The sequence below is a fragment of the Strongylocentrotus purpuratus genome, unplaced genomic scaffold (assembly GCF_000002235.5).
Source record: "Strongylocentrotus purpuratus isolate Spur 01 unplaced genomic scaffold, Spur_5.0 spur5_scaffold_6, whole genome shotgun sequence".
Taxonomy (NCBI): Eukaryota; Metazoa; Echinodermata; class Echinoidea; order Camarodonta; family Strongylocentrotidae; genus Strongylocentrotus; species Strongylocentrotus purpuratus.
In genome coordinates, this window is record NW_022145612.1 from 21,430,497 (window position 1) to 21,491,444 (window position 60,948).

The 60,948-nt window shown below is 37.8% G+C and overlaps 4 protein-coding genes across 5 annotated transcripts; 2 read left to right on the forward strand and 2 right to left on the reverse strand.

Moving 5' to 3' along the window:
* Window positions 1–5,764: 5,764 nt before the first annotated feature.
* On the reverse strand, window positions 5,765–16,311 carry LOC592912 (actin CyI, cytoplasmic). Of its 2 annotated transcripts, none has more exons than XM_011662888.2 (5): window positions 16,093–16,311; window positions 14,204–14,368; window positions 10,372–10,611; window positions 7,169–7,415; window positions 5,765–6,844 (listed from the first exon to the last, which is right to left on the reverse strand). In XM_011662888.2, the coding sequence occupies exons 2-5, from the start codon at window positions 14,327–14,329 to the stop codon at window positions 6,327–6,329; spliced, it is 1,131 nt and encodes a 376-aa protein (XP_011661190.1). In that variant the 5' UTR covers window positions 14,330–14,368; window positions 16,093–16,311; the 3' UTR covers window positions 5,765–6,326. The 2 variants fall into 2 exon arrangements, with proteins under 2 accessions (XP_011661190.1, XP_797504.1); XM_792411.5 differs by having other exon boundaries at window positions 14,204–14,388; window positions 16,093–16,310.
* A 5,702-nt stretch (window positions 16,312–22,013) lies between these two features.
* On the forward strand, window positions 22,014–31,599 carry LOC764878 (polyglutamine-binding protein 1). The gene is made up of 8 exons (XM_030972739.1): window positions 22,014–22,101; window positions 22,760–22,874; window positions 24,290–24,416; window positions 25,008–25,066; window positions 26,377–26,495; window positions 27,632–27,746; window positions 29,828–29,900; window positions 30,470–31,599. The coding sequence occupies exons 2-8, from the start codon at window positions 22,796–22,798 to the stop codon at window positions 30,612–30,614; spliced, it is 717 nt and encodes a 238-aa protein (XP_030828599.1). The 5' UTR covers window positions 22,014–22,101; window positions 22,760–22,795; the 3' UTR covers window positions 30,615–31,599.
* A 1,407-nt stretch (window positions 31,600–33,006) lies between these two features.
* Window positions 33,007–44,953, forward strand: LOC105440286. Its single transcript, XM_030973563.1, has 13 exons — window positions 33,007–33,896; window positions 34,334–34,381; window positions 34,970–35,081; window positions 37,138–37,789; window positions 38,399–38,570; window positions 39,190–39,379; window positions 39,917–40,128; window positions 40,757–40,910; window positions 41,724–41,921; window positions 42,572–42,641; window positions 43,112–43,167; window positions 43,615–43,821; window positions 44,169–44,953. The coding sequence occupies exons 1-13, from the start codon at window positions 33,699–33,701 to the stop codon at window positions 44,210–44,212; spliced, it is 2,313 nt and encodes a 770-aa protein (XP_030829423.1). The 5' UTR covers window positions 33,007–33,698; the 3' UTR covers window positions 44,213–44,953.
* A 4,626-nt stretch (window positions 44,954–49,579) lies between these two features.
* Window positions 49,580–57,732, reverse strand: LOC591533 (solute carrier family 15 member 4). Its single transcript, XM_030973059.1, has 8 exons — window positions 57,322–57,732; window positions 55,947–56,157; window positions 55,227–55,396; window positions 53,793–54,196; window positions 52,905–53,079; window positions 51,678–51,878; window positions 50,333–50,464; window positions 49,580–49,796 (listed from the first exon to the last, which is right to left on the reverse strand). Exons 1-8 carry the CDS (start codon window positions 57,662–57,664, stop codon window positions 49,636–49,638), a joined length of 1,797 nt encoding a protein of 598 aa, XP_030828919.1. The 5' UTR covers window positions 57,665–57,732; the 3' UTR covers window positions 49,580–49,635.
* Between the last annotated feature and the right edge of the window lie 3,216 nt (window positions 57,733–60,948).

Consider the following 60,948-nt stretch of genomic DNA (forward strand, 5'->3'; position numbering starts at 1 on the left):
TCACATTGTTACATGTGTGCACAATATATATTGATGTGTCAACCTTACGAAAGTGGTGTTTTCGTAATGATTATTGACCTCCTTTAAATTTATATTCATATGGAAGACTTAAGAAGACAACTGTTTACAGTCCAACTAAGGGTGTAGAGCATATCGTGTAGACTAAAATGTGCAATGTTGTTCAATTTCTGAATTCTTTGTTTAAAAAACTTGCTTGCTGTCAATAGTGTATACATTTTTTATACGTTTCAAATGTCTAGTCTGGTTAAAAATAGCACGTAATGATTTCATTATTTGACACGTACTTCACATTGATTTATCTTATCGATAAGCGAAACGATTTGCTTTAGTATCATATAACAAATATAACAGTAATGACAAGTATGGTTTTCCTGAAAATTGCATCATACAATGTATATTCATCGTTATGGAAAATGTTGTATAATATACAACAATGGGCATTAACATTTTCCAGACCATTGATTTAATTACGTTTAATATTGAAGCTGTTGCCCTTTGTATATACATGAACTTGAAATAATAAGTAGCCTTGAAAGTGTCGCAATAAATCATGTGTGAGTGAGCTTGAAGTTTAATGGTGTAGGTTTGTTTGAAACTGTATAGCCTTTACTCTGTTTTTAATGAGATATATCTCCAATCAAATCAAATCAAAGTGAGTGATGTTATCGTACAACTAAACAATATCAATCTTCTGTTCTCCTAAATAGGCCTGGGAAACTTGAAAATTGCATTACAATGTGAATTCATTGTCAGTGAAAATGTAATACAATACACAACAATGGGCAAATAATTGTTTCCAGACCAATGATTTAAGTAAGAAGAACTTACATTTTATATTAAAACTGTTGCCGCTGTATATATACATCAGGCGCGGATCCAGGATTTCTTAGGGGGGGGGGGGCAAAATTTGAAATTATGCGAGCCAAATATTGGTTCGTAATGGTGACCAGCAGTGACGTAATTGGGGGTGGGTGGGTGGGTGCAGGGAGGGGCGATTTCCCCCTCCCTCCTCCGCGAAACGCGGAAGCTTTGACATTTCAATAAATTATTAGAGAAAGAAGACGATTTGCTGTACCGTTCCCAAAAAATAATCCTCGTCTGAATTGAGTTTTCTTCCTCCCGCGCTAAGCGGAAGCTTACGTTTCATTAAATCATTAGAGAAAGAAGACGATTTGTTGTGTGGTTATCCCCTTTTTTTTCTTTTCTTCTTCCTCTTTTTTCCTTTCTTGTATCTCCTCTTTTCCTTTTTTTCTTTCCCTTTCCTTGCTTCTCTTTTATTTTTTGATTGGGGGGGGGGGGGCAACAGCCTGGGAGGCAAGTCCTTTTGCCCCCCCCCCCCCCGATCTACTTCTTCCCTCTTTTCTTTTCTTCTTCCTCTTCTTTTTTCCCTTTCTCTCCTCTTTCCCTTTCACTTCTTTCCTTCTCTCTCTCTCTTTTTTTTTTTTTTTTTTTTTTTTTTTTTTGCGGGGGGGGGGGGCCAAGGCCCGCTCGGCCCCCCCCCCCTGGATCCGCGCCTGTCTTCCACCGCTTCCGATATGGCCATCATTCTTGATATCAAGCGCGCCGAATGCAGTTTTGGATTGAGGTGGCAAAAATTCCAGGGGGCTCACCTTCCAGGGCCAGTGGCGTAATGAGCAAAATCGTTTGGAGGAGGGGGGGGGCAGAAGGAAAATGTGCATCACCACCACTCCTAGGCAGGCCTACATGTTACATGCAGGCCCCACGGAACATTTTTCAAAGTGGAGTATTAACGATCAGGTTAGAGTTTAGCGAGCGTAGCGTAAATTGGCGTGGGGTCAGGGGGCTTTGCACCGGCGGGGGTCAAGGGACTAAGCGCCCGGAAGCTCATGGTTTTTAGGCATTAAATTGGGGTCAGATAAGCATATTTAGATACCTTATTTGTGTCACTGGCAGGTCACTAATTGTCGGGGGTTCCAGGGAGCAGAGCCCACGGAAGCTCAGGGGTTTTAGGTATTCAATTACGGTCAGATGAGCATCCAGGGGCCCACCTTAGGGCCCTTGGTGAGGTCCAGGGGGCAGAGCCCCTGGAAGCTCAAAGGTTTTGGGTATTAAAGTACGGTCAGATGAGCATCCAGGGGGCTGTCTTAGAGCCCTTGTTGGGGTTCAGGGGCCAGAGCCCCTGGAAGCTCAAAGGTTTTCGGCATCTAATTACGGTCAGATGAGCATATTTTGATATCTCATTTGTGACATTGGTAGGTCACACATTTTGTTCTCTCTCTTTCTTTCCTTTCCTCTTTTTTTTACAAAAGTGAGGGGGGCTCGAGCCCCGAGCCCCGCCGTTCTGCAGGCCCTGACATGAAGGCTTCTAAATAAGCATATTTTTATGCCTAGCTGTTACTTTGGGAATTAGTAGTTTTCAAACAAACGCATAAAAAGTTATGATTTGCAAAAAAAATGAGAAAAAATACCTGAAAATCATGTCATTTCAGCAACGTTTGTAAATCACTGGTATCGAATTAGAAATACTCCCCGCCCATAAGTACGCCAGTGTTCAGGGGCTTATGTCTTCTCACCACTGTAATAAAAAAAATAAAAACACTTTCCCATCCTCTTACAATATTTCCACGATATGCGCAAATCGCATATATTATAAAAACCTCCATTGATAAAATGTAGGAGCAAGCGGAATGTATACGACATTTAATCCCTATTAATTTTTCTTTTCTTTGAATCGAATATAATTGATATGTGATTCAATTCAGATTTTGTTCTTTTGTATGTTCTTTTTGGTTAAAAAATACAAATCATCTTTGTCCCTTTACTGCTTTTTTAAAGGGGGGTTGGAGGGGGGCGAATGCCCCCCTGCCCCCCCCCCCCCCCCTCCCCCTCCCCCTCCACTTCCGGCGCCTCTGCTTGATATTGTTGTTGCTGCTCTCCTCCTCTTTCTCCTTCCTCCTCATCTCTTTCCTTAAGTTTGTTTCCCTTCCCTCTCTTCCCTCTAACAGATTTCCCCTTTGGTCCCATATTTCTTCGACAGGAGATGCACCCTCGACGAACACTATGAACAGAGTGAGGCTTTATAACCGTTAAAACTCAAAATTTGCATAAATTGTGTACGTACACCTTACGAGCACCTTACGAACGTCTAACGAACGTCAGGAGTCATTCGTACGAATACCATAAGAATCTCCGCTCGTAAGGCGTTCTTACGAACGCCGTAGGAGCCCTCTTTGAACAACTTGAGGCGTTCTTACGGTCATCGTAATAATTTGAAGCTTCTAGAATTGTCCCTCGACCCTAAGAAATGTACGTAGATCTTGCGTGGTTCTTACGATGTAATTACGGCGTTCGTACGGCCGCCATACGAAGAGAGGGTTTCGTACGATGTTAAAAAAAATCTTGGACAAGACCATCGACCAATCTGCGTTCTTACGAACGGTCTACGAACGGTTTACGAGCGCTTGTTTCGTACGGCCTTCTTAAGAAGATCTTACGAAATGGTCTAAAAATCGTTCGTACGGCGTTCGTAGCAGCCCGTAAGGGTATTTGTGACCAAGGCATTAGCAAAAACATGAATAGTCATGAACGGTCAGACAATACAGCCTTTTAGTACGTAACGTATAGTGAATGGGAATGGGCGATGATCCGTCCAGGAGGTATAGAGGTCAGTGTTTTGTGCTGGCAATGTTCACGCGAGCGAAAATGAGATAATCGGAGCAATATGAGTTTGTATTCGTGCTTGTAATTTTGTTTGAACTATTACAAGGTATTTCAGACTGACATGTTTAGTTGTGTTATGGTTTATTCAATTTGTGATTTTGACATCTCAGGCTGTTGCATTTTTAGACGGCGCTTTCGCACACAGTAAGCAACCGGACGCAACTTTAAGCAACCCTACGCCTGTCATACGCAAGCGTACGCATATGTACGCCAATTGCATACGCCGTAGTTACGCGGTGCCTACCCATCAGTAGTGAGCACACTAATTTGTCTTTCTCTTTCGACCCAAAAATTTGAAAATTGCGCTGGCCGATAGTGAACGTTTTTTTTTTTTAATGAACACCCCCCCCCCCCCCTTTGAGCAAAAAAGGGGTAATTTTCTGGTCTCAATATTTTAAAAAACTTTTGGGGGCCAGGGGGAGGGGGCCAAGGTCCACTCGCCCCCCCCCCCCCCCCTCGGATCCGCGCCCGCACAAACATGATGCACACTTGGAAGTTTGTCAAAGTGGAGCAAGGAATCTCACGATATGACCATTATCAGCTACCGGGAATGAGGGGAACAAAATCAACCGCTCATCCACTGATGTTTGTGTTCCTAGGACGTGATCCAACCTTCTTGTGGTAGACAAAAGATTTGTAGCATTAGCAGCTAAGCATCATGTCAAAAGCTTAGTAATAGAAATTGCTAGTTTTTGTGAATACGGCCTGTTAACAATTCTCTATACTTAGGACTTTCTACAAACTTGATTAACATATTTAATGTGCGTTTTAAGTGGAATTAACTTATGCTGATCTTGATCTTGTAATAATAATAATAATCTTTTAAAAGTCCACTCCAAATTTGATTAAGTTAAAACGAAAATGGAAATTCTTTTTGCCCAATTGATCGTGAGCCCGGCAGCCACTGAGCAGCGCCAGATCGACGTTGCTCTATCCCTTATTGTTGAATGCCAAACAAGGTAGCAGCAACTCCCGTCTTTCAACGTCTTTTGGTCCCGGCCCCCCCCCCCCCAACACTCAGTGTTATTTAGGGTACGCATATGCTTGTTCCCTCTTTTTGAAAGCACCTCCTATCTGAGGACTGCCAACATTTCCGAACCCCCCCCCCCCTTTCGCGGGCTTTTCCTGCCTTGGAGACCCCCCTAAATCATAAAAAATGCTCAATATACCCCCCTAAATTCGGAATAATTTCTCAGGAGTCCAAAGAGATGAGAGAAAAAAAGAAAAAACACCCCCTTTTTAAAGAAATCTCCGGGTGAAAAGTTAATACACCCCTTTTTTTTACAATTCTCGGGCCGGACTTTGTCACACGAAAAGTACCCCTTTACCGGACATTTTGGTAACACGCATGGGATCCGTCCGTTCTCGGAGTGGGGGGGGGGCAGGCTTTTGGTATGACGCGGCCGGGGTTCGAACCCACTACCTCCCGGTTGTGAGGCGGACGCTCTACTGACTGAGCCGCAACACACCGGTCGTGTAATTGCAGGGGCAGATCCTGCCCCCCCCCCCACCCCACTGAGCGAATTTTCGGGAGCAAACAAAAAAAATTAGTGCTCACTAACCCCCCCCCCCCCACTACGAAATATTGCCCGGCAATTAAATTACATTAAATTGTGTACTTGTAGCACACAGTCGCACACTAGCATTAGCATGTACCACCGAGATCCGCGCGAATATTGCTTGATGATCTATAATAATACCATTTTTTGCCAATCAGAGAACTGGAAAAAAATGACGCCCCTTGTAAGCCTTGATCAAAATCTTACTTTTAGAGCGCTTATTTTGTGCTTTATATCTAGCATCTAGGGCACAATTTTAAGAAGTTGGGCCCCATAGAGCCTATTATACGAAGTACAAGACTTGGGGGGGGGGACATACCCTATTGTGTCCCCCAACCTTAAACATTTGGGGGAAAGTGTCCCCCTACCCCCCCCCCCTTGATTGACGACCATGCATGTATTCGGCAACAAGAAGCCCGCATACTCAATTGTACATTTTATGTTTCGAGATGTTCATGTTTCGAGATAAGAAAAAGATACGTAGAAATGAAATACGAACTGAATTGTAGTTTGTGATAGAAATGTATTCATTCAGTTTCAATGAAATTAAAAGATATGAAATGAAAGCATGAAGAGAAAAAGAAAAATGTACACATAAAACAAATATTAAAAATAAAAATAAACATATCTCCATAACTTTATCGTTTCATATCCTGCAAAGCTATTGTCAATAATTATTTCAGAAACCAGCTTGTTGTTAAAGTTTAAGATTTCTAGTGGCAAATACAGTTCCAGACCGAGTCCTTTGCATTTTGCACCTTAAAACTGTTACTCCAAGGATTAAAAATCTCATACTAATGTCAAGAGAAAAGGCTAGTGTAATCTTGCGTTTGATAATAAACTAAATTAAACAAAATATAGGTGAAAACGCGGGACAATTGAGCAACATGTTGTTTTTTCAGTCACATCGCAGTATGTAGTCTTTCAAGTTCTTATCTTGCATGGTTTTGATAAACAAGACCACTGATGTCGTATCACACTTTCTTCTGTTTAAATATCCCTTTTCCCCTTTTATTCGACAATGCTTTTGGGTATGTCCAAAGCAGAAATAAAGTCTTCACGGATCTAGAAGCACTTTCTGTGAACAATGCTTGGTCCAGATTCATCATACTCTTGTTTGCTAATCCACATCTGTTGGAAGGTGGAGAGAGAGGCAAGGATAGAGCCTCCGATCCATACAGAGTATTTCCTCTCTGGAGGAGCGATGATCTTGATCTTCATGGTTGGTGGAGCAAGTGACGAGATCTCCTTTTGCATCCTGTCAGCGATTCCTGGGAACATGGTTGTTCCACCGGAGAGGACAGTGTTGGCGTATAGGTCTTTCCTGATGTCTACATCACACTTCATGATGCTGTTGTAGGTGGTTTCATGGATTCCTGTTGATTCCATACCAAGGAATGATGGCTGGAAAAGAGACTCAGGGGCACGGAATCGCTCGTTGCCAATGGTGATGACCTGACCGTCTGGTAGTTCATAGCTTTTCTCTAGTGACGATGAGGAAGCTGCTGTCTGCATCTCCTGCTCGAAATCGAGGGCCACGTACGACAACTTCTCCTTGATGTCACGGACAATTTCACGTTCAGCTGAAATCAAATCAACACAAACCATCAATGAAATGGGATTACAAAAAGAATGGAAGACTAGCTTTCTCCATATTCAATTTAACTAATTTCAAAAGAGTAATTTATTTATCATTTAACGAATCCAAACAAAACGTATTAATTTTTTGAGTCTTGTCTGTCATATTGCACGTCTATCATCTTCTAAAAATAGGAAATCCAGGTAAAGCAAAGCAGAGACACATATATAGCCTAAAAGAATAATTGCATATTAAGATGATATCAATCACATTTAATAAAAATTCCTGTCAAAAGGATTTTGCTATCACTATGATAATTCTTGTGCACCTGTTGTTGTGAATGAGTAACCTCTCTCTGTCAGGATCTTCATCAAGTAGTCTGTAAGGTCTCGTCCAGCCAAGTCCAGACGGAGAATGGCGTGTGGGAGGGCATACCCTTCATAAATGGGTACAGTATGAGATACTCCGTCACCAGAGTCCAGTACGATACCAGTGGTACGACCAGAGGCGTAGAGGGACAAAACTGCCTGGATCGCCACATAGAATGCTGGTGTGTTGAACGTCTCAAACATGATCTGAATGATATTTTTTTTTTAAAGACAGCCGGAAAGAAAAGGTTTATTTTAGGATATTTTCCGGCAGTACCAGGAAATAGGTTGACTGGGGAAAGGAGATAAGTGACCTTTCAACAAACGAGGCTTGATTTGGGAATTCCTAGAAGGCCACTTGACTATCCAGATGCAGAAACACAATCCTACGACAAGGGCAAAAGGAAGGAAGAAGAAGCATGCATGGATGACAAGATTTGCAATGAGAAAACAGAAGAGGAAAGCAAGAGCATGGACTAACTACATCGCAACGGGCAGACCGGAAATATCAAAACCAACCCCAAAACCTTCTGGAAATATACAAATGAGAAATTGAACTCACGCAGCCAGATTGGAGACTTACGAAAGAAGATACTAGTAATCAAGTGATGACCAGCTCAACGACAAAGAGAAAGCAGATATTCTGAGCAAATATTTGCAACAACATACACAGATGAAGACAAGGAACATATTCCCACTCTTGACAACAAATACCAAGAAGCACAAGCCAGGCGCGGATCCAGAATTTCTCAGGGGAGGGGGCCCAACTTTTTTTTTTTTTTTGCTCCCGAAAATTTGAAAATCGCGCCAGCCGAAAAGTCGCTCAGTAGGGGGGGGGGGGGGGGTAGTGAGCACGTTTTTTTTTTGGTCCTCGAAAATTTAAAAATTTGCACCCCCCCCCCCCTTGAGCGCCAGGGGGGGGGGGCCAACCCCCAAAAAGGTAAAAATCACGTGGTTTTACATTATTTTTTTCTCAAGGGGGGGGGGGGGGCGGGCCCCCCGCCCCCACCCCCCCCCCCCTTGATCCGCCACTGGCACAAGTAGATACTGTCACTATTACCCCAGAAGATGTTCTACGCAAGCTTAAAAACTTGTCAAAATATAAGACTGCCGGACCGGACAACTCTTACATCCATGCCCACTCCGTGAAACAGCCCCAGCAACCTGTCTACCTCTCTCCATTACAACACGTCCTTGAAAGAAAGGTAACTACCAACCAGATAGAAGCAAAGCAATGCTGCTCCAGTGTTCAAGAAAGGCCACTGCAAGAAAGATCCTAGCAACTACAGATCAATAATTCTCACCTCTGTATGTTGCAAAGTCACGGAATTACTGGTAAGAGATGAAGTAGCAGACCATATGCTGATCGACCGATGACATATTCAGTGACCATCTGCATGGATTTGTCCCTGGAAGGTCTTGCATGACAAAACTGCTGTGTGCTATGGAAGCATGGACAGACTTAATCGACAAGGGGGAGTCCATTGACATAGTCTAACTAGATATTATAGGAGGGTTTTTGACTCGGTTCCGCACCAGCGTCTAATGAACAAGCTCGAGGCCTATGAAACCTCTGGTCCTATCAGAACATGGATCCAAGACTTCATCACTGAACGGAAGCAGAGATTGGGCGTGAACCACAACATGTCAGATTGGACCCCGTTCACCGTGCAGTGGAGTACCCCAGGGGAGCATGCTCGAATCACTTCTATTTGTCATCTACATAAATGACCTTCCTGACGAGATTGAGACAGCAGTCAAACTCGTTAAAGATGACACCAAACTGTATGGCAAAGCTACGTCTGAGGAAGACTACACCACCCTGTAGAGAGACGTACAGAAACTTGAGGGATGGTCTGCGAAATGGCAGCTCCACTTCAATGCAAACAATCGCAAGACCCTGCACCTATGGGCATGCAATCCACGAAGGGAATATGAGCTAGACAGTGTAAAGATCCCAGAAACCAAGGAAGAAAAGGACCTTGGGGTGGTCATTGATGAGAAACTCATATTTCATCAACAATCTGCAATTGCTGCTAAAAAAGCGAATGCTGTACTAGCTTGGATACGTAGATCTTCCACTTGCAAGGACAGATCAACAATTCCCCTCCTCTACAAAGGTCTTGCTCGTCCCATATTGGAATATGGCAGTGTAATCTGGCACCCTCGCTATGTGAAGGACGCTATGTGAAGGACCCCAAAATCATTGGGAAAGTACAACAAGTACCAGAGATAAAACACCAAAGCAACCATGAGAGACTTGAAAATGTGAAGCTTCCCTCGTTCTACCCAATTCTTCACACCTGCAATCAATTCAACAACGAGAGGGCATGCTTTCAAACTAACCAAACTCAGTTGCAACACCAAACTCAGGCAAGACTCGTTCAGCCACAGGGTCCTCAAAGACTTGAACTCCCTCCCTGACTCATTAGTATCTGCAACCTCGGTGAATAGCTTTAAAGCCAGACTTGACAAACACTGGAAGAAGGAGCAATATAATTCACCCTTCTCACAGTAGACACTCCAACTATGAACTATGACGATCCTGATTATGTCCCAGCATGCAAGAGACATATGTAAAAAAAAAAAATGATTATGGTGCAAGACCCGGAAGCTGGGACACCCCCTCCCCTTAAGTTAGATCTAGAAGCTCGGCAGCTGGAGACGGCTTCTTCCAGAAGCTTTGGTATTCAAGGTATGCAAGGTATACAAGTTATGCTTCGTAGATGTTAAAATTTTGAGGCGCAAATAAGTTTTCCGAATATTTTTTTTTTAAGTGATAAAATTGACGATCAACGGTTCATCACGTCTGAAGGTTAACATCGTAATATCCGAAGATATCATTTAAAAGTTGTTAGGTTTTGTTCTTGTGTTTACGTTGAATTTCTTGTTGTTTTTTTTTGTGTGTTTTTAGTCGAGGCTCATTGAATCGATGTCTACTTCGTCTCTTAGCGTGCTTCCATACAACAATGAATGTATTATATCTCTTTCTGTCTGTCTTTCATTCTCTCTCTCTCTCTCCCTATATAGCTCTCTCTCTGTCACCGTCTCTTTATGTCTCTTTATATCTCTCTATAGCTATTCTCCCCTCCCCTTCTATCTCTCTTTCTCTCTCACTCTCTCTCTCTCTCTCTCTCTCTCAATCTTTTTGCCTTTCACTCACCTGTGTCATCTTTTCTCTGTTGGCCTTGGGGTTCAGAGGAGCCTCGGTTAGGAGTACTGGATGTTCTTCGGGGGCGACACGAAGCTCGTTGTAGAAGGTATGATGCCAGATCTTCTCCATATCGTCCCAATTGGTGACGATGCCGTGCTCGATGGGGTACTTGAGTGTCAGGATACCCCTCTTGCTCTGTGCTTCGTCTCCGACATAGCTGTCTTTCTGACCCATTCCAACCATAACGCCCTGAAGAAAAAAAAAAAAAAAAAAAGAAAGACAGACCCACTTGAAATATTATTGCCCCCATTCCCATGTTTATCCATTTTTGTGTACACAGCACTGCGGGTAGTGTGGCAGCGAATGAGTAATAAAAAAAAGCAGAACACATCTCGATACAGCAGCAAGTATCCTTTTCGGAACCACACCCATAGGAAAGAAATGAGCCTGCCGCATACTCCTGCGGCAGACTTGCCGCAGATCTGCAGCAGACCTGCCGCAGACAGTCATCTTTTTCACATGCAAATTAGTTCTGCCGCAGACTTGCTGCAGACTTGCCGCATACTCTTTCAGTATGATGAAGAGTCTGCGGCAGGTCTGCCGCAGACTTGCTGCAGACCTGCCGCATACTCTTTCAGTATGATGAAGAGTCTGCGGCAGGTCTGCCGCAGACTTGCCGCATACTCTTTCAGTATGATGAAGAGTCTGCGGCAGGTCTGCCGCAGACTTGCTGCAGACCTGCCGCATACTCTTTCAGTATGATGAAGAGTCTGCGGCAGGTCTGCCGCAGACTTGCCGCATACTCTTTCAGTATGATAAAGAGTCTGCGGCAGGTCTGCCGCATACTCTTTCAGTATGATGAAGAGTCTGCGGCAGGTCTGCCGCAGACTTGCTGCAGACCTGCCGCAGACTCTTCGTCATGAATATTCATATCTCATATAGACCTGCTGCAGACCTGCCGCATACTCTTTCATATCCAGTACGTGGCAATAAAGTATGCAAGTAGAAGAACCAGTGATAAACTGATTGATACTTCATAATCTATATTGGCAATATCGATATTACCAATTAGGTAATACCAATATATATCGATATTACCAATTAGGTTTATTCTATTCTCAATTGTATTAACTTCATCACATTGATCATTTGAAGTGTATTCAAGAGTAACATTTAAAGTGACACAGGCTCGTACACATATATATACTAAATATGTATATTGTTTCTTGGTTAGTAATCATAGTTTCTTGGTTAGTAATCAATATATCTATTGCTTAAACGTGAATGTAATTGTAACATGATCAGACAAAATAATCTATTGGTTAATAATGGCAAAAGGAAAATAGAAATCACAAAAATGATGTGCATTGTCTTAATTTGCTTAACAAATCATGATAAATGTATTTTTCTGTCACACGTGTAAAGTAATAATGAATATGCATGAGATGATTGGTTTCAATTGGCCCTATTAGACTTTAATGGGATTTCCTGTGGCAGACCTGCCGCAGACTGTTCCTGTGGCGTACTGGTATGCGGCAAGTCTGGAGCAAAGTTTCGCCCTGCCGCAGATCTGCCGCAGACTGTTCCTGTGGCATACTAGTATGCGGCAAGTCTGGAGCAAAGTTTCATCCTGCCGCAGACTGTTCCTGTGGCATACTAGTATGCGGCAAGTCTGCAGCAAAATTTCATCCTGCCGCAGATCTGCCGCAGACTGTTCCTGTGGCATACTAGTATGCGGCAAGTCTGGAGCAAAGTTTCATCCTGCCGCAGATCTGCCGCAGACTGTTCCTGTGGCATACTAGTATGCGGCAAGTCTGCAGCAAAATTTCATCCTGCCGCAAATCTGCCGCAGACTGTTCCTGTGGCATACTGGTATGCGGCAAGTCTGCAGCAAAATTTCTTTCTGCCGCATACTTCGGCATACTCTTTGCCGCAGACTAAAAGTCTGCGGCAGGTCTGCGGCAGATCTGCGGCAGGTCTGCGGCAGGTCTGCGGCATACTTTTCACTTTCCTATGGGCACCCCTAACAAACGATGGTGAAAAAGACATCTATTCATTTTTAATAGAGCTATGATATAGTTTGTAATCATGTTATCATTAGAAAATCAGGAGCGGATCCAGGATTTTGTAAAAGATGGGGCACAATATTCGCAACAAATTTCTGACAAGAAAAACACAAGAGATCCGCGCACCTTACCCCCATGTGAGCCGAGAAAAGAAGTGGCCTCGTGATAATAACATAGCTCCCACAGGTGCAGGTATGCTCTTAAAACAAATTTAGGTCTTCTTCACATAAAAATGATTCCTACAATGTTAAACCAGAATCCATACCAACGTTTTGGTATGAAATCATATCTACACTTCATGATCTATCAGAATATGAAACAAAAAATGAGGATAAAACGGCATTTTAAAGAGATATCTTTTATTCAAATGAAACAGTTTTTTAATAACTTTTCCGACGGTTTTCAATATTTATTTTCTTTAAGTTTGCCGTGCTCGCTTGCTGTTTGGAAGGTCTTTATTAAAGAGAAGTGACTTAGAATTATTAGCAGTCTTATTTGGAGTTCAAACACATTAAAAAATCTAATTTTCAGCACATGCAGAATTCTTGAAATGACCTGAAACATATAGAAAACCTCGAAGTTGGGCATTTGGAGCATTTTGAAACTTTGACGTATGCGTATGCGTACGTTAGAGTGCAGTATTGCATGACAGAGTAACCGTAGGATGGTACATGACCTGAAGTCCAAGTTTGATGCAGAAATGAACATCAATCCGTTCGGAAAATAATTAAGAAAATATGAATTTACAAAATGGCATCTAGATGACGTCACGCAGGAACGATAACATCCAAACGAGGAGATTCGCTATTCCAGGAAATAGGAAATCATCCTAGAAAATAAAAAGATTTGGCATTTATATTTCAGAAGATAGTCGAACCACAACAAGGTAGGAAAGAAATAATAATAACGATTTTGACGAAATCAACAGGTGATCATTATGTTACGCGGCAGATCACCTAAGAAATGCCACAGGGTTACCTGAGATCGGCCTCACCTGAGGATGATTCCTACCATGCATGTTTGGTTAAAATCCGACTTTGCATTTTTGAGAATAATACAAAAATATAAGCAAGAGGATTTTTTGTGGGGGGATACTACTTCCCAAGCCCTCTCCCCCTGGAGGCAGCCCTTCAGAAAAACTTCATATCCCCCTGCCTGAGGAATGCTGCCTATCTAGTTAAGTCAAAATTTATACATGAATTTCAAAGATTTTTTTTTTATAAATCTAATTATTGCTATATGGGCACTTCGGGGAATTTAGCCTTCACGCCCTTTGAGGTCAGAAGGGTGTTTCAAGTACAATTATTTTAACAACTTTAGATCTCCCTTTCCTACAGGTGATTCTTACAAATTTTGGTTCGAATCCAGCCATGGGTTTTCAAGAATTTATGTGCAATTACTGCCACTGATGAACTTTGGAGGCGCCGCCCCCAGGCTTCTCTTGGGGACACGTACCCCATTTGAACAAATTCCGATTTCCCTTGCCTGAGGATGATTCCTACCAAGTCTGGTTTAAATCTGGCAATCTGTTTATGAGAAGAAGTTGAATATGTAAAAAGTTTACGGACGCCAGATGCTGAACGCCGGACAAAAGACACCGGACGCCGGACGACGGACAACAACAAAAAAGCTCACTGGAGCCTTTGGCTCCGGTGAGCTAAAAAAAAAAAGGTTAATCACCTAAAAACGGAGGAGGGCAGAATTGTGAACTGTACCCCTCTTAAATCCGCCAGTGATTAGGATAATCATATAATGACTTCTGAATAAATAAATACCTGATGCCTGGGTCTGCCGACAATAGATGGGAAGACAGCTCGTGGGGCATCGTCGCCCGCGAAACCGGCCTTTACCATGCCAGATCCGTTGTCAATGACCAGGGCAGCGACATCGTCGTCACACATGATGTCTGTCGGGTGGGTATTTGGTTATCAGAAGATAATCTGGAGGGAATGGGTAGAATCTGCAAAGAACCAATAATCGTATTTTGTATTAAAAAAACGCGACATCATAGCTGTCACATGAACAACAAATCTAAAATAATCATGACCTGAGTTTATCAAAAGATTACAACTAGGCTCAGTTCAAAATGAATAAGAATTCTCAATAAGGAAATACATAGACCTAGCTACTCCCAAAATACATTAAGGAAAAGCTATACGTGTCTCCATCCCCCCCCCCCAAAAAAAAAAAAATAAATAAATAAATAAATAAATAAATAAATAAATAAATAAATATATAAATAAAATCACCTTCCTGAAGTTCCTTTTGCACGAGCATGACTAAACGTTGTGATGAATAAACCGTAAGTATATAATCGGATGACTGCAAACTGATTACATCAATTTGAGTAGTCTTAGAATAAAGAAGATTTTATTCTAGAAATAGAAGTAGTAATAACAGTGGCCATACTTAGATAAGAATATAGATAATTTCTTGCAAAAATTAATAAGAAACATTTTGCATTGGTATTTCAGTGAAACGTTAGACCTAAACAACATAACGTTGAGCAAGATGAAACTGACCTCACCAAAAGCAGTTAATACATTTCAATGATAACAAAATAAGATGAAAGTTAATGGCGAAATTCACATCTCTAAAGCATTAGATCTATTGCTGTACCAAACATAATTAGATTTCTTCAAATCCGTTAAGAACGGAAGTTCCAAAATGACAGTTTGTAAGTGTTGAAGCTGCTCTAAATTTAAACGGATGTCCATCGTTATCTATATCATGTAAATGTAAGTTGTAGGCCTAAATTCTTCTAAGGATGAAACATAATGTTTAAGGTAAATGGGATACACAGTTGAATGTCAATTTAATGTTGAGTCCTATATATCATTAGAAGCGCGACCATTTCATCTTTTGTGTTTTGAAATATGTTGGAAAGGGGTCAAGTATAACCGATGCCCCGTCTCCTCTCCAATTTTCAAAGACATTGGTTGGTGAAAATATCGGTACTAATGAGGAACGAAATGTGTAAAATATTGTAGTTCACCATCTTGCCGACTAAAGAGAATGATGTAAAGTTCATTATTCTATATGAACGCCAAAATATTCTTCATAAACACCTAACTATTCTATATGAACACCAAACTATTCCCTGAATAATACTACACGATTCACGTTTTTTTTAGATTAGAGGTAAATCCTGGCCTAGATTATGAATAATCTATCAACATTATGACCAATAGATCGAGGTACGTTATACGATTGCAAAAACTTTGAAGAAATCAACTTCAGGCCGATTTCAATACCCTATTCTATTGTCAATAGAAGTAATATTTTGGTATAAGTTATAATTGTCACATTCGCATTTTTTTAAAGGAGACACTCAAAAAAAATTAATGGAAATTGCTTTACATTTATTTTTTTTGGGTATAATTCTGCGATAGTGTTTGATATAAAGAACCAATTTAATAAATAAAACAAATATTGTACTAACACAGAACAAAGTATTATAATCAAACTTTCACATTCGATAGAAAGTTAATTTTTAAGTGCATAATTTATTAAGTAACAACGTGTAGATAAATCTCACAACAAAGCAATTAGCTAAACATTAAACCATATTTCCGATCTAAAAGAGCCTGAGCAAAGAAACAAACTCTATAGAATTGATGAAAATATATGAATAAAGATAATGACAACTTTGTTTGCGACTTACCCTTCTCTTGATGCTCTTACTCAACAACCACCTGTACTAGAATGAGAACTAGAAAGTCGTGACTCGCAGATTTATTGATAAATTATGCTAATTGTATTCGCAACGAATGCAACTCCTTGACCATATAAGGAGATCGTTTCGCAGCCCTGCGACTTGTCAGACAGCCGACCAGGCAACAAGCGGTAGTACTTCGTGATGCTGGGGGAAGGGGGCAACAATACTCTCACCCTAGAACAAGCCCCTTTTCCCCAGTTTGATTTTTTTCGCGTTCCCCCTCCCAATCCTGTCATTTAAAGAGATGACCAAGATTTGACCGTAAAAAAATAATTCCATCTGTCTGTTCTAAAGGGTAGGACTGGCCATGCTGATATACGGTCTTCATATTGAAGCTCCTATGAATTTATATATAATCCTATACACATACTGTTGGGGGTTTATCCACCGATATTTATGCGATGTGCCAGACTGGATGTTAATTATCAACAAATGAAATATTTAGAATCAAATTGGAGCATGAAGTGTGGAAATGACAAATACAACATACTCTCAGTCCTCTGGCCAGAAGGGGCGATTTAAAAATTGAACGGCCAACAAAATTGAACCTGGGTCTGATTCTGAAGTCTATAGTTTGTTTCCAGCTGTATAATTCGTACATGAATTTGCACGTTGATGCATTTGTTTTAGTTGTGAAATACAACTAAGTTTTATTTATGAAAATGTGCTATTACTTGGGTTGTTTTTTAGTTCGATAGTTAGTTTTCACAGATATATGTTTTTCTTTTTAAGAATGCTATCGTCTGAGTTTTATTTATTTTTTCATAAATAAAAAACAAAAACAAATAATAACAGTGTACAGTGAGCAAAATGTTCGCATTCAAATTGTCTAGTAAAATATGGAAAATAGAAGAAAAAAAATTGAATACCATTCATTTAAACAAATTTTTAATTCGAACTTTAAAATCTTATGTGTATTGCATGAGAAAAATTCTGGTTATCTCAGATTCTTTGATGTTTCACGTAGCTCTTTGTGAGCTCATCGCCCAAAAAATCTCAATTACCTGTGTCATGCCATAACAGAACCGTCTTCGTGGTATTTAGCAGGTCCATTTCCCTTAGCAGCCATCAATATACCCCGGGTGACTAAGAGTTGAATGACGCCTGCATATACCTGGAAAACAGGGTTGTTTTTCATGCCAGGGTGCTTTTTCAGAATATCATTTAGAAATATTGTCGAAAACACTGTGATGAGAGTTGTCCTGATATGTCATCTGTTTATTGCGAGACAGGTGTCAGCTATAGCCTAGCAAATAATAAGCTGGCATATTCCTAGGAGGAATATTAGCATGCATGCCTTTTGAATCGTTCTTTACATTGATGTAAAACTGCCACCATGATAAAAGTTTGGATTGCGGATTTAAAGCTTGTTAAATTAGTATTAGTAATCAAAACTTCTGTTCTGAACGCAGGGGGTGGGGGTTGGGGGTCGAACCCCCACTCAATTTGTATGTGTGTGTGTGTTTTGGAGGACCCCCCCCCCCTCTGTTGTGCTACTGGGAGACCCAAAAAAGGTGATCTTAACCTCCCCCCCCCCCCCGCCCAACGGAACGAAATATCTATCGGCCAAATTTGCAAATTTCGGGGCAAAAAAAATGTGCTCTTACCCCCCCCCCCCCCCCCCCCCCCCCGCTTATTCAGCGGCTGGCTGAGTCGTTGCGAAATTTTCGGCGCGATTTTCAATTTGAACCCCCTCCCCCCCCCCCCTTCGAAAAAAAATCCTGCTTACGCGCCTGCCTCAGATAATACCATTAAAACAATTTACCAAAAATAATTTTTTTTTGAAAAGCCTCAACATCTGAAGAGTGAATATTTTGCATTGGAAGAACTCAATCTTTAGCTTTGGAGATTAATAATCTCTTCAAAACAACTACAAAATATTGTTTATGTCTCCGTCACCTACTGGTCTATCGACAACCCTGGCTCTTGGCGATGACGTCACGGTATTTTTTTTTAAAGTCTGATCTAGGTACACTAAGCTTCCCAGAGGTGGCCCTCCCGGGGGGGGGGCAGGGGGCAAAGTACCCCCCCCCCCCAATTTTTTCAGATACCCCAAAAGTGCCCCTTTTATTTTGTAAGAAGTGTCCCTTTTACATAGGAAAGGTGCCCCTTTTACTTTGACAAGTGCTGATCTAGGTACACTAAGCTTCCCAGAGGCGGCCCTCCCGGGGGGGGGGGGGGGCAGGGGGCAAAGTACCCCCCCCCCCCAATTTTTTCAGATACCCCAAAAGTGCCCCTTTTATTTTGTAAGAAGTGTCCCTTTTACATAGGAAAGGTGCCCCTTTTACTTTGACAAGTGCCCCTATTACTTAGTAAAAGTGCCCCTTCCCCCTTTTCACCTCTGACGAGTGCCCTTTTTATTTTTGACACGTGCCCCTTTTCCTTCGACATGTTCCCATTTTCCTTCGCAATAAGTGTCCATTTTCCATTCTCATAAATCTTGAAATTATCTTGAATAAGTGCCCCTTCCCCCTTTTCACCTCTGACGAGTGCCCTTTTTATTTTTGACACGTGCCCCTTTTCCTTCGACATGTTCCCATTTTCCTTCGCAATAAGTGTCCATTTTCCATTCTCATAAATCTTGAAATTATCTTGAATAAGTGCCCTTTTTAATCTCTAGTAAGTGCCTCTTTTCAGGTACGAGAAGTGCCACTTTTCACTTTTAGTAAGTGCCCCCTTCACCTCTGATAATTGCCCTATTCAAAACTGAGAGGTGCTCCTTTTACTTTGACAACTTCCCCTTTTTTCCTTTGTAAGAAGTGCCCCTTCTCCTTTTAATAACTACCCCTTTTTTAAACTCGGATGAGCACACCTTTCATTTTAACATGTGCCACTCTTATTTTCTAATAAGTGCCCCTTTTCCTTATGATAAATGCCCCCATTAAAACGAGAAAGCTCCTTCCCCCTTCTCATAACTACCCCTTTCCCTTTCTAATAAGTGCCCCTTTTCTTTATGATAAGTGCCCCCATTAAAAAGAAAGAGCTCCTTCCCCTTCTCATAACTGCCCCTTTTAAAAATCTGAACGGTGCCCCCTTTTCATTCAACAAATGCACATTTTCCTTTATTATAAGTGCCCTTTTTACATTTTCATAAGTGCCCCCTTTTCATATCTGGTCAGTGCCCCTTTTCAACTCTGATAATTCCCCTTTTAATAATGATAGGTGCCCCTTTTCCTTTCTAATAAGAGACCTACCCCCTTTTCACCTCTTATAAATGCCCCTATCAAAATCTGATGGGTGCCCCTTTTCCGTCAACAAATGCCTATTTCCCATTTTCGTAAACGCCTCTTTATCGTCACTGGTGAGTGCCTCTTTTCAGGTGAAAAAATGCCTCATTTTCACCTCTTATAATTATCCTTTGTACTTTGACACGTGCTCCTTTTCTTTTCTAATAAGTGTCTTATCCCTTTCGATAATTGTCCCCTTTTCATGTAATCATTAAACGTGCCCCTTATTTAAAGCGACTAAGAGCAATTTCCCCCAAAGCTCGCTCGCATTTAAAGATAATATAATAATGTTACTTATCAAAGGCCTTTTCAGTCTTCCGTTATGAGAATGTGCTTATAACCCCATCACGATTGGCTTTTTTCCTCTCTATAAGATGTAATTTTTCACACTGCGACCTCACAGATCTTTAAAATTTTTCTCGCTCGCTTCGCTCGCTCGTAAATGCATATTCAGACATCACACTCAACTGTAAAGTATGATGCTTCAGCGATATCTTGTATGAAGTATGAAGAGAAACAAATATTGAAATCATCCCTGATAATGTACTCACAATGAAGGGGGATATACCAATGTCTAAAAAATGGTATATTTTCGCTTTGAGATTCCCCACTGTAGGTGCCTTTTTTCCAGAAAGTGCCCTTTTTTGTTGGTGCTCCCCCACTTTGGGAGTCGCTCGGCCGCCCCTGTCAAAGTCTGAATGATGATGGATGTAATAGAAGGGTAGTAATCAGGTAATACTCTTTGTCGCATTTCATAAACATTTTGCTGCAATATCCTGAACTGAAGATTTGTTTGCCTCCGTCATCGTTCACGATTGTCATTATTTACCAGTGGCAATCGAACGGCAAAAAAAAATGTGAGAGCGAGGGGAGATATGAAGGAAAATGACAAATAGGGTGACAAATTACTAAAAAAATGCTTTTCAAAGATTTAACTTCTAACAGTAACTTGGAAACAACATGATAAATCTTAAATAAAACATTTCATTGGATGAGGCAACACAAATGACACAACGAGAATCACAAGCGATGAGGGGTATTCTCTACTAGCATTATCATCATCGTCGTCATCATCATTATAATTATAATCTGTTGACTGTAAGAGATACATTAAACGATTATCGAAAAATGCACTGGGGTCAGGGGCGTACACAGGGGGGAGGGGGTCGAACCCCCCTCAATTTTTGTTATGTGTGTGTTTTGGAAGAAAGTTCAAGAAACCCCCCTCAAATTAAAAAAAAGGTGACCAAAAAAGTGACCTTACCCCTCCCCCCCCCCCCCCCTCCTCACTGAACGAAATGTCGGTCGGCCAAATTTCCGGGACAAAAAAAAAATGTGCTCTTTAGGTATTTTGATGAGAAATAACATTTTAGAGATAGTAAAGTGTCTTTTTCCTCGCTCACTCACGTAATTTAGAAACGGGATAGTTTCAGGCAGCGAGGTCCATGAAAATCCCCATATGGTGATATTACGATATTCGAGCACCTCGTCATGATATTGTCATGATTCGGGCAGCATGACGCCCGAATATAACCTTAACTATTGTATTTTTATATCGAAATAAAATTCATACAACAAAGTGTTTTTTCCCCTCGTTCGCTTCAATTTTTGCAAAATTGATAAATTAGGACGATTCCTAGCAACGAGATGACCGATTATGTGATTTTACGTTAAGATATATAAATGACAAAATACAATTTTAACCTTTTTTGGTGCAATTATTTTTGCTCACTCACTTCGCTTGCTCGCAATATCGGATCCGAATAGTGCACCACTTTTGTTCGATGAAGTTAGAGGCCGGAGGGTTTTCAGAGATTCGGGGGGAATTGTAGGTCTACCTCCCTCCCCATTAAAAAAAATTTTATATATATATATAATTATTTGTATTGGACCCGGCGGGCCGCCCCTGGTGACCCATAACTTTATATTCAGTTGCATGATATAATCTAAGACAGTTTTCTTTCTATACAGGAAATTAAAAAATATGCGTGTAATTATTCCCTAATTTGCTTTATTGGTCATTGAGGAAAGGTGATTAATTTGTATGGAGTTAAACATTTTTATAATACATAGCTAAACAAAATATAAACTATATAGACACGATAGATGAGAAACTTTGATAAGATCAAGTTCAAGTTCAATTTCAAGTTTATTTGTCTTTCTTCTAACATTAATGTAATACAATTTAACTAATTTATAACATGTGACAGAGTACCGGTACATAAAAGGAACAATTATAAAGAACAAGTTCATATAATGCATTTTAGTGAAATAGATAGCCCAGCTTCTATAAGGTCTCCTCTTTCTTTCTTTCTTTCTTTCATGTGCATGAGACCTAAAAGTCACTAAGTCAGGTCCCTCAATGCAATATCATAATTTTTTATATAAGTTTTTTTTTAAAAACCAGCCTGGTATAGTAGAAAATTAATACAAGAAGAGATGAGATTGCACCCCTCTTTCAAAATTACTATGATCATCAATTGTTAAAATAGTTCAAAATGTGTTAATAAATTTAATTTTATTTATACACCCCCCCCCCCCCCCCCCCCCCCCCCCCCCCCCCCCCCCCCCCCCGATGTGGTGTTCAACTGTGCCCATCCTATCCTACGTAAAATAACATACTGGTTTGTACGCACTGCACTCAGTCATATCACTAAAACTTTTGTGTAGGATTGTCTGGAGTACGCGTGGACGATCGAGTTCGTGAGACTTCGTGTACTAAAATAATGTAAGACGAAATTAAATTCTCTAATGTTTAAATTGTTTTTAAATGAGTGAATAATATCGTGTTGAATATGTTTGTGAGTAATCTAGCAGGGATAAACGTTAGTTCCAAGATGTTATTGAATTACGAAAATTGCAGACCCCATTGGCATCGAGTGATTGACGAACAGTCCCATCTATTTATTTTGTTGCTGGCTGTAAGCTGTGTTGTTGGAGGTTTAGTCAAGTGATGTTCTTCTCTCCGTTTCTTTTTCTTATCCCCTTCTTCTCTTCTTCCTCATTATTTCCTTCTTCTTCGTCTCCTCCTCCTCCTCCTCCTCCTCCTCCTCCTCCTCCTCCTCCTCCTCCTCCTCCTCCTCCTCCTCCTCCTTCTCCTTCTGGCTGTTCTGCTTCTTCTTTCTCTTTTTCTTCTTCCTCTTCTTCTTCATCTTCATCTTCTCTTGCTTCTTTTTTTATTTTTCTTCTTCACCATATGCTAATTTAGTTATTTAGTATTCATCAGTTTTTAGGGATGAATCTAAAATGTATCAATGTACAAATGGTCTTTCATTTTCAAAACGCCTCGCCCAGATTCAGTATTGATGGAATTTTAATATGGTGATTTTATTCAACTTTTTTGTCACTTTTACATGTAGAGTCTATTTCTTTATTTTTGTTTCTAGTTCCCAGCTTAAGCATCCAATGAAATACACCTTAACATGTCTCTGCCACCTGCTTTAGCTGCTCGTTTGAAGAAGAGAGGGATCTTGAAAGCTGGCTCGACTAATCTTGAAAATGGTATTCATTTACTGTATTTTAAAGAAGTTTTAACATTTTACCAGTCTGAAAAGTCCATGTACAGTGTAAATCCTGTAAATCTATCTCTCATTGTTGTTCAAGTCCCTGATGGAATTTTATGAAAGTGTGTGTTAATTATATTAAATTTGCTTTCCGAACCTGTTGGCATCTCATGCTTTTGAGTGAAAATTGGAATGTACAATTGTGAAAAACATTGCAGTATCACTATCACACTCTCATTTTGACTTCCAGGATCTCTCATACATTTGTTGTTACTTTTTTATATCTTCAGTTGATATTTGGTATGCCTTCAGAAAATTAATTTTTTGAATGATACAGATAGCAGCATTCTCTTGTTCTTGGAGAGCCACCAGGCTCTGGAACCTCTCTGCTAAGCCTTAAGGCCGAACAAAAAAACAGGTTTTACGTGTGAAATTTTAAAAAGGAGGAGGAAGTGGAACTTTTTTTTCAAGATGGCCGCCATTAGAGATTTCCGGCAATCCCTGGTGGGTTCGCCTTAGATGAAATGTTACAAATAAAAGAGATAATTATAGCCACACAAGAGCTGATCATATTTACATTGTTTTAATAGTGTTAGCACCATGTGTACATTTTTAAACTTCACACAACATATCTCTTTAAATCTGTGACAGAAAACAGCTGATTTACTGCAATAATATTTACACAGTACGTACCGATGCAATTAAGGTTTTGTAGCCTCTCTATCTCTCTCTCTCTCCCATTTAGCTACCATCGTCAATGTACAATGGGAGTGTGATAAATATTACGGCTAAAACGACTGTATGAAAAAACTACATTCGTGATCACATTTACACAAGGGACCACTCGCAGCCATGATTTTAGATTCAATCTACCAATTTGAATAATGGTAATGGTAATAGCAAGATCGAAAAGCATTTACCGGTAGTCTAGGCCATGGCAGATAAATAGACTCATGCGAAGACATATTTAGCAATTGTACGGTAGCTAAGTAACCAAGAGAGTCTATATTATATAGAAAACTACAAACTTGCAAGTATTTATTTTCCGATGGATTTGTTGTAATTTTCTATAGTTTTTTGTCATTTTTTGGTAATGAAAAAAAAAAAGCAGACAGGGACGCGAAAACATACACATTTTTTTATTTCACCTAAGAGAGGGGTACTCGGGATCCAGCTCCGTCAAGCTACAGATGTCTTTTTAGCCGCATATAGTTCTTTGTAGGCCTTTTATTGTGACACTTTATGTACACCTGCACAGCACCTATATCAGTACGAGAATACAATAGATGGTGACCCATGCTTATAGCGAAAAAGAAGAAGAACTAGCCCTATTTATGCTCTGTATTTTCTTAGAATTTTCTCAACAGCAAGAAAAAAGTAAATGACAAACACTTTTCACTTTAACTTATGTAGATCCCACTGAAGAAATCATTGCAGCAGACTACTCTGGTGATATCCAACCTGATTTAAGCAAGGAACAGATCATCATTGACAATGATAGCTTACCTCATGGTTGGTGGAAGGTCAAAGATCCTCCAAGGTCAGTCAAAGGTCATGCTCTGACTTTATTAACAAAAATCAAACCCAATTCAGAGAAAGTTAAACACAAAAAGTTATAGCAGTTTTATAGTCGAGTCCGGCCTTGAGGCCATATTTTAGTGGGTGTGGCGTCGGTCTCGGTCTCGGACCAAATTACATGTATAAAGCCTATGGAAGGTAATATTTTCACTTGATGTCTTGGAAATGCCGGTCTTAACTACAGCACTGATATCTATTACAAGAGAATGAATGCTACAGTAATCTGAAGGAACTGATCCTATGCAGTCTGATAGGTGAAGTCAATAGTGTGGATTCTCTTGAACTAGATATGAAGTACATGTAATCTGGAGAGCTTCTTCTTATCCTAGAGAGAAATCAAATAAGCAGATAAGCTTTCGGATAACCTGAGATGAAAAGATAATATGGCCTCACTTCAGGCTTCTTTGAAATAAATCTAAACATGCCAAAACCTAGTATGTTTTATTTTGTACAATGTCATTGTATATTTTTGTAGATAATTATCTTGTAAAGAAAAAATTATAATCCTTTGATGATCTTAAGCATGATCTTTCTTTTCTACCTATGTTCTTAGTGGATTTGTCTACTATTGGGATTCCAACACAGATATGGTTTCGTGGCTGTCACCGATAGGTATGTGTGCTATGGCAGTAGTATTCAAACGCAATCCTCTTGTTTCATTCTTGTATTTAAAGAAAAGACTAATTCATGACTTACATTGATTTAATGTTTAGGATTGAATGATTTACAATGGTCATAAGGACCCCCCCCCAAAAAAAAACTAAATTTGTAGAACTGACTCTATAGGCCTACTACATGTACATGTATCCTTATCATGATCAACCTTTATCCATGTCCTGGAATATGTTATTTGTCATATATGTTGCATTTTCACTGATATTAAAGATGTTCATGTGTGGGTATATAGTCGTTCGTGAAGTAGGCAACTTGGCGATCACTACATAACACTGAGCCAACGGGTATTACATTCCCGTGCATACGTCCGTGTGCTGCCCTCTATATGCCCACGCATGAGCAACTTTAATGTAATATTGTGTCCATTTTATCTATAATGATTGTAAAAGAATCTGCAAATCGGCCATCTGGCCACAAATGATTTCTTATTGATAAACTGTTATAAATAAATGAAAAACGTAAGTTATGGAATAATTCTGGCCAACATGTTATACTTATTTTTTGGTAGCTTATTTTGTAAGTTTCCCCATGTTTAGCTGAATTATTTAGTTGTAAACTCTAAGTTATTATGAATTTTGGATTTTGATGTACCACAAGAGCCCCTGAAACACAGAGATAACTTAGTGATTGATTGCTATTTTGCAATTGATCGTTTTGAACAAGCAATCAATTGTACGATCATATGCTAAGCTTTGTGTTATGGGCCCAGGTCTCTCAATCAAAAAGAAGAATTTATAACACGCTGACCTCATTGATTCTTGCAATGCAAATGCCATATTCACTTTTTGCAATCCCTATGAGTATGATCTCTCACAGCTCTATTATGTATTTGCTGTACCAGTGTAAGGTACAGTAACTAAAACATGCATGATTCATTCAGCCCTTCTTCTGCTTAGATCTTACCAATGTTTTGCAAATATCACTTCATTAAAGCCTCTTCAAGGGCTTTTTAAAGGTTTTTTGTCACTTTGTGTCACAAACCTTATCAAGCTTTAATGAATGATGATTAAAAGGAATTTTGAAAATACTTTTTTTAGATGATATTTGGTGTGATCCAAGCTTTCAAGCTTACCATAAATTAGTAACGTTACCAATTATACAAATGTTAGCTAAAGTCTCTTGGATTTGGTCGCGTATGGGATAAAGTACTTTGAACTTCCCTAAAAGAGATCCAAGTAGGTGTTTAAATGTAATGTTCTTGTGATGCCATTATTACTATATTCCCCTACATTTGTATTTTATTCCAGATTCAAAAGCAAACATTTCTTTATCAGCTAACAAATTGAGAGAGATTGAAGAGAAGAGGATAAGATTAAGAGAAGCACAACCCAAACCACCAGGCATGGAGCCAGCTGATAAGGTCAAGGTTAGTATTATGTTAAATCAAGATATCAGTCACAACAGTGTCATTTTGCATCCATGAAATGTTTCACTGTGGGGTATATAAAGAACTTTATGTCATTGTCAAAAATCAAATGTTGTAAATTTTCATTCCATTCTGACACATGTATATATGTAAATATATAAAGGTAATGTAAATAATTAGTCAAGCGCCATCTTTTGTTCAAAACATGTCCAGTTTAAGTGAAAGAAAAAGACTCCTTACTGTATATGGATGAAGATTTTGACTACCGTAATGTCATTTGTGCATGTTTTGGATCACTTAAATGATCCAGCATCGCAATTTGTTCACAGAGTACATGAAATTGACGGACCCTGCTTTTAAATTTTATTTCATTACTTAATTGGCTGGCAAAAGAAAAAATAGTGTGTAATATTAGATAGCTTAGACAGATGCCGAGATGTCATTGGTCCACAGCGCGTCACATGATATCGATTGCGAGGATCGTAATTGTTACATTGCCCGTTATACTGGCCGTGAAAATTAGTATATTTTTCTAACATGTATGTCAATTTCAAAGGAAAACACAACATTTCTAAATTTTGAAGAATTTGTTGTTGTTAGGGGGGGGAGGGTCAATTTTTTGTTTCCAAATTTTTTTTTTCTTCCCTCAAAATTTTTTTTTTCTTCCCTCAAAATTTTTTTTTTTCTCGTAATGTTTTTTTTTGTCAATTTTATTTCTCACTTTTTTTTCTAATTTTTTTTTCTTTTCTTTACAAACAAATTGGAGAAAAAAAATTTGGGGGACAAAAAAGGGACCACTACCCCCTAAATTTTCAAACCAAGGCTATCTTATATAACAGATATTAACTGGCAGGGGGTATATAATATTCTTTGGACCTGAAGGGAGTTATATTTTCCCTCCCTTCAGCAGTCCAAAGAATGTTATATTACACCCCCTGCCAGTCAATATCTGTATAATATATGTCCTAGTATATTACTCTTCAAATTTCTTCAAAATGATATTCAAAGCCTGTGGAATGTTGTGAACATACAACATCATGCACATATTATACCATGTTTACAGACAAGTACACATTAGTTACCTGTATGATTCATGAATGGATTGTGTTTCTTTCTTCATAACTCTTTCATATTAGAACGTGGAGATAGGACCGGTCATAGGACCGGTCATTCCCTCCAGTGTCCCCCTCCCTCCTCCTAAGAATCCTCCGCCAAGATCTGGAGGTGAACGGTCAAGGAGAGACCATAGAGGTAAATATAATTACTTTTTATATTACCTTAAACATCCACACTTTTTGATGTTTATCATAACATGGATTGTTATAATTATCATTATTATTATAATTTTGCATAAACCGAACCCTACTATTAATTTCAGGATGTAAAGAAGGGAAACAGTTTTTGTTGCTTTTGCTGGTGGTAAATTTCTGTAAGATACCTGCAATGAGGATCTTATGGTGAATGTGTTAGCTGTGTTACAAGTTAAAGGTGAAATTCAAAGAAAATCACAAATATGTCAAATAAAGTATCACTAGAAACTGGTAAGCTAACAGATGGCCATCGTACACGTTATAGGTCAACTACATATCGGTTGATTTATAAAAATACAAATACAACCACCTCCATAGCAGCTGGGATATACAAGAGATTCGCCGGAAAAATAACGATGTTTTAATGACGTCACTATATGGCCCAACACTGCCCAAGCAGACGACATTCCATAGAGAATGAACATAATTGCAAAGCTATTATTTGTCAAATTATAATGAGTTTAGTGTATATAAATGTAATGGCATGTCAAACCATTCAAAAAGGGATATGACCCGATTCTGATAACTAAAATCTTTTGCTTGTAAATACACAGGATAGGGATTAATTAACAATCAAAGAAACCAGACTTTCAAATTGAAAAACCCTCGGAATGATATTAAGGACGGCATTTGTCCCCTCTTGAAACGCCGAACATACCCCGGTGTGTAGCAGCTGAATATACAATGGCGTCTTATTTTGTTTACAAGCGACAGATTCCTTTATTTTTGTATCGCTGCATTTGTCATCAAAATAAAACCATGCGCGGGGTTTAGAGTGAGGCAATAGATTATACATTTAGCCTGACGGTAGTGAAGTAAGAGAAAGAACTCAAGAGAAGATGAAAACACAGCCACTGAAAATGTGTGAGATGTCATGGGGCATCATCTGCTTGTGCAAGTCATGTCCATACTGTGATCTCACACATCTCAGCAGCGTTCGGAGAGCTCTTTAGGTGCTATGCCGGGGCTGTATTTAAGCGTTTTGTAATTTATAATAATCATTACTTCAAATGTTTCCAAGCATTGAATTTTGATAACCTTGTCGAATCAAAGTTTCAACTATGCAATATTGAAAATAAAGTTAGTTTTTAAAATCAATGAATATCTACTTTAAAGAAAACCTCACCCAGGAAATAACTATACTTATACTGAGAGATTTATTATATGCTTGCCCATTAATCTACAAGTGTATGAGAGAGGCATAAAGCAAGAATAATGTACAGTTTCTCAGCACGACACAGGCATCGCCATTTTTTTGATAACATGACGTACTATGTGAAGTCGTCTATCAAATAAATGTATTGAAATTTATGGATGCTTCCTTCCCAGGTGTGTGTAGTGATGAAGCATTTCATTCACCTGCTATTATCCTTTGCACTGTACTAAGATTGCCAGAATGCAAATTGCATAAATAAGTTGGTGTTCTTCTGAGGTGAAGGTTTCTGATAAATGAAATAGATTTGTCAACTGCTATATTTTAGTATTTTAAATGAATTAGTTACAATTGTCTCCCTGTTAAATATTTTTTACCATATATAATTTCTATCTTCTCAGCTATGATTTTTTTCTCATTGAAAAGTAAAGGTTTTGTTATTGATTTAAAAAGTCTTTCCAACTAAAAAGCTTGGTGCATGATAGATATACAACATCACCTGGTACATCACATTTTCAAGAAAATGGCTGCACCCATTTCATGCTAAAAGGCATCACATCATGCCAAGAATATCTTCATTTATATATCTCTTGTACATTTTTATAAGGAATATTTACATCAAAGGGCAGGAGTACATCTCAATTTTTAGAAGACCTACACTTATTCTTTGGGGTGAGGTTTCCTTTAAGTTTTTCTAAGTATGTACAAATGGTTGATGCTATTCTTGAAAAAGGTTAAAGGAAATGCTCTTTAATAATGTATGATGGTTCATTGAAGAAGACCTTGAGAAGCACTATTTTTTAAAAATTAAATATAATTATTAATGTCCTGTTTTGTTTGTTTGTTTGCATTTTTGTTTTCTTGTGAAGGTTCTAGAGGAAGGAGACAAAAAGAAGATGAACTAGACCCTATGGATCCATCAGCATATTCTGATACCCCAAGGTAATGTACTCCTATTAACTAATCAATCATTCAATCAATCTTTACCATAATATTATATTAGAAAGCCTATTTTTGCACATGTTTGAATTATCTGTTTTTTAATTTAAAGAAATTGTTTAATATGTGTTTCATGCTGGGCCATTATTACGGTATAATCTGTGTAAAGAATAATTATTTCATGAATCTTTTATACCTTGGTTCTTAGTGTTATTTGGCCCTTTATCTTCTCTCCCCTTGTGAAAGTTTTTTTTGGGGGGGGAGGAATCACACCATCTGCTGATAATTCTTAAAATCAGATGTTATCTGTCATTGTCCTGTGCTTACATACATATTACCCTTCCATCAAGCTTCAAAATATTTCAACCAAAAAATCTTCTACCCAACCAAACCGAATAGTCCCCAAGCTCCAAAGTATTTTGTTTTGTCTTGTAATTTTTCAAGAGAATATGCAGTCTGTGAAAGCCATTGATTTTCAATTATGTGGTGAATGATTTCAATTATTTCTTTAGCATTATGGCTCAAAACACTTAATGAATGATGCATATCTTATCATGTTACAACCTTTGCAGAGGTAATTGGAGCAGTGGATTACCAACACACCAAGAAGCTAAGACAGGAGTCGATGTCACCGCTAGCGGACCTCTCTTTCAGATGAGACCTTATCCTAGTCCAGGAGCTATTCTTAGAGCTAATAAGGCCAATGCTAACACCTGAACACTTGTGAACCTTTGGGACTCATCAGGTCCAAAGTTTTTAGTACTCTCTGGAGTCTGGACTAACAAGGTCGCTATGATTTGGAACTACCATTCTACAACTGGATATCAATGTAATTTGCTGCCTTAGGAAGATATTCTGTGTATGGATCTCTTGTTTGATGGTCTATACTTAGATTGGGATCACACACATGTCATATTATCTTCTGCTGAAGTTGAAATTCCCATTCTGTTTGGATTTAGACCTTCTTTTGTGGGGACTCTCAATTGTATTCGGCTGCTGATGATTCAGAAATAGGACTTTGATGTATTGCTGTTCTGATCACTGACATCTAAGATAGGAAATGCATATCCACTACACATACATTTGATAAACTTTACCAAAAGGAAAGATTGCATTAATCGTTGGGAGGGCTTTGATTCTTACCTATGATCTCTCTTCAAAACGTGATTGTCATTATTAACAAGGGGTTAATCATTAATGTGGTTGGTTTGAATGAATGTGGTGCAAATAAAGCAATTGGTCTTACACATTTCAAAGATTTTTATTGTCTTGCAAGAGCCATGTTACTAAATATATTTACTGATGAAATTAGGCTTCTACTTCAAACTGTTCAATATACTCTGAATTGTTAGGCAAAGACTAGCTTAATATGAGGCACAATTTTTCTATGAATAATGGACTATTTCATTTACTTTACTCTTTGTATTGTTCCTATCTCTCATCCTTTCAAACTTTTCAATTTTTGTATGTTTTTTAGTGTCATTTAAATTGCCTTTTCCCTCAAAATAACAGGCAATGGAAAAGAAGTGAGTAATTACAGTCAATTTTTTCAGTTGTCTCTTTACTATTACACTGTTATTGTGAAATAATTATTCTCTTACTTATTTATTTCTTACATAAAAGAAATGGGAAAGAAGCTCACACTCAAGCCAAATGTGAATATTTTGTGTGTAAATAAATTACTATGTTGTTTTTACAAATATTTGACATTCAATTACATATTTTTTTGAAGTGTAGATTGTATGATAGTGAACAAAAATGATACTGATCGCATCTTGATAACCATGATGACAATGGTGGTATTCAGATGAGTAGGATGATGACGATGATGATGATGTTCATGATTAAGATGATGATGATGATGGTAAAGATGACGACGGCAATGGCAATGATGGTGGTGACGATGATAATGATAATGATGTTGCTGTTATTATGACAGTAATGATGATGGTATTGGTCATGGCGATGATATGATGAGGGGAAAGAGGAGGTGGAGGATAAGGCTTAGGTGGATGATCGTAATAATGGATTTGTACAATTAACATTAAATTTAGTTAACTGTTGTAATTACTGAATGGCTCTTTTAAAGCTTCAGTGAATAATGGCAGTGTCAATGGTCTTCATTAACAACTCGAAGATTGTTCCTGAATCTATATTATTCTTTATGATGTTAGCAGGAAAGTTCTGACTGAAATGAAATACCCTGTTTTTAGGGGGCTAAAAACAAAAAGTACCAGAGCACAAAATCTCAGACCGAAACTGAAACCAACTGGTAACAACCATGATAACTGCGTCCATACATCTGTTGTTTATGATGGTGATAATGATGATGATGATGATGATGATGATGATTAAATGATTTTGGTGACAATGATGATGATGATGACTTCGATTACGATGACGACGATGATAAAAGATGACGACGATGATGATAATAATTTCAATAATGATCATCATAAATTGTGTGGATGGTGATGATTCAAATAATAGGTTGATAATCATGGCATCGCAGTAATTGTAGCAATAGAACGGTGAAATTAGGGGTTATATGGAATAATAAGGCAATATGTGTACTTATAATTCAGTTAATGTCACTGCAATAATGACTGAGGTATTAATGAGGGATATTGATCCATATGTTAGGAGAGACCAAATTTGGTCATGACATATGGTTATCGCTATCTCCCGTTTTTCTCTATATCGACCAGTTTGTTATTGTGACCGGGATTGTTTATATTTTACCTCATCTCACTTTGCTGTTCTCTCCCGTTTGATTACATCAATAACATTTTAAAATGTTACCATGTACATAATGTCTCTATAGACACTCTACCTCCTTTTTTCCCAGTTGCTACTCTCTCTCTCTCTTCTTCTTCTTCTTCTTCTTCTTCTTCTTCTTCTTCTTCTTCTTCTTCTTCTACTTCTTCTTCTTCTTCTCCTACTTTACCCCTCTCTCCACCTTCTTTCTTTCTCTTTCTCTCTCTTTCTCTCTCTTTCTTTCTCTCTCCCTCTATTTTTCTGTTTCTTTCTTTCTCTCTCTCTCTCTCTCTCTCTCTCTCTCTCTCTCTCTCTCTCTCTCTCTCTCTCTCTCTTGCTCCCTGTAGTTCTTCTTTCAGATAGAGACATTTGACACAAATCAATCTTATTAATGTCATATGATAGATGCAATTGAACAATCAAAATAAACATGAGCAGTAGTAGAAGAATTTGGATACAATACTCAAAATGTCAACGGGACCTTCAATCTTTTATAGTACAAAGAAATCATTATGGATTTTACGTTCGAATTATGACCACGTTATTTGAAGACAAATGAAAAATGAACACTACTAGCCCATAAATAACGAGCTCAAACGTTTATTTTTCGTCCGAAAATCAATATATGGGTTGCACGTTGATTATCGGTGGAGGCAAGACAAAGAGTTTATAATAAGCGTCGTAGCGGTGTATTCCTAATTTGACCTAAAATCTGAAAAGCGCCCTATTTTCTATTGATTTCTTTTTATGAGGCGGGGCGTCTCTGATATTACGTTTGAAATTTAGTAGATATGTTTTCTTAGAAGGGATGTTGAACCTGAACATAACCAAAAGTCATCCATGCAGCGGTACCGTCAAGATGGGCAAATCAGAGAGAGCTGCGATTCTTCTTATATTGGCAATGGGGCTTATAAATCATGAAGGTTAGTTTTCTTATTATAATGCCATTCTTGTAATATACCTCAATTAACTATTGCACTAATCGTTCAGTTCGATGTGTTTCAGTCAGTAAGTTCTTCTGTTCATTGTGTTTCTGTTTACTGTATGACGGAAATTAAGACAAACGCAAAAATTTGTCTTTTAGTTACAGCTACCACTTTGAGCGGGTCTGTGGCTATTACCCCTCTCACCGGGGTGGCGGTTGTGGGAGGGGATGACGTAGTGGTAGAAGTGAACGCTTCTCTTACCGCCTCGGATGAGCTAACTCATGTCAACGTCAGTCTGGAGTGCACAAATGCAAAGGTAGGCGACATGTTCTTGTCATGATAGATCTTACATAAATTATATTGAATACGACAAACAGATGTACTAGGCATGATATAAACTGAACTTTACAGTTCTTTAACAATAATTCACTTACTATTGTAAAACAGCATCTGAGGAACTAACACTTCGACAAGCTCTGCTTCTAGTTAGTTCCTCTTTTCTCGTGCTTTTTCTATTATATTTGTCGTTTCATTGCATATTTTGGTAATATATAATTATTCATTGCATTATGTTTTGCATGAGAAATAAAATCATTTGAATCATCATAATGCTTATTTCCTTTATCATATTTATAACATATCATTTTCGACTAAACATGTAGAATGATAAAAAAAATACTACTTGTATAAGCAAATAAAGTAAGCATATTCAGGTTGATAGAAATTATTGCTTTGTTTTCTTTTGTTTTATAGCTGAATTCGACAACGGATGTTTTGCCAAATTTCTCATCAATACCTGTGGTAAGCACCAATCACCGTATAAATCGTTGAAAAGATGACTTTGCTTTATAATATTGGAGGTTTCATCAAAATCGACGAATCATTGTTTATGATCCTTAGGATACTCTTTCCAACTTTATGTAATTTTGATTTTGTACATAATTCGTAATATTAATTTTGTTCTCCAATTTGTAGACCTTATACTTTCAATGAGAGTAGTCCCACAATCAATTAAATGTGAGAAGAATAAGATGGATCACAGCTGCAAAGTCACTAAACTAGTGTAATGTATTACTTTTGATGTACTTTAAGTACTATGTACTCTCCGTTATTATTTTCCTCCTCTCCTTTTCGTTTTTTATCCCCATGCTAAATATACATTATTCTTCTATTACTAAATTTTGTTTTGTCTGTACCGTGTTCTTCTACTTTTTCTTATTCTTCATTCTCAATCATCATTTGTTTGTCTTGCTCTTCTACCCCCCCCCCCCCCCCCCCTACCTCTCCCTCCCTCTCTCTCTCTCTCTCTCTCTCTCCACCTCTCTCTCTCTCTCTCTCTCTCTCTCTCTCTATCTTTCGCTTTATTTCTCTTTATATCCCTCTTAACAGCCCACCATCAGTCAAGTTGGTTATGATAACATCAGTACAACGTTTGGGCCGATGACACTAGAACTTAACGATGTATTGGAGTTTTCATGGATAACACAATGGTTTATACCAGGTATGTCGTTCTTCTAATGTCCGTTGCAAATGAGACGCCATTTCCTGACGCGTGTCTGCGTATACCCATTCGTTACCATGAGTGTGACATGTGACGTCTTGAGGTGTATGTTTTAGGTGCTTAAAGTAGGCTGAAAATAATGTTAGGGCTGAGTAGGAGGGTGAGTTGTCAGCACTACAGGTGTAATTTTAGGAAATATAATGTTCAATGGTGTTGAGATTGAAAGAGTATCTACATTTAAATTTCTTGGCCTGCATATTGATGAACATTTAAATTGGAAGTATCATATTAGTAAACTTTGTAAATTATTGTCAAGAAATACTGGTGTAATTTATAAATTGAAATCTGTGTTCCCACTGAATATTTTACGTATGTTGTACGGAACTTTAATTTTGCCATATTTGTACTATGGTGTGCTAGCTTGGGGCAACTCGTTCAAATCTCAAATGGATAAATTACTACTGGTACAGAAAAGAGTAATACGAATTGTTTGTAATACACACTATCTTGCGCATACAGATGTTCTTTTTTATAATAGTAGTGTTTTGAAAGTTGAAGATATTTATCATTTACAACTAGGAGCTCTAATGTATGAATTGAATGCAGGTCTACTGCCAGTAGCCTTGGCTAGAATATTTAAGAAAAATAACCAAGTTCATAGTTATTCCACACGTCAGGCGCAAGCATATCACTTGCCTCTTGTTAGAACGCAATTTGCCCTTACTACTGTGGGGTCCACTGGACCTAGGTTTTGGAATTCCCTTGAACCAAGAATAGCGCAATCAGTCAGTATTTATGTATTTAAGCGCAAACTGAAGTTACTATATTTGAGTCGATATCGTCTAGATTTATAGTTGTGATCAATATTTAAGAAAATTAATTACTATATAGGTCAGCATAATTCTAGTCCCATCTCTCACATCTATTCATCTGTCTGTCTTTTTTTGTTTTTGTCTGTGTTTCAGTCCTGTTTCTCGTTGTATTTTCCTGTTTCTTTTGTTTATAGCCATCATTTAGTAGTCAGTAGATTTTATTTTATTATACTTATTTATGTTTATATTTTATCAGTTGTTTAGTTAGTTTAGTTTGTCAGCACTTAAATGTATACATTATTCTTATCTGACGAGTTTTGTTCTTTTATTCATAAGCTACTCATGAGGGACCTTAAATCCACAAGCCTTGCTTTCAACCAAGGTCACCTCATCTTTCTTTTGTAACGCCATATTCTGTAAACTTGTTATATTCATGTCATATTTGTAAAGTGTGTTATGAAAGAAAGATAAATAAAACTTGAAACTTGAAACTTGAAACTTTTGTGCATGCTGTTTGTGTGTGTTCTTTAGCACTATATTGGGTGCAAAAGTGTTAGCACTATAGTAGTGTCGTTTTGGGGGCTCTAAAAGGGGTTATTCAATGCACTAGAAGTGTGGTTTTTGCGAGCTGCATGCGTCTAATAGCACCAGAAGTGTAAAAAGGCTTACACTTAAAGTGTTTAAAGTAGCACTTGGACTGGTGTTGACACAATTTGGGCAGTCCCTATGCGTGCCCTTACAGGTGATGCCTCCAAATCTTGAGGTGCTAAAATTAGCACTTGATTTTGTTAGAGTGTAGGTGCCTGGCGTGGTCTCTGACTGACGCACCAAGTGACCTTGAGACCGTACAAAACCTAAATTGAAAAATGCGAAAGTAGACGTACCGTTAATGTTTACCCGCATATGACCCGACTACCTTTTGAGGCTTTGATTGGCGCATGGATTTGCTCAAGCAAGATGACGCATCAGCCTCGTATGCAACGGGCAGTATGATCTCATTACCTATTTCAGTCTTTCTTTTTTCTTCACTTGGTATTATGTTTAATATAAAGCACACCATTTCCACATCACCCTAAACTCCATGTCGGTACCCTACAGTGTAGTTGATCACTATTAGAAGATAATGCATAAGTATTTAATAGAAAGTATTATGTGACACAATGACGATAGCTTACGTCATGATCTATTGACATTGAGAGTATGTATAATTTATTCTGGTGTATTTATTTACATCTTCCTTATAGATTCAGTAAATCCCGCCGCGACGATTACATGTGAAGTTAATTCATCATACCAGAACCCATCGTTGTTGGTGCAGTCGGACATTTTGTACAGCAATTCTCTTCTTCTTTTGGCGCCAAAAATAAATCTCACCAATGCAGACGACGAATCCTACGATGGCGTTAATCGAAATTCCGTTGACATCGGAGAAGAGATCCGGATCAACATTGTCGCCATGGTTCCACAAAGTAATGTTGAATTGGAAGTCGACATAGGGCCGACAAATGAAAGTATCAATGCCACTGCCGTCAACGACCTGGCGATCACCACTGCGTCATCGCGGATCGTCTGCAAGTCAAAGTTTGCGGGTCAGAACTGCCGCACAAAAACACAGGCGGTATACCCACAAGTTTATAGGCTTGGATTTTTCGATGACGAAGTCAGCATACATGGTGATCATTCAGAGGTTAATGATCTCGTGCTGCAAGCCAAGATCCGATTCGGCGATGACGATGTTAGTGATGGTGATACAGCTCAACTAGGCGTATCCATGGCAACGGCTCGATCTCATATTTGGACTTCAACGATTTCTTTTAATATAAGCGACGACGGAGATCCACGTTCGACAGTCATGGACGTTCATCCGATGATGACGACACACAGTCTTTACAATGGGTATGTCCGATAACCATTGTTAGGAATATATAAGTGTGTGTTCTGCAACCACTCCCCTCGTGCTTTGGAAGAGAAAATAACACTTATTGCATATGACCCTCTATAAATGATTGGGAATACAAGTGTCTCACTTCCCCAGAGTTTTCCCCTACTATTCCTTGTAGTGTAGTTTGGATAACGGTCATTGATTGTTTTTCCCTGGGGGGAGGGGGGGGGGACGAGCATTCTTTCAAAGTTTGATTTCATATAACAAAACTTCCCATTTGACAAATATTGCGTAAATAAATAGGCCTGTACAGAAAGTAGATATTATATATGCATGAAGATATTCATAAGGCGAATGGCGAATATATTATTCAAAACTTTGGTCTAGCTATATAGAACTGAATTAATTTTGTTTGTACGCTCGACCTAGTAGCAGTAAGCCATAAGGTTCTCATTTTGTTAGTTTATAAATGCATTAATAATTTGCTGTCTCTGTTTCTGTCTGACGTACCTCTGTCTCCTCTCTCTCTCTCTCTCTCTCTCTCTCTCTCTCTCTGTATATATCTCTTTCTATCTTTCTATCTATTTTCATCTACTCCTGATCAAAACATGCTATCATCACAGTTATGATGCCATGATGCAAGTTCATCTCGAGCATAACTCATTATCCAGAGCTTCGGCCGAAGAATTAGAGCTCCACCTGATTATGTCTCCACGTACATCTTACCAGGGCGTTTCAAAACTCAGTGTTCTCACACAACCTCCTACCGTCGATGACTCTTTCGTCATATTCAAGGTGAAAGGACTGTATTCAGTGCTTTGGCGTATTCAGTGCAGAATGTAGCCGGCGTACGCCCCATTCCCCATCACTTCCCATTTGAAGGCCAATGCGGGGCTACCAACTTTCCTCCTTCTATTCCCCTCTAAAATTGGTTCCGCCACTGCAATATTATACATTCCCTGAATAAATTATGTTTAAGAAGTTTAGTTTCAAAGTAACTATAAGATCTAGACACGTAAATAAAGTGATGCGTGCTTGAGCATTATTGAATGCGGCACCACCTTCGCTAGGCGGAGACATACACAACACAGGAATTTGGTGGTATTCGTTTATGTCTTTTATCAGACACAAACGCAAATAATACTAGTGGAGGACTGTTATATGTTCCACTTTGGCCAATCCGTATAATATATATATATAGTTCAAACTAGCTACACATCTACTGAAGATGATAAATTAATAATTATATAAGCGATGTTATATTTAAAGAATTCTATGTCAGCTGTTAGTAATGTTAACATTCTTAGCATCTCAAAATTAATACTTGACGATATATTATTTTATTTCTCTCTCTCTCTCTCTCTCTCTCTCTCCCTCTCTCTCTCTCTCTCTTATCATTATTCAATCCTGATAGATTGGAGCCGTTGACCTCTTCTCATCTGTCGAGTTATCGATAAACATAACAGTAAATCATACCAACATGAAAGCAGGAGTATCTAAGATGGTGATTCTTGCTCAGGCCGTGTACAAGAATGATACTAATTCAACAACCATTGGACAAGCAACCATGGTAGACGTACAGTTTCAATACGCAGATAAATACGGTATGTTGAAACCTCCATTGGCGTATCATACAAAAGGTTTGGAAGGACGCCTATAATTTTTGTAGCCCCCCCCCCCCCAAACGAAACCAAAAAAAAAAAAAAAAACCAATAATAATAATAATAATAATAATAATAATAATAAAGAATAAATAAATAAATAATGATAACAATAATAATAATTATAAAAAAGATAATCTTATCCCTCCTTTCCCACTCTGCACGTTCGCCGCGATATTTCAGCATACCTTGAAATCGATAGTTCGATGCCAGATTAAAAATTTGCAACAGAGTGTTTAAATAGTCCCTTTAGGCTAAAGAAAATTCCTGTGATTTAAGTATTTATGTTTTGATACAAAATTCAAAATATATAACATAAAGTCTCACCAACAGTGTTTAATGTGCCGAAAAATCTTTGTCAATGGTTAGATAATTTATGAATCAGTCATATTTTTTTTCTTTTTCGAAAACGATGTAGCATTAAATTCTGTTGTACACTTTAAGAATGCGCATCGTAAGATGATAAACGTATCTTTACAGTTCCGTGTAAAACTCCCTGGCAACCGTTCCTCTCATCCTGTTACTATGCCAACGCATCAGGCCTCGTCAACGCCAATGTCGCAGCACAGGTATGTGAGGAGGAGGGTGGGGCTCTAGCATCCATCGATTCCATATTCGAGGAAAGATTCTTGGTCGATATTTCGCCAAAGGACCTCAGTCCATTTCGGTTTTGGATACATGAAAATTCAACGGTAATTATGAGAGAATTGATTAATTAATTGTTCCTTCTTCTCCATCTTCTTCGTCGTCTCCTTTCCCTTCTTCCCTTCTTCCTCCTCCTCCCCTTTCCTCCTTCTCCTCCTCCTTCTTCTTCTATTCCTCCTCTTCCTTCTTCTTCTTCTTCTTCTTCTTCTTCTTCTTCGTCTTCTTTTCTTCTTCTTCTTCTTCTTCTTCTTCTTCTTCTTCTTCTTCTTCTTCTTCTTCTTCTTCTTCTTCTTCGTATTGTTTATCAACAAACATGCAAAGAGAAGCACACAATCATGCCCTGCAATTCAATTAATACAGGAGAGGAGGATGTTGGTCCCCTCTGCCGGACACACGACAGCTGAATCAATTCATCATACCTAAAGGCTGTGCAATAACAGTGCTAATAATCTCCCTAATTTATAATTTTTTTACTTTAAAGTATGACACTATTGATAGATACAGGATGTTTATCATAAAGTTATGTTTTTGCATGTTTACTAAAGCCCCTTTAATCAGGTTGTACTGGAATTAGTGTATTGGTATTCTTCTGTTGCCATTGTAGGACATTATGAGAACTATCACATTCCTTACAACTTTCCATTCATGTTTTCAAAAATTTATTCCCATTATCAGTACACAAATTGGTTACCAGGGCAACCAGATGCAGCAGGTGCATGTAGAAGCTTGGTCGTTGAAGGATCCTATTGGTCAGATGGAATTGAGAATGGGGACATGGAAACAACTTCTTGCATAGATTTGAGATATTTCATTTGTGAAACATCGATTGGTGAGTAACGAAATTACAACAGTAACCAATTTACTTATCAAGATTTCACATGTTATCAAATGTGATATCGGTCAGTTAATTGTCATTATGGGGGAGACTATAAACTTTTACTGTGTTGAAGTTCTACTCATGAAAATATTTTCCTTCAACCCATACAATATTAGTACAAGAGTTGCCCACAATACACACATCCAATGGACAATATCCCAAAATGAGAATCGGTACGTACAGTTAACAACTAATTTATTCAGACCCTTACAAAATTTTGTGATTTTTAAGTATGTGAAGAATTTCCCCCTCCCCCCACGTATGTTTCTTGATGATGTGACATGTTAAGGATTGAATCCTAAAGTATTCAACAGAGGCCCTAATTCAACCAGTCCATCATTCATTCTTGAGTAACGAAAAACACGAAAACATCAATTTTACAAGGGTTATGCAGTTATTAAATGTTACAATAAAAATCTCTTCTCGTATCACATTCTGGAATAATTTTTTTATCTAAATAGACAAATTATTCGAGATAACCCCATGTATTTGTCGGTTCAGGATAAAGCTCTGAATTAATTTCTTTTATTTTCTCAACTGGTGGATAATTGTGTAAAGGAATCACTAATTTATTTATTTTTTTTTTGGGGGGGGTGGATTACGTGTGTACAGTAAAAGTTGTCCTGACGGTAGGAAATTTTACAATACAACGTCTATTGCTAGTTCTGATTGATTGTTATGTGGTTTAAGCTTTTTTTTTAAATCTTGAAATGAATGTTTACAAGGGCTAACATCATATTTCTGTAACTGATGTTTCACGTGTAGATCCACCACCAGAGGAGAGAAAGAATCAATTCCATGGCGTACCCCAGGCTGGGCAAGCTTTGACGGACGGTTGGACCTGTCCTTGTAACTATCCTTCATCCGAGTCTAGCTGTGCATGCTGCAAGTCAGGAACTGCCACTTGTGACGCACCGGGCAGTCACGTCTGTGCTCAAGATTCATCACAATGCCCCCTGGAAGGTATAATAAACATTTCAGAAATGCCCGTGACACACGAGGCGTCATTTTGCTGACGTAAGGCACTGCGTCAGCGACTAGCGTCGTCTTTGACGCACCGTGCGAGATTTAAACAATATGAATGCAGAATGTGAATATTGCAGACTTTGCGTTTAATTCCTGGCGCATGTCCTAGCGCATTTCATCATGCCCGTTGCACGTGATGCGTCATATTTTGACGGAAAGGAATGTGTCAGGAACTGGCACCGCCTTTGACAAGTCATGTGAAAATTGTATCGTAATCAAGTGAATGAAAAATGAAAATTTCAAACATTGCGTTTTAATTCTTGGCGCATGCAATAAATGTCTTTATGTTCGTTGAACGCGAGCCGTCATTTGTCTGATGTAGGACTACGTCAGCACGGTCTCTGACGCGCCATGCATGTGAGAATATCATTGTACACAAAGTGCAAAGCAAAATGAACATTGCAAAGATTGTGTTAAATTACTCGTGTTAACACTCACACAATTTCATAGGCAGAAGTAATAACGCAATCGAAACGAGACCTCGTTTGCAGCGACTGATATACTTAATAAGCGTTTAACAAAATGTAAATCAGACATTTCAAGCACAACTTTGATGATGATTTTTTGTATGGTTTGACTTTGATTAGAATTCTACGATCGGAGCATACTATCCGATGACACTGGTCTTCGCATAGCCTGCAACAACGTTGAGATAAGGTATTCCTTTAATTTGTTTGTCATCAATCCAAATAACTTTAGAGTATATCACCTGCCATATCCAAAATTATACCCTAATTTCAAACTCGACCGGTGAATTGATTAGGATTTGCAATTTATTTTTACAATGTATCATGTGTATGTAACCCTTACGGTTTGATATTTGGCATCAATAAATAAATAAATTGTATTAGTCAATGAAAACAGTTTGGGAAGAGAATGGAAGAATGGAGAGAGACAGAATGAGAGAGAGAGAGAGAGAGAGAGAGAAAGAGAGAAACAGAGAGAGAGAGAGAGAGAGGGGGGAGGGGAGGGGTAGGGAGCAAAGAGGAAAGAGGAATAATAAGTTCATATGATTTTATTTTTTTAATGAATCATAACAGATATAATTAAGACTGTCAAATCTAATGCACTAAAAGCAAATACAATAATAATGATGGTTTTGTATAATCGTATCTTCTTAACTTCAGTTCTTCTGAACCCAGTTGTGTGTTTTCACGCCCTGCACTATCAAGTACATGGAAAGGTAAGCTTCTAAAAAAGGATCCTGTAAAAATAATTAAGTTTTTTTTAAATATAAATAGTTATAAACAATTTGACATTGAAGAATATTTTCTTTTCGTCATTTGCGAATAGAATCACGTATATTTGTTGCTTTACCCTTTAAAAATGATACTAGTATTATCGTCTCTTTTTCGGGAATGAGATGCCCTGTTGATGAAAATAACTGTTTCTTGTCTTGGCTTTGGCGTAAGATTTAAAATCCCGGTGGCTCCCGATGGCATCAACGAGGGTCATTATTTTCAGGGTTAAGCCTCGGTCACAAATGCCATTACGAACTGCTACGAACGCCGTACGAACGATTTTCAGACAATGGAAATTCGGGAAGACAATGGAAAGACAGGGAGATTCGTAGGAAATAATCGTTCGTACGTATAAATACGTATAAATCTCTCATTCTTTTCAACTTTAGCTTTCCCGCTGTACATTGGCGATGTCGTCGCCTACCATAACGTGAGTGACACCCTGTATGCCATCGGGCGTGACTCGAAGACGTACCTTGAAGGGAAGTTTGTCAGCTCCTCGTCGACCACCGATTGGTCAGCCATCTCAACAGAACGCTGGATGGCTGCCCGTGATCGTGGCGATTTGACACTACACAATCTTGTCAAATCGTCAGGTAAGTACTCCTTGATGTGCGTTTCACGTTTGGCTATAATGATAACGTAGCAATAATATCATCAAAAGCAAAAGATATCCATAATAATATTTATATTTATATTTATATGTATGATAATGACGATACTGTAATAATATCTTTGTCTCTGGTTTTATATCTCACTCCCCTCTCTCTCTCTCTCTCTCTCTCTCTCTCACCCTCCCTCTCTGTTTGCCTCTATTTCTCTCTGTCTCTCCCTCCTTCTCTTTCTCCCCCACTCTCCTCCCCCTCGATCCCCTTCCTCCCTATCCACTTCCCTCCCCTCTCTCACTCTCTCTCTCTCTCTCTCTCTCTAATCTACAATCTAGATTATACAAATGGAGATCTTCTGGCTTGGACTTGTTGCGGCTAGCAGACCAGTATACATGAAAAGACACTCTTATTTCGACTGGAGGAACATTATGAGCTCCTTCCTATGGCGTCCTTGTGACAGCTACAATTTCGTCACATAATCATTTATGACATTTTGGATGATATACATTGTACACAAACTCGCCTCACCGATCTGCATCATTGTGTTCTTCTCGCTTTACTACATAAATACAGCATACTACTTACAGATAAAAGGGGCCGTAATTCAAACATTTTTATAAGGAACTTACAGACGTTAAAAAGATAACCCGCAATATTTTCTTTTTACGACCGCACATGATATGGGCTTCAAGGATTCTTCTTTATAAATGGATCGCACAATAAAAAGGGCCATAATTTAGACATTATTATAAGGAACTTACAGACGTTAAACAGATAACCCGTAATATTTTCTTTTTACGATCGCACATGATAAGGATTCAAGAATTCTGTCGCCATCTGCCTATTGCACACGTTATGCACTACACAATGTTATCTAAGCATTAATAATTTACATCCTTGTATTGTGTTGAATATGTTGGCCCGATTACGTACATTAATGTAAATAGACTTTGTATGAATATTCAATGATAATAAGAGCTAGATCAATTTACATATAGTGCAGCTACTATATAAACATACTCTTCTGCTCAAAGGGTAGTTTTTTGAGAAAAAAGGGATATTCCCTCTCACGAATCTGTTCAACAGGTAATGTACAGTTATATAATATCAATGTCAGATTAGTGTTTTCTTACCTCGAAAAAACCTCAAAATTAGTTATTAAGTGATGCGTTGTGTGTTTATATTCTGCACCTATTGTCGTTTGTGAATGTATGAAATTAATGTGACATGCTCCATACCACATGACCCTGACTCTGAGTCTTTATTCTGAACATAACAACTGAATTATTCATACCCCTTGTAAATTTGATGTTTTTTGTTATTCGTAACTCAAGAATAAAAGGCGACCTGGTTAAAATATGGCCTCTGTTTGAATAATTTTAGATATTCGCAAGAAACATAAATCGGGACAAATCAATTTGTTCACAAAATTACAAAACTTGATAAGGGGATTCATAATTTAGTTGTTAATTGTAGATTATTCCGGTGGTTTTGATTAATTGATTGAATGATTGATTGATTGAATCGGTTATCATGATAACAAACATTGAACATGCAGCCCAGAAGTTTGAAATATTCAATTTTCAGAACAAAATATACATACTTACAAACCAAGATACAAATCAACAAGTACAAAGTGGTCTCCTGAATCAGAACCTTTTTTTATTAAATAATCAAAATATATATATATATATATATTGCATCACCAACTTTACCTGCATACGTGTTTGAGAGAATGTGATTTGCAATGTCAATTACAGTATGCAGGTTTTTGCGATTTTTTTTTTCTTCTCATGTGCAAAAGTTTTTATTTTATTTCGGGTACTATTTGCCTATTAAGATTATCATGATAGTGTCTTATTTCTTCTAACCAAGCATCTAAAGAAAGCTTTTTGCAAATTCAAATATTCAAACGTTACGAGTAAATTATTTCACGGTAAATAATTATTTACGTTTGTTTGAATTTCCCAAACACCATGAGTAAAAATATCTGATACTCTGAAAAATTTTGAAGGTACGTGGTCTCGGCTTGGATTTTTTTTTTGTACAAAATACCCCCCCCCCCCTTTTTTTTTCTAAATCCTGGGTACGCCACTGCCTACAAGTAACTTTTTTTTCTCATAAAGCCCGTGAATTTTCATAAAGTCTGTGTTAAAAGCCGCTGTGGATGACCCTTGACTCTATGTGAATGCATTATGTTAAATTTGTTAGCTTGTGTCTTGCAGACAAGCTAACGAAGTCACATTTATTTCATCTGAATTTAAATCAAGGAAGGAGGTAGCAAGTACATTTTGTAAGTCGTCGGATAAAGTTTCTAGTTTTGTGGAAGATGCATTGTGTTTTGTTTTTTCTTTGTTTTTATGATTTATGGTTCATTTTGAGAAGTCAGTATGAGCAACAACTAAATTTATGGTGATGTCTTTTTATAGTATTTTTTACCGTCACTGTCTTTTTTTTAATCTGAAATTTTTCTATTTAGGTAACTTTTCATTTTTTTCTTGAACCAGTGGCAATTGATTCTGCAGGAATTTTGGTTCAAATGTGTAGGTGTGTTATCTTCTTTATATTTCACAAAGGTTTAATATTGTATTAGTAATTACACTTATAGTCTAATAATTGAAAATAACACAAATTATAAAGTTAATCAAATATGACTGAACATAGCACAGTTATAAATAGCAGAATTTACTAAGATACATTGTAAAACACTTTAAGAAAATTTAATTTGTAGGTCATAGTAGCGAGTTCAGGTCATGCTGCATATTACAGAAAGCAAATAGGTGTTACTAAAGGAAACTTATCATTTTAGCATACAGAAGACATTTCCTTTGCTTACTCTTTATAGTGTGTTAGTTTAACCAAAGAGAAATGCTTCAACAATGTAAGATGCACCTCTAATTTCATTTCAATTACTTATGGTATGTAATATCCCTTTTTTTAACATCATCATTCAGACGTAATATTAAAAATTACAATGACTGTAATGTTTATTTAATCCTTTTGAAATGCATTGAGATTTTGAACATTATCTTTGGTGTTTATTTAATTGATGTCTCTGCTTTGAGAGTTTTTATATTGGAAGAGCTATGTTTCCCTATTTTAGAGGATCAACTCTCAAAGGTCGTATGTGGTATTTCAATGTGGCATGGAGGTACAACATCATCATACAAATTACAGATTTACACGAAATAAAAGATCACAAAGGGAAAGTTTGAAATGGACTACACTTTTTATGACTCTTTAATCAAATATGAATTGACTTCCAAACCATTTGTATGGAGGTCTACTCTTATTTACAAACTACATCTGGAAGACTGCAGTGGGTCAAATCGATGTTTTAGGGTCATAAAGAGATGAGAAGAATAGAGACTCTAATGAACAAGAAAAGAGAGGGGTGTATATAGTGACTGGGAAAAGAGACCGAATGAGAGAGAAAGAGAAAGTGGATGAGAAAGAGGAAGAGAGAGACAGAGACAGACAGAGACAGACAGAGAGACAGAGAGACAGATAGAGGGGGACCATGAGAGATGAATGAGGATAAAGTGAGAGATAGCAAGCGGATAAGAAAGAGGATTCTAAAGAGAAAGATGGAGAAAGAGAGGGAGAGAGAGAGGGGGGGGGGACTAGGCGAATGAGGACAAAGTGAGAGATAGCAAGCGGATAAGAAAGAGGATTCTAAAGAGAAAGATGGAGAAAGAGAGAGAGAGAGAGGGGGGGACTAGGCGAATGAGGACAAAGTGAGAGATAGCAAGCGGATAAGAAAGAGGATTCTAAAGAAAAAGATGGAGAGAGAGAGAGAGAGAGAGAGAGAGGGGGGACTAGGTGAATGAGGACAAAGTGAGAGATAGCAAGCGGATAAGAAAGAGGATTCTAAAGAGAAAGATGGAGAGAGAGAGAGAGAGAGAGAGGGGGGGGGGAACTAGATAGCAAAGGAAATGATATGCTAGTATAGTACAGAGAATAAACTATTGTTTAGAAAAGTACATATTCCCAATCATTGGAATAAATCCAAAGGAATAATGCAGATTAATAAGATCACACTCTAACTCGTTTCTGAAATTTTATTTTCAAACCTAATGTAAATACGTAAGGCATGTCCATATTTCTATCCTCTATATTCCGTGTGAATTTGATTATTCTGGACTCGCATTTTCTCACTAACAATTCAAATGACAGTATCCAACTACCCACACTTACCCAAACAGTTACGTGATTATAATCGAATCAAAATGAACTGACAAGGTTACAATTGAGCCTCATAATAGGCCCCTATATGTAAATATCATTATATAAAACAGTAAGAGACAATGCGATTATTCATCATAATTAGTGGCACTGAATTGGTTGCCTGTTTTTATGCATTGATTGTGCGCAGATAATTGAAAATTGAACATTGCATCGCTTATTGTCTTCGAATTTGAAATGTATACTGCTTTACATATTTATTTTCTCTCTTTTTATAATGTTTCTCCATGAGAGAAAACCACACCTTGGCTGTGCACCTGCTGTAATTTAATGATACAGTACAGGAAATTACTTTTCTATAGAAAAGAACAATATTCTCCATTCCCATCGAAAACTAGTGCTTATGATGCATACCCTTACTAATATATACCCAATATTATTTAGATAGTGACAAGTGATTATAATAGATATGATATATATAATAATAACAGATTCATAAGTTCACCCTCTATACCCGTTCTTGACATTAATTCAAACGTAATGTAAATACGGACTTCGAACATTCAATCTATGCCCCTTTACATATTGATATTTCTTTCTCTGTATAATTATTTTTTTTCCATGAGAGAAAACCACGCCTTGGCTGTGCACCTGTTATAAATTAATGTTACACATTTCTTTGTAAATGAATGTAAACTGTCAAAATGTAACTTTATAATAACAGTAAATTGATCAAATTAAGACTCTTCTGCCAGTATATGCGCTATAAGCTGATATTTATATATAAATATATAAATATTTTTAAAACGTTATACACCAAATTTGGTCCAAAGGCCACTAATTGTGATCAAGGTTTTTTTCTATATGAGTATACGTACATTTGGCAATTAGAATACCAGTGGAATGTTCCGAACCATTATTAAATACCATTATGAACAATAAAGGCCTCATGAGAACCAATCTCACGAAAGCATAACGCCCCAATGTTAATATTTGATTGATCATTGTTTACAATGGCGTAGATAATTATGCAGGGGGCATGATTAATAATAATGATAATAAAGTGGGAAGACCGAAAGAGACAGAGACAGAGAGACGGAGATAGATAGATAGATAGAGAGAGAGAGAGAGAGAGAGAGAGAGAGAGAGAGAGAGAGGAGGGGGATGCTTATTGTGAAAAGAAAATGTTAAAACTCTTTCCGAAATCTCCCCTGCCCTTTTTCCCGTCTTTCGGTCTTCACACTTTTGTATTTGCATTCGAGAGGAGAGGGGGTCGTGCCCCCTGTCGAGTCCATTCAACATGTTTAACTTTGCCCCCCCCCCCCCAATCCCCCATGACACCGGTGCCCTCTCAGTCGCGGAGTGGATCTTCGCTACGCCACTGAAATAATGTCTAGATATCAAAGTTTTTTTGAATATTTTGGCAAGTCTAAGGAATCTTGTTCTATACGTTCTCGACATCATAATTATGCCAACTATTCCAAGTTGACAGCCCTCCTCTAGCTTGGCTCGACCAAATAACGAAGAACATTGTGTATCTTTTTGTCTATTATTTTTTTTTTTTTCATTCTTGATAACATATGCATAAGAGAGATAATTACCAAATGACTTGCCCATTTATACACTCGACTGTCTATCGTAGCCGTACTGATAAACATATTTATAATTCCTGGTGATAAAGTAGAGGTATACCATGTTGAGGATGATGACGCCAGCCAAGAGGAAAAAGTAGTACTCAAGATGGCCCTTGTTGATATCATTAGGTATCCATTCATGACCTAAGAGTAAAAACAAGATTATGATTTCAAAAGGAAACGGTAAATGTAGGCATACAGAATGTCTGTTGAGAGCCAGAATGACTTAAGCTGATAGCACGACACACCCTGGCGCCATTTTCTCGAAGGCGTCATAAGTCTAAGTTCGTGGACATCCCATAGAAACGCGTGTTAATTCTATATCACACGTTTCAATGGGATGTCTAAGAAGTTAGTCTTATGACGGTTTCGAGAAACGGCCCCCTGCTAGATAAGATATAAAACTTGCAAATAAACCACTGCACTGCCTAAATATTGGTAATTCAAACTTCTCCGACGGCTGTAGCTTCTCATCATGATCTTGTGCAAATATTCTAAATCACAGAGTGACAGCGTTCAAATGGTGGCCTCAGTTGTCTCTATATTGTTAGATTACAATTTGAATCTACACTGCTGTCACTCCTCGGCCCTTTCATTTGGTGATTTACCCCCCTCCTTTTTTGTTTTCTAGAGTTCATGTATATTACAATTATGAATATAAATTATTTGTGTTTACATACCTGCGGAGGCAGCGTTGACGATGATAACCAGTAAAGATCCAACATAGCTGCCGATTCCATTATAAAAGAGATATATCCCGGTGATAAATGCTTGAAGGGATTTGGGGGACTGAGAAAAGGCGAATTCTAGACCTGGAAATGACAACGTGGAAAAGAGAAATATAAAGAGTATGAGTTGGCAGGAAAACAGAATCATCAACTTTGCCATTTCTCAGTGTGTTATTTTATATAAGTTCCAAAGATTCATTTTACTGTCAGTTCTCCGGCATGAACTCCACCTTTCCAAAAAAATGTGACCAGGCTTACGTCCGTTTTCAATTTGTTCTTTGGGTATATACAGGGTCAACAGGGTCAGGATAGCTTTTAAATCTGGAAACATTTTTGTCGAATCATGCAATATTGCATTTCTCCGAATAAGTGTACAGTACAAATGTGTAAGTGTACTACACTTACACATTTTTACAATATATGTTCAAGGAGGTACCAGCACTTAATCTGCCCCACGAATTTCTTCTGCTACACGTGACAAAAACGGTTTATCACTTTTGTTTTACTAGCGGCGAGCCAATTTAATTAGACTATCTAGGACTCTTCTTATATGGGCCTGCTGTATGTATGACCAACTGTTGTCTGTTGACACCTGAAGTGGCTAGGGGCCTATTGTTCGCAATTGCAAAACATTCATGGTACAAAAAGGCATTCTGAGGTAATCGGGCATGATCAATTAAAAATTAATTATTTAGGCTGATATTTAATTCATTTCTGAAAGTTAGTTCACCATGAGTCATATAGGGCAATTGCTTCTCACTGTGCATGGTGATTTCCCCTTTTATATTCTTTAGTTTAAACGTGCAAATTTAAACAAATCCTTTATCGCTTTTCCATAACATGTTCATTATGTTTTGGGGATTCCTTTTTTTTTTCGTTTTGGATGAGAAAAGGGGTGGGGAGTCTCCCCGAAATCAGCATAAATTATTTAGTATTAAAAGGAAAATAAGCTTGACATTCACCGCAAGTGGTATTTAAAGGTCGGGTGACATCCAAATATAGGTTGATTCCTGTTCATTTGCAGGGCTGCATACAACTCATATTTTGTTATTCAAACATCTACATATATTTCATAGATTTTTTAATATTTTTAAAAATAATGAGATCTGGAGCATTTTTTTAGGGTAGAGCTTAGCAGGTCTGAGAAAATGATTTTTGTTAATAATTAAAATCAACTTATATCTGGATGTCACCCGCCCTTTAACAAAAACACACCCAAAACCTCTCTCAACATCTTTCTAAAATAATTACTTTTCCTTCTTTTCTCAGTAGTGATTAAAATATATTGGTGTATTACCTGTGATGAGAACAAAAGTATCCGCAATGCCAATGAAAATATATTGCGGAATTTGAACGAGGATTGAGAGCGATGAAGCATGGAAAATGACTCCTGAAATTGTCTGGTCAAGACTCCCGCCATTTTTGATAACGTGTTTACGAATGATCTCGACCATGGCAGCATATAAGACAGACAGAAGCCCAGATACGAGACCAAATGCTATCATAAGTAAAATGACAAGAAACATCAAAATAAACGTTTTAAAATGTGTCATTAAAATTTCGTCTTTACATGAAGAGAACTTTAAATATTGGTTCATAGTCAAATCTTGATAATGCGGGGACTTAATATCAACAACAAAAATCAGAGATATATAGCTGTCATTGATAAAAATATGTGACATCTCCCCGAATCTTTTGCACGCAAGGATGGTGTTTTGTATAATTCTGCATAATGTTCAAAATCAATACATTATCAAAACAAAAATATGGTTTAGAAGATTACTCAACGCTGCCTGATTTTTTTTCACATGGAATCGCTGAGATAAAAGTGAATGAATGTAATTCCCTTAATTGATTTTGCATTGATCATTATAGGAGCATTCACACGCTCCCCAAAAAAGTGAGATTACAATCCCGAGTCAGAATCGGATTCAAACAGCAAGATACTGACGGCGATTCAAAAATCGTTTTTTAAATTCACTTATTGCTGTACGTGTGGTATCCCCTACAGACTCAACCCAGACGACTACTCATGGACTACCATCCTAGGGCAATATTATTACCAAATGCCACCGGGACAAAATGTACTTTTCCCTAGAGTATAGAAATTTAAAAAATTAGTGTCGTAGTCGAGTGGTTTAAGCACTTGACTTGAAATTCAAAGGTCGTGGTTCGCTCCCCGACATGGCAATAATGTCCTTTGGCAAGGCATTAATCTTCATTTGCCACACTCGACCCAGGTGAGGTAAATGGGTACCTGGCAGGAATTAATTTCTTGAAATGCTGGAGCGCTGTAATGGCAGCCATAGGATAAAGCCGGGGTAATTAGTACGCCTCGGAATAGAATATTTCTAGATAGGCAGCGCTATAGAAATGCCTTTTATTATTATAGTAAATGGGTCTTACCAAGAGCAATCATATAGTTGTACAATGTAGCTATTCACCATTAAAACAAATCATGCATGTGGTATAATCCTCAGGTAGGTCGACAAAGAATTTTGCTACGAAATAGTCTTTACATTACCCATTCGTTTGACCAGTGTGACTCTTATTCCTCGACGCTCAAGGAGAGGATAGACGACGCGATCGACGATGGGTACGGTGATTATGACTGACAGAGGTACAAAGAGAGCTAAGAAAGCTACTGGAATACCCTCCAGATCCATTCGCTCTCCTTGGAGCAGATATGTCGTTGAGTACTGAAGTCAAGCATGATGGAAGAATGAGAGAAAAATAATGATACTAATATACCATACTTATATAGCGCATAATTACGAATAATTATGTCCCTATATGCGCTGTAAAAGAGAGAAGGAAAGAAAAAAAAAAGGTAAAATAGAGAAGAGTGAGATACACTCGGCATACTCCCTTAATTCATCAGTTAACATTGGACATTGTTTCTATAAAAAGAAACATTTTAAGATGAGCTTTCAAATTGTCACACTTAATTTTTGGTATATTCGGGCAAGTTATTCCAAAGCTCTGCTGATGCAACCCTAACAGAGCATGACCCATAGAACTGTGTATTTATTTGAGGCATAGTAACGATAGCATTTTGGGAAGACCCAAGGTTTTTGTTAATTTCGTAGTAAGCAGTCGAGTCAAATACGTAGGAGCCAATCCTTTAAGGTTAAGACAATGATTTCGAACTCGACTCTAGCATGATCAGTTTAATTTCTTCAATATAAGAGAGATAGAATCATTTAGACGGTACCTCGTGACAAGCCAGGAGAAGTAGACCTATAAACATGTGTATTGTAAAGAAAAGGCCGCTTTCATAACATTTCTCATGAAATAAGTCTGATAATGATTTGGAAGTCAATTTGGTTACAACTTTTGCAGTTAACTACTACATGACATTTGTATCAGATTTAATATTCTATTTGAAAGACAACGTCTGGGTCACAATCACCTGAAACCGTATAGTGTTATAGAGAATGACTACTGATAAAACGAGGAGGGTGTTGAGGAACCATTTTAATTCCTCCACGGCTTCGTTTGTATAAGGTCCGCCATTTTCACTCTTTAGCCGCTCCAAACATCCACGTTGATCAACTACGTTTCGTTCAACGATCACCATATCGTCATCAGATAATCTCGACGACGTTCCCTCGCCAGCATCGAGTCGATGAAGCTGGGCTGGATTCCCGTTCACCTCTGCTAAGAGTGGATTAGTGTCGGCAGAACGACCACAACAACTTCCCTGAGCACAGCAGCAACAACAGCAATACATTGAACAACATGTGCCATCTCTCTCCGAATGCATTGTTATCGCGGTCTTCAGCATCCGAAGGACTTGTAGCAACGCCTGATTACCTATATAAGAGCCAAACCCAATAGCATTAAGAGAGAGCCAGATATACAGAGGGAGAGACAGAGAAAGAGAGAGACAGAGACAGAGAGAGAGAGAGACAGAAGAGAGAGAGAGAGGGGGGGGAGAAAGGAAAAATTAGATGCCGTCCAAGATGGTGCGATCCCATATAAAATCATGATACAACTAACTAACTTTACTGTTTCATACCGTTACATGTTTCATTACTACTTTATTTTCCCCATTTCTTTTCACTCTCATTCAAGTACATCTTTTAAGATCAATTTTCATACTGATTAAAAACAAACAATTTCATGTGATAAATGTAATAGCCTACAACTCTACATGTTGGACTAAGTAACATACACGCACATGATATTTATTACAAATATAAAACATATCCGGAAGTGATCTTGTACATAAATTGATGACTAAAATGACAACAACCGATTCCGGCACAAAAAGGTGTATTATTAAACAAAATATAACATGTTGGCAAGTAAAGAGAGAACATAACAAGAGAGATTTAAATTGACTGAATCTAATTTGAGTTATCATGGTTCTATACCATAATTCTGATCAAGATATTTATAAATATAAAACGATAACATTACATTAACAGTGCACGGTGTGGAATAGTGGAAGGAGAGAAAGGGGTGGAGGGAGGGAGGAGGAGGGGGAGGGGGAGGGGGATATATAAACTACATGTTATTAAGGATGCCAAAGATTTAACTGCATCAAAACTATTTTGTTTGTTTGTTTGTTTGTTTTATTTATTCACCATGTAAAATAACTGTTTACATTATAATAAAATACAGTGGGTTACATTGATATATAATACATAGTAGGAACAATGTAGCGCAACGTCCCTAAGTAACATAGTTGATAATTATTAGGTAAAAATAGAACATGGCTTAAAATAAGACATTCGTTACAAAAATAAAACAAAATACAAAAATCATGCCCCTCAACGTCTTTGAATAACAAGCAAAAACAAGAAAATACGTAACAATAATGTTGAAACGTCAGTATTACCTTTCGGTGGTCTTATTTTGTAGAAATCTCGACCCACAGCGAAGACGACAATACCGACGACGTTGAAACAGAGAACAACGATGAAGCCCAAGAAGAAAGAAACATTTTGCTCGACGTATGAAAGTACAGAATACGTAAACAAAGGAGCAATCTCGGAGATGAGGTACACCCTATTCTCAAAATGAAAATAAAATACATTTTATTTAGTCATGATATCACTTTCATCAGAATTAGAAATATTTATAATATTTGTCACATTTCCATGTTTACTGGGTATACATAATCAAAGATAAAGAAGTGTAAAATACTTTAATAATATATCAACATAACCAGGTTTTATAACTTGTTTCAATCTATCTTTTAACATGATAATTTTATCATGTAGCACATTTTTGTATTTTTTAGAAAGGAGAATATTTAAATCGATGATGTTCAATAGATAATATATGGTATATTTGAAGGCTTCAAATTCAAGAAAATAAATTGTATAATCAACTTTTTTCGAGATTGAAGAAAAAAGGGGGAAAGAAGTTTCTATGCTAATTTATTCATACAGTGGACATGCTTCCAAACTAAATGACCAGAAAAGAATAGCAAAACTCTATAATTAAAGTCTATAATTTTTTTAAATTTAGATCATCTTCATCTTGAATTGAAATGATTTCGTACCTTATCATATCAATAAAAATGTAATGTCCTGATATACGAGACAAGACCTACCAATGATAGGTGCTTCGTATCGCTCTAGTTCCACACTCTTCAACTTGAATGGCGGTGAAGGGAGCACAACACGCCTTGAGGGGGGCGGTACCAATGTTAACGATGAAGAGAGTAATGACGAAGAAGACTCGTTTGGTTTCTAGGTTAAACCCAAAGGATGGACCATAGTCGTTTGACCATTCATAAGCTACCAAAGGCAGCACAGCGGTACCTGAAATATTGTTGAAGTTAGAAGAATGTCATTCCTTGTGCCTATCAAAGATTGGAAAGGGCTCTGCTTCTTGACATTTTCAATCAACAGCCAGTGCTCCGATGAAAAGACGTACACTCACACTATATACAGTTGCCCATAAAGTTTGAATAATTCTTTCTTACCTCTTTTCATGAAGTGATCGTGACCAGGCGCGTACGCAGGGGGGGGGGGGGGGTGTGAGGTTAACCCCCCCCCCTTGAGTTTCTTTTATGTGTATGTTTTGTGTATGATTTTTGTGAAAACCCCCCCCCCTTTTTTTTTTGCTTTTTTTTTTTTAAATTATGCCAATGGCTGACCTAAAAAAGGTGACCTTACCTCCCCCCAACGGAACAAAATGTCAAATTTTCAAATTTCGAGACCAAAAAAAAAAAGTGTCCGCTTATGTAACTTCTTTGTATAAGAAACTTAGGAACATGCATAGTTAGCTTAACAACCATCACATTTATGTTTTATGCAAAGCATTCATCGCGTCATGCCATATCAATGAATTCGATAGTTTTGCAATACAGTGCGTCCCAAAAAAAACAAAACCGAAAATTATCGATGTTTTATTATAACTTAATCACAATAAAAATTCATAAATGACATATTTGTAAAGCTTAGATACTCCTCTTTCAACAAATTTGAAGAGAGGGTACCCAAAAGTCATTTGGCGGACGGTATCTGAATTTCAAAGAGAAAATCACATTTCTAGAAGGTTCATCTTCTGCCCTTCCATATGACACCTCAATCAGCAAAAATGAGCCAGGAATAACAAAGTTCTGTCTATTTAAAGTAATGCTTGCATTTCCATAATTTGATTAAATGAATTCGTTTTCACTGGATGCCTGCCGTAGCAACAAGCAAAGTTGATAAAAGACTTAACTCCGTTTCGTTGACGATCAGCCATGAACAAAAAAGACGAAAGACAGAAAAGCATGGCTGATCGTCAACAAAACGTAATGAAAGAGGAGGATCTAAGCTTTACAAATATGTGTCATTTATTAATTATAAATCTGATTAAGTTATGATAAAACATCGATAATTCTCGGCTTCGTTTTTTCTGGGACGCAGAGTAAATAATTCCAGCAATAATTGTATCTGAGTCTCTATTTATATATTTATGTTTCTCTTTCTACTCACCTAGTAAGCATATTAGTGAGCCCAGGTATATGGAATTATAATTCCCCAGCCAGGAATCGGATAGCCATCCTCCGAAAATCGTAAAGACGTAATTCGTGCCGATAAAGACCAAACTAAAAACAGCAGCATTGGCGCTCGAATAACCCAGATCGTTCGTGCAGAAAAGAACGAGGTTCGTCAGGATACCGTAAAAGATAATTTTTTCAACGAAATTAAGAAAAGCAATGCATAATACCAAGACGGCATCACGGGTCGTGGGTTTGCTATCAAGAGCCTCTGATTCTGATGAACTGTTTTGGCTTGAAGCGGCTTGAACATTCGACGAATCTCCAGTATTCGACATTTTACAGCACTACCACAATTGCAAGGTTAAGACCGTAATGTCTTATCCACCATAATTACATTCAAATATAGCAATGTCATTTTGGATTTTTTGTTTGTTAAACAAGTGATAAAACTTAATAACATATCCTGGTAGGCATAATCTACTGTCTGTATACCTGCATCAATATATACACTGTTGGTCATAAAGGTGGAATAATTTTTTTTTCACCCCAATTTATGAAATGATTTTGAAAACGATTTCTTCCTAATAGATCTATATAGATAAAAGTATACATTCTCAAATTGTATTGAATAATAAGTTGCGAGTGTTTGTTTTGCGTGATTGCAAAATCACATGTATGCTACTATGCTTATCAACTAGGGGGCCTTCGTCCTTAAGTCATAACTGACAGTATGAGGATTAATGCCTCACAAAAGGGCACTAATATAGCACATCGACACGTTTTTTATCCTCGGGTCTCACAGTTACGAGGCCATTGCTTTGCCACTGAATCATGATTGTACGTAGGGGGTAGCCCCACAAATACTGTTGCCACGAAAAGTAGCAACATTAAGATATTATTGTTTCTCTTTAGCATCAGCAAATCTATGATAATGAAAAACCAACATAATTCTGAAAACTTGAAAGCTTAGAAAAGTTTCTGAAATGTTTTGAAAGACCCTTGGGACATATAGGCGGAAACAAAATTGGACGGAGGATATTTAATTACACTTCACATCTAATCATACAGCATTTTGAAATGAAAACAAATTTTATTTAAGCTCCTTGAAGACATGTGAAAAAAAAACAATCACTTATACTGCTTGACCCGATGTAGCTGAAATTACATGCATTTGTATATCATGCGGCTACAATTCACACACTGACTGGTACACAGAATTACAAATTACTCAGAATCAAATTGCAATTAAAAGATTCCGTCATGGCCATCTAGTTTGTTTGAATGATGTTGTCAATAGTACTTAACCTTTTAGACTCTGTAGTATGTATGTAGGTATTGACTGTCATTTATTAAAAAAATAAAAAATACCAGTGTGTTGGCTCAGTCAGTAGAGCGACCGCCACACAACCTGGAGGTCTTGTGTGCGAACCGCGGCCGCGTCATACCACAAGACGTTAAAGGGGGGGGGGGGGGGGTTTGAGGTTAAACCCCCCCCCTTGAGTTTCTTTTATGTGTATGTTTTGTGTATGATTTTCTGTGAAACCCCCCCCCCCCCCTTTTTTTTTTTTTTTTTTTTTTTTTTTTTGTAATAAAAAATTAAAAAAAAAAAAAAAATTTGTTGTAAATTATGCCAATGGCTGACCTAAAAAAGGTGACCTTACCTCCCCCTAACGGATCAAAATGTCAAATTTTCAAATTTCGAGACCCCCCCCCCCCCCCCCAAAAAAAAAAAAGTGTCCGCTTATGTAACTTCTTTGTATAAGAAACTTAGGAACATGCATAGTTAGCTTAACAACCATCACATCTATGTTTTATGCAAAGCATTCATCGCGTCATCCCATATCAATGAATTCGATAGTTTTGCAATACAGTGCGTCCCCAACAAAAAAAAACCCCGAAAATTATCGATGTTTTATTATAACTTAATCACAATAAAAATTCATAAATGACATATATTTGTAAAGCTTAGATACTCCTCTTTCAAGAAATTTGAAGAGAGGGTACCAAAAGTCATTTGGCGGACGGTATCTCAATTTCAAAGAGAAAATCACATTTCTAGAAGGTTCATCTTCTGCCCTTCCATATGACACCTCAATCAGCAAAAATGAGCCAGGAATAACAAAGTTCTGTCTATTTAAAGTAATGCTTGCAATTCCATAATTTGATTAAATGAATTCGTTTTCACTGGATGCCTGCCGTAGCAACAAGCAAAGTTGATAAAAGACTTAACTCCGTTTCGTTGACGATCAGCCATGAACAAAAAAGACGAAAGACAGAAAAGCATGGCTGATCGTCAACAAAACGTAATGAAAGAGGAGGATCTAAGCTTTACAAATATGTGTCATTTATTAATTATAAATCTGATTAAGTTATGATAAAACATCGATAATTCTCGGCTTCGTTTTTTTCTGGGACGCAGAGTAAATAATTCCAGCAATAATTGTATCTGAGTCTCTATTTACATATTTATGTTTCTCTTTCTACTCACCTAGTAAGCATATTAGTGAGCCCAGGTATATGGAATTATAATTCCCCAGCCAGGAATCGGATAGCCATCCTCCGAAAATCGTAAAGACGTAATTCGTGCCGATAAAGACCAAACTAAAAACAGCAGCATCGGCGCTCGAATAACCCAGATCGTTCGTGCAGAAAAGAACGAGGTTCGTCAGGATACCGTAAAAGATAATTTTTTCGACGAAATAAAGAGAAGCAATGCATAATACCAAGACGACATCACGGGTCGTGGGTTTGCTATCAAGAGCCTCTGATTCTGATGAACTGTTTTGGCTTGAAGCGGCTTGAACATTCGACGAATCTCCAGTATTCGACATTTTACAGCACTACCACAATTGCAAGGTTAAGACCGTAATGTCTTATCCACCATAATTACATTCAAATATTGCAATGTCATTTTGGATTTTTTTTGTTTTGTTAAACAAGTGATAAAACTTAATAACATATCCTGGTAGGCATAATCTACTGTCTGTATACCTGCATCAATATATACACTGTTGGTCATAAAGGTGGAATAATTTTTTTTCACCCCAATTTATGAAATGATTTTGAAAACGATTTCTTCCTCATAGATCTATAGATAAAAGTATACATTCTCAAATTGTATTGAATAATAAGTTGCGAGTGTTTGTTTTGCATGATTGCAAAATCACGTGTATGCTACTATGCTTATCAACTAGGGGGCCTACGTCCTTAAGTCATAACTGACAGTATGAGGATTAATGCCTCACAAAAGGGCACTAATATAGCACATCGACACGATTTTTATCCTCGGGTCTCACAGTTACGAGGCCATTGCTTTGCCACTGAATCATGACTGTACGTAGGGGGTAGCCCCACAAATACTGTTGCCATGACAAGTAGCAACATTAAGATATTATTGTTTCTCTTTAGCATCAGCAAATCTATGATAATGAAAAACCAACATAATTCTGAAAACTTGAAAGCTTAGAAAAGTTTCTGAAATGTTTTGAAAGACCCTTGGGACATATAGGCGGAAACAAAATTGGACGGAGGATATTTAATTACACTTCACATCTAATCATACAGCATTTTGAAATGAAAACAAATTTTATTTAAGCTCCTTGAAGACATGTGAAAAAAA

Coding starts and splice junctions, on each gene's coding strand:
- LOC591533 (XM_030973059.1), bottom strand. CDS start 57,664: ATGTCGAATACTGGAGATTCGTCGAATGTTCAAGCCGCTTCAAGCCAA. Junction 55,397..55,946: donor ATACGAAGCACCTATCATTG/GTAGGTCTTGTC, acceptor TTTTGAGAATAG/GGTGTACCTCATCTCCGAGA. Junction 50,465..51,677: donor TACTTTTGTTCTCATCACAG/GTAATACACCAA, acceptor TGTCATTTCCAG/GTCTAGAATTCGCCTTTTCT.
- LOC105440286 (XM_030973563.1), top strand. CDS start 33,699: ATGACGGAAATTAAGACAAACGCAAAAATTTGTCTTTTAGTTACAGCT. Junction 39,380..39,916: donor TCAATACGCAGATAAATACG/GTATGTTGAAAC, acceptor GTATCTTTACAG/TTCCGTGTAAAACTCCCTGG. Junction 40,911..41,723: donor CATTTGTGAAACATCGATTG/GTGAGTAACGAA, acceptor TTTCACGTGTAG/ATCCACCACCAGAGGAGAGA.
- LOC592912 (XM_011662888.2), bottom strand. CDS start 14,329: ATGTGTGACGACGATGTCGCTGCCCTGGTCATTGACAACGGATCTGGC. Junction 10,612..14,203: donor TCGGCAGACCCAGGCATCAG/GTATTTATTTAT, acceptor TTTTTTCTTCAG/GGCGTTATGGTTGGAATGGG. Junction 6,845..7,168: donor TTACTCATTCACAACAACAG/GTGCACAAGAAT, acceptor ATTTGATTTCAG/CTGAACGTGAAATTGTCCGT.
- LOC764878 (XM_030972739.1), top strand. CDS start 22,796: ATGTCTCTGCCACCTGCTTTAGCTGCTCGTTTGAAGAAGAGAGGGATC. Junction 26,496..27,631: donor AGCCAGCTGATAAGGTCAAG/GTTAGTATTATG, acceptor CTTTCATATTAG/AACGTGGAGATAGGACCGGT. Junction 27,747..29,827: donor GTCAAGGAGAGACCATAGAG/GTAAATATAATT, acceptor TTTCTTGTGAAG/GTTCTAGAGGAAGGAGACAA.